This window comes from Pleurodeles waltl, chromosome 4_1 (genome assembly GCF_031143425.1).
Source record: "Pleurodeles waltl isolate 20211129_DDA chromosome 4_1, aPleWal1.hap1.20221129, whole genome shotgun sequence".
NCBI lineage: Eukaryota > Metazoa > Chordata > Amphibia > Caudata > Salamandridae > Pleurodeles > Pleurodeles waltl.
In genome coordinates this window covers 519,454,575-519,526,663 of record NC_090442.1, presented here as the reverse complement: position 1 = coordinate 519,526,663, position 72,089 = coordinate 519,454,575, and the positions used below count along the sequence as shown (strand labels likewise).

The following is a 72,089-nucleotide window of genomic DNA, read 5'->3' as shown; positions in this document are numbered from 1 at the left end:
GCACTTATACACACACAGGCAATAAATGAGGAACACACACTCAAAGACAATTCCAGGCCAATAGGTTTTTATATAGAAAAATATATTTTCTTAGTTTATTTTAAGAACCACAGGTTCAAGATTTACAAACAATACTTTAAATGAGAGGTATTTCACTCAAGTATCTTAGGAACTTTGAATTATCACAATAGCATGTACAGTTTTGGCAAAAATGGCAGTAAGCCATTTTAAAAGTGGACACAGTGCAAAAATCAACAGTGTCTGGGTGAGGTAAGTAAATGTTAAGTTCACAGGTAAGTAACACACTTACAGGGTTCAAAGTTGGGTCCAAGGTAGCCCACCGTTGGGGGTTCAAGGCAACCCCAAAGTTACCACACCAGCAGCTCAGGGCCGGTCAGGTGCAAAGGTCAAATTGGTGCCCAAAACACATAGGCTTCAATGGAAATAGGGGTGCCCCGGTTCCAGTCTGCCAGCAGGTAAGTACCTGCGACTTCAGAGGGCAGACCACGGGGGGTTTCTAGGGCACTGGGGGGGACACAAGCAGGCACAGAAAGTACACCCTCAGCGGCACAGGGGCGGCAGGGTGCAGAGTTCAAACAGGCGTCGGGTTTTCAATGGGGAGACCCGGGGGTCTCTTCAACGATGCAGGCAGGCACAGGGGGGGCTCCTCGGGGTAGCCACCACCTGGGCTAGGCAGAGGGTCGCCTGGGGGTCGCTCCTGCACTGGAGTTTGGTTCCTTCACGTCCTGGGGGCTGCGGGTGCAGTGTGGTTTCCAGGCGTCAGGTTCCTTGAAGCAGGCAGTCGCGGAAAGGGGGAGCCTCTGGATTTCCTCTGCAGGCGTCGCTGTGGGGGCTCAGGAGGGTCAACTCTGGCTACTCACGGGCTCACAGTCGCCAGGGAGTCCTCCCTGTAGAGTTAGTTTTCCGCAGGTCGAGCCGGGGGCGTCAGGTGCAGAGTGGAAAGTCTCACGGTTCCGGCGGGAAACATGTGGTCTTTAAAAGTTGCCTCTTTGTTGCAAAGTTGCAGATTTGTTGAACAGGGCCGCTGTTCTCAGGAGCTTCTTGGTCCTTTTAGATACAGGGTAGTCCTCTGAGGCTTCAGAGGTCGCTGGACCCTTGGGGATGCGTCGCTGTTGCAGTTTTTCTTGAAGTGGGGAGAGGCTCACCGCCAGGTATTACAGTTCCTGCAGGGGGAGGTGAGAAGCACCTCCACCCAGTACAGGCTTTGTTCCTGGCCACAGAGTGACAAAGGCAGTCTCCCCACGTGGCCAGCAACATGTCTGGTGTGTGGCAGGCTGGCAAAAACTAGTTAGCCCACACTGGAAGTCGGGTATGTTTTCAGGGGGCATCTCTAAGATGCCTTCTGGGTGCATTTTTACAATAAAGTGCACACTGGCATCAGTGTGCATTTATTGTGCTGAGAAGTTTGATACCAAACTTCACAGTTTTCAGTGTAGCCATTATGGTGCTGTGGAGTTTGTGTTTGACAGACTCCCAGACCATATACTCTTATGGCTACCCTGCACTTACAATGTCTAAGGTTTGGCTTAGACACTGTAGGGGCATAGTGCTCATGCACCTATGCCCTCACCTGTGGTATAGTGCACCCTGCCTTAGGGCTGTAAGGCCTGCTAGAGGGGTGACTCACCTATGCCACAGGCAGTGTGAGGTTGGCATGGCACCCTGAGGGGAGTGCCATGCCGACTTAGTCATTTTCTCCCCACCAGCACACACAAGCTGGCAAGCAGTGTGTCTGTGCTGAGTGAGGGGTCCCTAGGGTGGCATTTACATGCTGCAACCCTTAAAGTCCTTCCCTGGCATCAGGGCCCTTGGTACCAGGGGTACCAGTTAAAAGGGACTTACCTGGGTGCTAGGGTTGTGCCAATTGTGGAGACAAAGGTACAGTTTAGGGAAAGAACACTGGTGCTGGGGCCTGGTTAGCAGGCCTCAGCACACTTTCAAATCATAACTTGGCATCAGCAAAGGGAAAAAGTCAGGGGGTAACCATGCCAAGGAGGCATTTCCTTACACCCCCCTCCCCCCAAATGAAAGAGGATGAGACTAACCTTTCCCAAGAGAGTCTTCATTTTCTAAGTGGAAGAACCTGGAAAGGCCATCTGCATTGGCATGGGCAGTCCCAGGTCTGTGTTCTACTATAAAGTCCATTCCCTGTAGGGAGATGGACCACCTCAACAGTTTTGGATTTTCACCTTTCATTTGCATTAGCCATCTGAGAGGTCTGTGGTCAGTTTGAACTACAAAGTGAGTACCAAAGAGGTATGGTCTCAGCTTCTTCAGGGACCAAACCACAGCAAAGGCCTCCCTCTCAATGGCACTCCAACGCTGCTCCCTGGGGAGTAACCTCCTGCTAATGAAAGCAACAGGCTGGTCAAGGCCATCATCATTTGTTTGGGACAAAACCGCCCCTATCCCATGTTCAGAGGCATACGTCTGCACAATGAACTGCTTCGAGTAATCTGGAGCTTTGAGAACTGGTGCTGTGCACATAGCTTGTTTCAGGGTGTCAAAGGCCTGTTGGCATTCTATAGTCCAGTTTACCTTCTTGGGCATTTTCTTAGAGGTAAGTTCAGTGAGGGGTGTCACTATGGATCCATATCCCTTCACAAACCTCCTATAGTAACCAGTCAAGCCAAGGAATGCCCTGACTTGAGTCTGGGTTTTTGGAGCTACCCAGTCCAGAATAGTCTGGATCTTGGGTTGGAGTGGCTGAACTTGGCCTCCACCTACAAGGTGTCCCAAGTACACCACAGTTCCCTTCCCTATCTGACATTTGGATGCCTTGATAGAGAGGCCTGCTGCTTGCAGGGCCTGCAAAACCTTCTTCAGGTGGACCAGGTGATCCTGCCAGCTGGAGCTAAAGACAGCAATATCATCAAGATAAGCTGCACTAAAGTACCAAGTCAGCAAGGACTTTATTCACCAACCTTTGGAAGGTGGCAGGGGCATTCTTTACGCAAAAGGGCATCACAGTAAACTGATAGTGCCCATCAGGTGTAGAGAATGCTGTATTTTCTTTTGCTCCTGGTGCCATTTTTATTTGCCAGTACCCTGCTGTCAAGTCAAAGGTACTCAAGTATCTGGCAGCACCCAATTTATCAATTAACTCATCTTCCCTTGGAATGGGATGGGCATCTGTCTTAGTGACAGAATTAAGGGCCAGATGTAGGAAAAAACCAAATTGCGACTTGCAATTTGCCAGTCCGTGCGACTTGCAAATTGCAACTCGCAATTTGGTATGCAGAAAGGTGTCTCAGACACCTTCTGCAACTCGCAATGGGGTCGCAAAGACCCACCTCATTAATATTAATGAGGTGGGTCGCATTTGGCGACCCCATTGCGAGTATGGGCACTCACGGGGATGGTGGCCTGCTGGAGTCAGCAGACCACCATGTCCGTGACTGCTTTTTAATAAAGCATTTTTTTTTTTTTCTATCTGCAGCCCGTTTTCCTTAAAGGAAAACGAGCTGCACTTAGAAAAAAAAACGAAACCTTTTGTTTGGGTATTTTTCAGAGCAGGCAGTGGTCCATAGGACCACTACCTGCTCTGAAAAATTATTTTTGTTTCCATTCACAAAGGGGAAGGGGTCCCATGGGGACCCCTTCCCGTTTGCGACTGGGTTACCATCCACTTCAAGTGGATGGTAATTGCGATTTCATTTGCGACCGCTTTTGCGGTCGCAAATGAAATTGAATAGCATTGCGAGTCGCAAATAGGAAGGGAACACCCCTTCCTATTTGCGAGTCGGAAATGCATTTTGCGAGTCGGATCCGACTCGCAAAATGCATTTCTGCATAGCAAAGAGGCTTTTGCGCCTCGCAAACGGCGTTTTTCGCTGTTAGAAAGGCGCAAACACTTTGCTACATCTGGCCCTAAGTCCTCTGTAGTCCACACAAAACCTCATCTCTCTCTTGCCATCTTTGGTGTGAGGTTTGGGGACTAAGACCACTGGGCTAGCCCAGGGGCTGTCAGAGTGCTCAATGACTCCCAATTCCAGCATCTTGTGGACTTCCACTTTGATGCTTTCCTTAACTTGGTCAGACTGTCTAAAAGTTTTGTTTTTGACAGGCATGCTGTCTCCTGTGTCCCCATCATGGGTACACAGGTGTGTCTGACCAGGGGTTAGGGAAAAGAGCTCACCAAACTGTTGTAAGACTTTCCTACAGTAAGCTTGCTGTTGGCCAGAGAGGGTGTCTGTGTAGATCACTCCATCTACTGAGCCATCTTTAGGGTCAGTGGAGAGGAGATCAGGGAGAGGTTCACTCTCAGCTTCCTGGTCCTCATCTGTAACCATTAACATGTTTACATCTGCCCTGTCATGAAAGAGTTTTAGGCGGTTAACATGGATCACCCTCTTGGGAGTCCTGCTAGTACCTAGGTCCACCAGGTAGGTGACCTGACTCTTTTTCTATAGCACTAAGGGCCACTCCATTTATCCTGAAGTGCCCTGGGAGCCACAGGCTCCAGAACCCAGACTTTCTGCCCTGGCTGAAACTCAACCATAGCAGCCTTTTGGTCATACCACATCTTCTGGAGTTCTTGGCTGGCCTCAAGGTTTTTACTTGCCTTTTCCATGTACTCTGCCATCCTGGAACGTGGGCCTAGTACATAGTCCACTATATCCTGCTTAGGCTCATGGAGAGGTCTCTCCCAGCCTTCTTTCCCAAGAACTAGTGGTCCCCTTACAGGATGGCCAAACAGAAGTTCAATGGGGGAAAACCCTACTCCCTTCTGAGGCACCTCTCTGTAGGCGAAAAGCAGACATGGGAAGAGGACATCCCATCTCCTTTTGAGCTTTTCAGGGAGCCCCATGATCATGCCCTTCAATGTCTTGTTAAATCTTTCCACAAGACCATTGGTTTTTGGATGGTATGGTGTGGTGAATTTGTAAGTCACCCCACACTCATTCCACATGTGTTTTAGGTATGCTGACATGAAGTTGGTACCTCTGTCGGACACCACCTCCTTAGGAAATCCCAGTCTGGTAAAGATACCAATGAGTGCTTTAGCTACTGCAGGGGCAGTAGTGGACCTAAGGGGAATTGCTTCAGGGTACCTAGTAGCATGATCCACTACTTCTAGGATATACTGGTTCCCTGAGGCTGTGGGAGGTTCAAGTGGACCCACTATGTCCACTCCCACTCTTGCAAAGCGGACCCCCACCACTAGAAGTTGAATGAGGGGGGCTTTTGGGTGGCCACCTGTCTTACCACTGGCTTGACAGGTGGCACAGGAGGCACAAAACTCCTTTACTTTCTGGGACATGTTTGGCCAATAGAAATGGTTGACTAACCTCTCCCAAGTCTTGGTTTGTCCCAAATGCCCAGCAAGTGGAATATCATGGGCTAAGGTCAGGATGAACTCTCTAAACTCCTGAGGCACTACCACTTTCCTAGTGGCACCAGGTTTGGGATCTCTTGCCTCAGTGTAAAGGAGTCCATCTTCCCAATAGACCCTATGTGTTCCACTGATTTTTCCTTTGGTCTCTTCAGCAGCTTGCTGCCTAAGGCCTTCAAGAGAGGGACAGGTTTCTTGCCCCTTACACAGATGTTCCCTTGTGGGTCCCCCTGGGCCTAAGAGTTCAACCTGATAAGGTCCTAATTCCATGGGCTCAGTTCCCTCAGAAGGCAGAACTTCTTCCAGGGAAGAGAGGTTCTTTTTCTTTTGCTGTGTTGAAGCTGGTTCCCCAGTCTTCTTTCCTTTTCTCTTGGAGGGTTGGGCCATTATTCCAGGCTCCAACAGCACTTTTTCACTCTGAGCCTTGCACTGTGCCCTTGCCTTGACACACACCAGTTCAGGGATACCCAGCATGGCTTCATGGGTTTTGAGTTCTACCTCAGCCCATGCTGAGGACTCCAGGTCATTTCCAAGCAAACAGTCTACTGGGATATTAGAGGAGACTACCGCCTGTTTCAGGCCAGTGACCCCTCCCCATTCTAAATTTGCCATGGGATGTACTTCAGTCTGATTGTCAGCGTTGGTGACTGGATACGTTTTTCCAGTCAGGTATTGTCCTGGGGAAACCAGTTTGTCTGTCACCATTGTGACACTGGCACCTGTATCCCTCAGGCCTTCTACACTAGTCCCATTAATCAAGAGTTGCTGCCTGTATTTTTGCATATTAGGGGGCCAGGCAGCAAGTGTGGCTAAGTCCACCCCACCCTCAGAAACTAATGTAGCTTCAGTTTGAACCCTGATTTGCTCTGGGCACTCTGTTGATCCCACCTGCAGACTGGCTATTCCAGTGCTAACTGGAGTAGTAGTAGAAGTGGAACCTTTCTTGGGACAGGCCTTGTCTCCAGTTTGGGGTCCCTGCTGATTACAGCTACGACACCAGGCCTTTTTGGGATCAAAGGTTTACCCTTGTACCCAAAATTCGATTGTGAAGAGGCTTTGGACCCTCCCTCCTGAGCAGGTTTTTGGGGCCCTGTAGAAGACTCTTTACTTTTACCCTTGGATGTCTCAACACTCTTCACCAGGGGAGTTTTTGTGACCCCTTTCTTTTGGTCACCCCCTGTGGAAGTCTTGGTCACCCTAGTCTTGACCCAATGGTCTGCCTTCTTTCCCAATTCTTGGGGAGAAATTTGACCTAGGTCTACCAGATGCTGATGCAGTTTATCATTGAAACAATTACTTAAAAGGTGTTCTTTCATAAACAGATTGTACAACCCATCATAATCATTTACACCACTGCCATTAATCCAACCATCCACTGTTTTGACAGAGAAGTCAACAAAATCAACCCAGGTCTGGCTCGAGGAGTTTTGAGCCCCCCTGAACCTAATCCTGTACTCCTCAGTTGAGAATCCAAAGCCCTCAATCAGGGTAGCTTTCATGAGGTCATAGGATTCTGCATCTTTTCCAGAGAGTGTGAGGAGTCTATCCCTACACTTTTCAGTGAACATTTCCCAAAGGAGAGCACCCCAGTGAGATTTGTTTACTTTTCTGGTTGCACAAGCCCTCTCAAAAGCTGTCTACCATTTGGTGATGTCATCACCATCTTCATATTTAGTTACAATCCCTTTGGGGATTTTGAGCATGTCAGGAGTATCTCTCACCCTTTTTAAATTGCTGCCACCATTGATGGGAGCTAAGCCCATCTAATGTCTTTCCCTTTCTATGGCTAGGAACTGTCTCTCCAAAGCCAATCTTTTGGCCATCCTGGCTAACAGGAGGTCTTCTTCATTGAGGCTGCCCTCAATGCTTCCAGAGCTGTTGGACTCTCCTGTGAAAGAAGCAACATCTCTGACTATTACTTGTGGAGTCAGGGTTGGAGAAACCCTGGTCTCCCTAACTAGGATTGGAGGGGGGAAATTCTCCTCCACATCACTAGCTTCCCCCTCTGTAAGAGTATCTTCAGAGGGGTTGTCTCTAGCAAACTCTGCCAAGAGCTCCTGGAGCTGTGCTTTGATAGGGTTTGATCCAGTTTGTATCCTTTTGATTTTGCAGAGAGTCCTTAACTCTGACATCCTAAGATGCAGGTAAGGGGTGAGGTTGAGCTTCACCACCATGTCTTCTGCAGTAGACATTATTTCTCTAAAAGTTGAGATACTTTTTAAGAATCTAAAACTATCTCTCGAACTTAATCCAAACTTTTACAAAAACTTTTAAACTCTAAAAGAAATGCTAACAGGGACTAACACAAGGCCCTAGCAGGACTTTTAAAAATTTAGAAAAATAGCTCAAATTTCAAAAATCAGTTTCTAATGACAATTTTTGGAATTTAGTCATGTGATCACGTATTGGCTGAGTAGTCCAGCAAATACAAAGTCTTGTACCCCACCGCTTATCCACCAATGTTGTAAGTTGGCTCTGTATATACTATTTCAAAGTAAGAAATAGTGTGCACAGAGTCCAGGGGTTCCCCTTAGAGGTAAGATAGTGGCAAAAAGAGATAATTCCAATGCTCTATTTTGTGTTAGTGTGGTCGAGCAGTAGGCTTATTGGAGGGTAGTGTTAAGCACTTGTTGTACACACACAGGCAATAAATGAGGAACACACACTCAAAGACAATTCCAGGCCAATAGGTTTTTATATAGAAAAATATATTTTCTTGGTTTATTTTAAGAACCACAGGTTCAAGATTTACAAACAATACTTTAAATGAGAGGTATTTCACTCAGGTATCTTAGGAACTTTGAATTACCACAATAGCATGTACAGTTTTGGCAAACATGGCAATAAGCTATTTTAAAAGTGGACACAGTGCAAAAATCAACAGTTCCTGGGGGAGGTAAGTAAATGTTAAGTTCACAAGTAAGTAACACACTTACAGGGTTCAAAGTTGGGTCCAAGGTAGCCCACCGTTGGGGGTCCAAGGCAACCCCAAAGTTACCACACCAGCCGCTCAGGGCTGGTCAGGTGCAGAGGTCAAAGTGGTGCCCAAAACACATAGGCTTCAATGGAAATAGGAGTGCCCTGGTTCCAGTCTGCCAGCAGGTAAGTACCCGCGACTTTGGAGGGCAGACCCGGGGGGTTTTGTAGGGCACCGGGGGGGACACAAGCAGGCACAGAAAGTACACCCTCAGCGCCACAGGGGCGGCCGGGTGCAGAGTGCAAACAGGCGTTGGGTTTTCAATAGGAATCAATGGGGAGACCCGGGGGTCTCTTCAACGATGCAGGCAGGCACAGTGGAGGCTCCTCGGGGTAGCCACCCCCTGGGCCAGGCAGAGGGTCACCTGGGGGTTGCTCCTGCACTGGAGTTCAGTTCCTTCAGGTCCTGGGGGCTGCGGGTGCAGTGTGGTTTCCAGGAGTCGGGTTCCTTGAAGCAGGCAGTCGTGATCAGGGGGAGCCTCTGGATTTCCTCTGCAGGCGTTGCTGTGCGGGCTTAGGGGGATCAACTTGGGCTACTCACGGGCTCGCAGTCGCCAGGGAGTCCTCCCTGTAGAGTTATTTTTCTGCAGGTCGAGCCAGGGGCGTCGGGTGCAGAGTGGAAAGTCTCACGCTTCCGGCGGGAAACGTGTGGTCTTTAAAAGTTGCTTCTTTGTTGCGAAGTTGCAGGCTTGTTGAACAGGGCCGCTGTTCTCAGGAGCTTCTTGGTCCTTTTAGATGCAGGGTAGTCCTCTGAGGCTTCAGAGGTCGCTGGACCCTGGGGGATGCATCGCTGTTGCAGTTTTTCTTGAAGTGGGGAGACAGGCCAGTAGGGCTGGGGCCAAAGCAGTTGTTGTCTCCGTCTTCTCTGCAGGGCTTCAGGTCAGCAGTCCTTCTTTGTCTTCAGGTTGCAGGAATCTATCTTCCTCGGTTCTGGGAGCCCCTAAATACTCAATTTAGGGGTGTTTAGGTCTGGTAGGTTAATAGCCAATGACTACTAGCCCTGAGGGTGGCTGCACCCCCTTTGTGCCTCCTCCCTGTGGGGAGGGGGGCACATCCCTAATTCTATTGGGGGAATCCTCCATCTGCAAGATGGAGGATTTCTAAAAGTCTGAGTCACCTCAGCTCAGGACACCTTAGGGGCTGTCCTGACTGGGGAGTGACTCCTCCTTGTTTTTCTCATTATCTCCTCCAGCCTTGACGCCAAAAGTGGGGGCAGTGGCCGGAGGGGCGGGCATCTCCACTAGCTGGGATGCCCTGTGGTGCTGTAACAAAGGGGGTGAGCCTCTGAGGCTCACCACCAGGTGTTACAGTTCCTGCTGGGGGAGATGAGAAGCACTTCCACCCAGTACAGGCTTTGTTCCTGGCCACAGAGTGACAAAGACACTCTCCCCATGTGGCCAGCAACATGTCTGGTGTGTGGCAGGCTGGTAAAAATTAGTCAGCCCACACTGGAAGTCGGGTATGTTTTCAGGGGCATCTCTAAGATGCCCTCTGGGTGTATTTTTACAATAAAGTGCACACTGTCATCAGTGTGCATTTATGGTGCTGAGAAGTTTGATTCCAAACTTCACAGTTTTCAGTGTGCCATTATGGTGCTGTGGAGTTCGTGTTTGACAGACTCCCAGATCATATACTCTTATGGCTACCCTGCACTTACAATGTCTAAGGTTTGGCTTAGGCACTGTAGGGGCATAGTGCTCATGCATCTATGCCCTCACCTGTGGTATAGTGCACCTGGCCTTAGGGCTGTAAGGCCTGCTAGAGGGGTGACTTACATATGCCACAGGCAGTGTGAGGTTGCCATGGCACCCTGAGGGGAGTGCCATGTCGACTTAGTCATTTTCTCCCCACCAGCACACACAAGCTGGCAAGCAGTGTGTCTGTGCTGAGTGAGTGGTCCCTAGGGTGGCATAAGACATGCTGCAGCCCTTAGAGTCCTCCCCTGGCATCAGGGCCCTTGGTACCAGGGGTACCAGTTACATGGGGCTTACCTGGGTGCCAGGGTTGTGCCAATTGTGGAGACAAAGATACAGTTTAGGGAAAGAACACTGGTGCTGGGGCCTGGTTAGCAGGCCTCAGCACACTTTCAAATCATAACTTGGCATCAGCAAAGGCAAAAAGTCAGGGGGTAACCATGCCAAGGAGGCATTTCCTTACAGCGCCCCCGTCCAGGGCACAACCTCACCAGTTCAGAGTTCGGATGCCACACAGACACATTCATAGTCCTAGATTTTGGGGGTTATTCCAACTTTGGAGGAGGTGGTAATCCGTCCCAAATGTGACGGATTTACCACCAGCCGTATTACGAGTTCCATAGGATATCATGGACTTGTAATACGGCTGGTGGTATATCCGTCACTTTACCGTCACTTTTGGGACGGATTACCACTTCCTCCAAAGTTGGAATAACCCCCTTTATCTTGTGACCCCAATTACGCCGGGGTACCATGTGTGACCATGCAATGGTGTTTTTGGGAAATTCTTTGGACAGCTGAGCCATTTCTGCTAAGATTGCTTCTCTGAGTGCCTTACGCCCAAGTCGAACCATGTAATTTCCTCCAATATGTAACATGATGAGGATCAGGAACTAGAGTCTCTCCCACCCTCTCACCATTCTTACGGGTTGTTGTAGCTGAGTAACCCTCAGGCCGCCGATCCCACACCACCAGAAGGACACGTCACAAAGGGACTCCATCTTAGGCCTACGGAGCAGTTGCAACCTGTAGGCCGCCCGCTGGATAAAGAAGTGCCTGAGCACCCACACCACATGTGGCGCCATGCTACTGAAACAGAAGAAAACAGTATGAGTGTGTTGTAAAGGCATGAGGCATAAGCACAACAAATGTAATATGTATTATTGTAATTCAGGCCGAATATACCACCTAAAGCAACCGGAGGACCATCGGCCAATCTTTTTCACCTCCTCCGAGGACATGTCAGCACCTGCCACCACGGTAGCTGCCCTTATGCAAAAGGAATTCAGCGAATAGCACGCTGGGTCCACCCCGGCTGCCTTTAAAGTGGCAGCCATTACTGCTGATAATTGATACTGAAACAGGCATTCTCAGCCCCTGTGAATAAATAATGATGGGGCACCAGTGGCTGGGTAAACCGCCAGATATGACCCCAAGCAATCAAGTGGACGTAAGGGGGAACCTGGAGCGGCCCTTAACTTAACAGCCAACCCTCTCCCCTCCTGATCGGTCTTGGCTCTACGCAACCAAATTGTTAGCCAAACTGAACCAATGCGTACATCAGCCAACTGCAGACCCTGGTGAAATCACTCTTGGATGAACCCACTAACTCACCTACCCGGAATGCACCATAAAAGGCCGTAGTGAATACTTATCAAGGCCAGACAAGAGGGTACCTAGAGTGGGGAGCGAGAGGGGGCGTCTGCTGTCCTTCCGAGGGCCCTCCAGCCACTGCTCTTTTAATGACAAATTTTTTAATTGGGCCTCTCTGCCATGTAATCTTGCGAAAAAACAGATAGCAGCTAGGTGAGCCCTCGCACAGGAAACTGGTTTGCCTAAGTCCCTAAGGTTCCCTTAGAAGAGACAAATGGCCTACGTTGAAAACCAGCTCATTGATGCAGGATTTTCAGAGATACCATCAGAAAGCAGCGGAGAAGATGACAGAGTGTCCAGCATATCTGTGGCAGATTGCAGTCCAGCCCTCTCAGAATTAGTGGCAGCATCTTTAGTGAGTCGGACTAGGAGGGCTCATGAAAAGTCATTTCATGAGTATAGAGCATTTTTGCGCACTATTCATGCGCAATATGCTCTATACTCGGCTATGTCTTTTTGGGGGTATGACTGCAACCAGGGAAGAATTCCTGAAATCTGCATGGGTGTGGGCAACATATCCTCAATTTGAAGGCGTACTCCCTTCTTTACCCATCTCTTTGGGCTTCGCATTACATTTGAACTCTGGGTGGGATGCATGCCCACAGAAGGAGCAATTATGCTTAAACTTGCAAGACCCCGCCAGGCAAGAACATACCTTCCTGTTGAAAGCCCAGAAGGAGCCTTTTTTGTCACCGACTGTTGGTGGCGAAAAGGCTGTTTCCCTGTTATCTTGCTGTTCACGCATTCCAACCAAACATTTACTTCAGTCTGATCCCTGCCTATGTCTGGGTCCTCGACTTTTTCCAATCTAAAGTCCCTATCGTACTCCAACCAATCATTACCCCCATAAAGGTGATGCGCTTTCAATATCTTTTTGGAGTAAAATATCATTGATTATGCCAACTCTGGTGTCTTTTCCAGCATAACGGTCATGCACACGTTAAAACCAAACAGCCAATTCATAATACTTTCTTCCATCTTAGGTTTTTTGTCATTCGATGATGATCCCTTACCCTACTTATCCTTTTGGTCCATTTCCCTTCTCTTTACTCTAATTAGTGAAAAAATATGCACAAATTCCCCCTTCCAGTCCTGTCTTTTACATCTGTGGGGACATGGGATGCCAACTTCCCCCAAGGGATAATAATGTATCTTGCCCCCCTGGCTCCCGACAAAGACGCACTCCCTGACATTAACACTTGCGCGCTTGCATCTTGCGTCTGCACCTGAGGAGTAACCGTTATGGGAAGGGGTGTTAAGCACTGACTTTGAGGGGGTTGGAACAACTGGCTGTGCCGCCGGGGGCACTTACATCTGACCCTGAGCTGGATAGGGCAGTTGAACTGGGGGCATGGTGAGCCCAGACTGAGGAGAAGGAAGTGACCCAGAGCCAACCCAGGTGTGTTTGCTGACAACGCTGCTATCGCCTGCCGGATATCCCCCAATATCACTGTGGGACACAGGGCATCTGCTGTCGGTCCAACCCTGACCTCTGACTGAGATGCTGCTAAGGTGGGGTTACCTGGAGAGGGATTACTGGTGAACTGAGATGAAGCCCCCTCTCTAAGGGGGTCATTCGCCGGGCGGAAACCGCCCAAACACCGCCCCGCGGTCAAATGACCGCGGGGAGCATTCCAACTTTCCCGCTGGGCCGGCGGGCGATCTTCAAAAGATCGCCCGCTGGCCCAGCGGGAGAGCCCCAGCAAAGATGAAGCCGGCTCCGAATGGAGCCGGCGGATTTGCTGGGGTGCGACGGGTGCAGTTGCACCCGTCGCGATTTTCAGTGTCTGCCAAGCAGACATTGAAAATCTTAATGGGGCCCTGTTAGGGGGCCCCTGCAGTGCCCATGCCAGTGGCATGGGCACTGCAGGGGCCCCCAGGTGCCCCACGACCCCCGTTCCCGCCAGCCTCTTCCTGGCGGTGTAAACCGCCAGGAACAGGCTGGCGGGAAGGGGGTCGGAATCCCCATGACGGCGCTGCACGCAGCGCCGCCATGGAGGATTCCCTGGGGCAGGGGAAAACCGGTGGAAAACCGCCGGTTCCCCTTTTCTGACCGCGGCTTTACCGCCGCGGTCAGAATTGCCCCGGAAGCACCGCCAGCCTGTTGGCGGTGCTTCCTCTGCCCTCTGCCCTGGCGGTTGGAAACCGCCAGGGTCAGAATGAGGGCCTAAGTCCTGATGACGGAGACGGCGTGGGCGTCGCCACGGGTGTCACCACAGGTGGCAGCACTTTAGAGGGAACTACTGTAGGCTGCTGCATCGAGCCCCGGGCCCTTCCCACTGAGTTAGCTGGGTCCTGGTTCTGAGCCCTGAATTTGACTAGGGGGAAGGCGGCGTGTGTGGGGGGACATGGGAGCACCTGAGACAGTCCCCAGCCACCTCAGCCTCCTCCTTGTCTGATTCTGAATCCGCAATCTCCTCCTCGCCATCCCCTAACTTTGCCAGGGCTAGCCTCAATAAGTGCACCAATTTGGGATCCTTACCCTTCCTCTTCCCCACCCTACCTCTACCTGAAGCCATGAGCAGTATAATATGAGAAACACACTCCAACAAACAATCAACAGGCAAACGACTTCAAAAACGATTTTTATTTTTAAAAAGGTTTATCTCCAGGTGAGGTTTGAACCCTGGACACAAGTAATGTTTGTTAAATGTACTTTAAGGGCATTGGCACCAGAGGCACTAGACCTTGAAACAACTAACCACTTGACCAAGCCCCAAAACAGCTAAAACAGCTAAAACAGCTAAGCAGTATACCAAGCCCTGCAGGAACACTTAGCACTTTAAGATCTCCCCCACCCCCACAAATTCCCACACTTACCCAATTCCTAGCAAGCGTTCCTGGCCTCCGCTATCTCCAGGTGAGGTTTGAACCCTGGACACAAGTAATGTTTGTTAAATGTACTTTAAGGGCATTGGCACCAGAGGCACTAGACCTTGAAACAACTAACCACTTGACCAAGCCCCAAAACAGCTAAAACAGCTAAGCAGTATACCAAGCCCTGCAGGAACACTTAGCACTTTAAGATCTCCCCCACCCCCACAAATTCCCACACTTACCCAATCCCTAGCAAGCGTTCCTGGCCTCGGGCCAGGGTCAGTGACACTCACAATTTCCCTAAATGATCCGCACCCCCGTCAGGTCAAGGAAGGCAGGCTAGTGGAAAGTGGGCAATAATTTGGAGTTAAAAATTAACCCTCACGCCAACTAAAAAAAGGGGTGTTTGGGGTGGCTCAACCTAGATAAGAACGGCGGGCCCCAAAGAACTTTGTGGGTCCCGCCAGAATCCAAGCGTGGCCTTCAGAGGAAAGACGGGGGCTCAGGAACTCGGGCTTTGATGGCGCTACACAAATGGCGGGCCCTATGACCTGCACGGGTGCTGCCAGAAAGCCCACATGCTTGAAGTTGCCCTGCACAGAGTCCGACGAAGGTCTGAAGGTTCTGGAGGGCGGCAACAAAACACAGTGGTCAGCACCCACAGCCGCCTCCGCCATATCGACAAGAAAGGCTGAGGCCTACTCAGGGGGGGACTTAAATACCACCAGGGATGCAGCGCCGGCTGGAAATGACGCTCCTCCCATGTGACCCCCAGAATTCCCACTCTTCTGCTCCCCACCATCTCGCGAGGCGAGAGCGGAAGTCCATTGGCCAGTAATGCAGGACCAGCATACAGGGCCTGGGCCATGGTGCCCCGGGTCCTAAACACTGCGCTTCCCCAATTGGGGTCACGTTCTGTCATACTCTTATTAGCATCATGTCCACCTCCTACTTATGCTGACATTTTTCTGTTGCTTATATTATGATCACTGCCAGAAGATTACAGACCCTTACAGTGAAAGCTGACTTGTTTCTATTGGTTTAGATATAGTGGCAAAATATCAATATTTAAATTAAGGTGATACATTTGTTGTCATGCTTATTTTGTCTTTTGTGGTCTTTAGTGTCTCCACATTTATAAACATGAGATAAAATCATTGATCAGATGCTATAAAAACTCAGGTATCTGGCCATTAGTTGGACAGGCTTCTGAATGAAACTGTCATGCTGGTTCACTGTGACAGCAAGTCCCAGTCAGGGGCTGCTCCGGGAGCAGTGCAAAGAAGTGACCTTCAGCCCAGCTTATCTTTCTCATGCTTATCATACCCTGACAAGGGCTGTGAAAAAGAATAAATAAACTGCTATTTTTTACAGAGAGAAAATATGTTGTTCGAACCATCTTAAGAAACTTAGGGCCTGATTTATACTTTTTTAGCGCCACATTTGTATAACTGTTTGATGCAAAAATGGTGCAAACTTACAAAATTCAATTTAATTTTGTAAGTTTGAGCTGCTTTTGTGTCAAAAAATTACGCAAATGCGGTGCTAAATAAATATAAATCAGGGTCTTAATGTGTAGGCTTGCTATTTGCTGTGTTTTTTTAAATAAATATTTTAAAGTGTTATCCGTGTTTCTTAGTGCTATGTTGAGTATGTTATTCATTTATCAAAGAGGATTTGGAGTCCCACTGTGTTTCTGAACTCATCTAGTGGGGCTAATTGTCACCTGAAAACACCACCAAAAAGGTATTGCTCAGTGAGTGGTGTATGGGTCACAGTCCAACCAGATTTCAAATAAGTGTTGATGCATTGAACTAAGTCTTTGCACCAGGGTATTAGAAAACACTATCCCTGCAGCTCTGTTGGAAACTCAAGATCATGAGAGTTCAGAGGAGAAAAATAGATGAGGTTGATTCAAATGGAGAAAGAGTAAGAGATGATGAGGTAGAGAGAACATTGTGTGGTAAAGAGAGAGATGAAAAGATATGTAGATTGAGATTGGTAAAGAGGGAGGTGAGATAGTGGGAAGATTTAAGATATAAGAAAAAGAGAGAGATGATATTTGAAATTGCTAATGAATGAGGAGGTAAACGGAAATGTTAGGTCATGATATAGATATGCGGCAGAGAGAATAATAAGATAGAAAGAAAAATGAGTTTGAGAAAGTGGTAATGGAGACACATGCTCCAGGAGTGGCACAAAGAAGTAGGCTTCAGCCCAGCTTATCATTATCATACTTATCATACCCTGGCAAGGACTGTGACAGAGAATAAAGTAACTGCTGTTTTTTACAGAGAGAAAATATGTTGTTCAAATCATCTTAAGAAACCTAATGTGTAGGCTAACTATTTGCTGCGTTTTAGAAATAAAGTGTTATTCGTGTTTCTTAGTGCTATCTTGAGTGTGTTATTCATTTATCAGAGAGGGTTTGGAGTTCCACTGTGTTTCCAAACTCATCTAGTGGAGCTAATTATCACCTGAAAACACCACCAAAAAGGTATTACTCAGTGAGTGGTGTATGGGTCACAGTGCAACCGGATTTCAAATTTGTGTTGGTGCATTGAACTAACACTTTGCATCAGGGTATTAGAAAGCTAATCCCTGCAGCTCTGTGGGAAACTCAAGATCATGAGAGTTCAGATGAGAAAAATAGATGAGGTTGATGCAAATGCAGAAAGAGTAAAAGATGATGAGGTAGAGAGATCATTGGGTGGTAAAGAAAGAGATGAAAAGATATGTAGAGTGAGATTGGTAGAGAGGGAGGTGAGATTGAGGGATGATTTAAGATATGACAAAAAGGGAGAGATGAGATTTGAAATTGCTAATGAACGATGAGGTAGATGGAAATATTAGGTAGTGAAATAGATATATGGCAGAGAGAGTAATAAAGTAGAAAGAAAAATGAGTTTGAGAAACTGGTAAGGAGACAGATGAAGAGGTTTTGTCAGTATTTAGTTGGGGGAGTTCATAGACATCCAGGTGTCAAATCAGATCAAATCATTAACATTTATAAAGCGCGCTACTTACCCGTGCGGGTCTCAAGGCGCTAGGGGAAAAAATGGGGGGTTAACGCTGCTCGAACAGCCAGGTCTTTAGGAGTCTCCGGAAAGCGGAGTGGTCCTGGGTGGTCCTGAGGCTGGTGGGGAGGGAGTTCCAGGTCTTGGCCGCCAGGAAGGAGAAAGATCTCCCATCCGCCGTGGAGCGGCGGATGCGAGGGACAGCAGCAAGTGCGAGGCCAGAGGAGCACAGGTGGCGGGTGGGGACGTAGAAGCTGAGGCGTCTGTTGAGGTATTCCGGTCCCTTGTCGTGGAGGGCTTTGTGTGCGTGGGTGAGAAGTCGGAAGGTGATCCTTTTGCTGACTGGGAGCCAATGCAGGTGTCTCAGGTGTGCGGAGATGTGGCTGCTGCGGGGTACGTCTAGGATGAGGCGGGCCGAGGCATTTTGAATGCGTTGCAGGCGATTTTGGAGTTTGGCTGTGGTCCCGGCGTAGAGGGTGTTGCCGTAGTCCAGGCGGCTCGTGATGAGGACGTGGGTCATGTTTTTTCTGGTGTCGGCGGGGATCCAGCGGAAGATCTTACGGAGCATGCGGAGGGTGAGGAAGCAGGCGGAGGACACGGCGTTGACTTGCTTAGTCATGGTGAGAAGAGGGTCCAAGATGAAGCCGAGGTTGCGGGCGTGGTCTGTGGGGGTCGGTGCGGTGCCGAGGGCTGTGGGCCACCAGGAGTCGTCCCAGGCGGACGGGGTGTTGCCGAGGATGAGGACTTCCGTTTTTTCAGAGTTCAGCTTTAGGCGGCTGAGCCTCATCCAATCTGCGACGTCCTTCATACCCTCTTGTAGGTTGGTCTTGGCGCTGGCGGGGTCCTTGGTGAGGGAGAGTATAAGTTGGGTGTCGGCGGCGTAGGAGGTGATGATGATGTCGTGCTTGCGTACGATGTTGGCGAGGGGGCTCATGTAGACATTGAAGAGTGTCGGGCTGAGTGATGAGCCTTGAGGTACGCCGCAGATGATCTCGGTGGGTTATGAGCGAAACGGAGGGAGGTAAACTCTTTGTGAACGGTTTGCGAGGAAGGAGGCGATCCAGTCCAGGGCCTGGCCTTGGATCCCGGTGGAGCGGAGGCGGGTGATTAGGGTGCCGTGACAGACGGTGTCAAAGGCAGCCGAGAGGTCGAGGAGAATGAGGGCGACTGTTTCACCGTTGTCCATCAGGGTTCTGATGTCGTCTGTGACTGAGATGAGGGCGGTTTCAGTGCTGTGGTTGGTTCGGAATCCGGTTTGTGAGGGGTCGAGCAGGTTGTTGTCTTCCAGGAAGGTGGTCAGCTGTTTGTTGACGGTCTTCTCTATTACTTTGGCTGGGAAAGGCAGAAGAGAGATGGGGCGGAAGTTTTTCAGGTCGCTCGGGTCAGCCGTAGGTTTCTTTAGTAGGGCGTTGACTTCGGCGTGTTTCCAGCATTCGGGGAAGGTAGCAGAAGAAAAAGAAGAGTTGATGACGGTCTGGAGGTGCGGGGCGATGATGTCGTCGGCTTTGTTAAAGATGAAGTGCGGGCAAGGGTCCGAAGGGGCGCCGGAGTGGATAGAGTTCATGATGGATTTGGTTTCTTCCGTGTTGATGTGGGTCCAGTTGTTGAGGGTGATGGCCGGGGGTGCGGGTTCGGTGGTGTTTGGTTCGGTCTGGTGTCCGAAGCTGTCGTGGAGGTCGCTGATCTTGCGATGGAAGAAAGTGGCGAGGGATTTGCACAGATCCTGTGAGGGCGTGACGGCGTTGGCGTTGGCGCTGGGGTTGGAGAACTCCTTGACGATGCTGAAGAGTTCTCTGCTGTTGTGGCTGTTTTTGTCCAGTCTGTCGGTTAAGAAGTTCCTTTTGGCAGCGCGGATCAGGTGGTGGTGTTCGCGGGTAGCGTTCTTGAGGGCGTTCATGTTGTCAGCGGTGTGGTCCTTGCGCCAGGCTTTCTCAAGGGCGCGACAAGTTTTCTTTGATTCTTTGAGGGTGTCAGAGAACCAGAGAGGTTTTTTGGTGTTGGTCTGTCGATGCGTGCGTTTGAGGGGAGCAAGGTTGTCTGCGCAGTTGGAGATCCAGTTTGTGAGTTTGAGGGCTGCGTCGTTGGGGTCGGTGGTGAGGGTGGGTTGGTTGGCGGCTAGTGCGGAGAAGAGTTGCTCCTCAGGGATCTTGTTCCACCGTCGATGAGGGATGGGTTGAGTGCGGAGGTGGCGGGCCTCGCGTCGGAATGTGAAGTGGACGCAGCTGTGGTCGGTCCAGTGTAGGGCGGAGGTGTGGCTGAAGAAGACGTGTTTGCTGGCGGAGAAGATAGGGTCGAGCGTGTGTTCGGCGATGTGGGTGGCGGTGTTCACCAGTTGTTTGAGGCCGAGGTTGGCGAGGTTGTCGAGCAGGGTGGTGGTGTTGGGGTTGTTGTTTTGTTCCAGATGGAAGTTGAGGTCGCCTAGGAGGATGTAGTCCGGTGAGGCGAGGGCGTGCGGGGAGATGAAGTCGGCGATGGCATCGCTGAAAGGGGCTCGTGGTCCGGGAGGACGGTAGACGAGGGATCCTCTGAGGGTGGTCCTCGGGTCGGTGCGAATCTGAAAATGCAGGTGTTCAGCGGCGAGAGGGGTGTCTTCGGTGGAGGTGGTGACGCTGATGGTGTCTTTGAAGACAATGGCGATACCTCCTCCTGCTTGGTTGGTGCGGTCTTTCCTGGAGATCTTGTAGCCTTCGGGATGGCGGTGGCGATGTCTGGCGCAGAGGAGGCATTCATCCAGGTCTCCGTGATGAAGGCGACGTCCGGTGCTGTGGAATCCAGGAGGTCCCAGAGTTCGACGGCGTGTTTGTGGACGGAGCGATCGTTGACTAGGATGCACTTGAGGTGGTTGATGGCGCGTGGGCTTGTGGTAGTAGCGTGGTGGAAGATGCGTTTGCAGGAGTTGCAGGCGAAGGGTCCATGGGTGCGTTTGGGGTGAGCTTGGAAGCAGGTGTTGGAGCGTCCTGGGTTGAGGGCGTGGAGGGTGGTGGGGTCGTAGCGGATCAGCGGGGCTTGGGAGAGCTTGGGACCAAGGGTCGTGGCGCTGGGCGCGGGCCAGGCGCGGACGGGCGCAGACGGGCTTGCCTCTGGCGTGCCTCTGGCGCGCCAGCGGCGCGGTTGCGCAGCGGCCGCCATATGAGGTAGGAGGGGGAGGGGTCAGCTGGGGGCGAATGGGAGCTGGGGGCGTGCAGGAGGTCGCGGCGGGAAAGCGCGAGGGAGGGGGGACAGGTAGAGTGAGAAGAGCTGGGGTAGGGGGGTTTAAGGGTGGAGGGGGGTGAGTGTTAGGAGGTTTAGGAGATTAGGGAGAAAGATAGGAGTAGGGTTGTGAAGATAGGGGAGGGGGTGAGGGTGAGAGGTAGAGTGAGAGGATAGGAAGATAGGTAATAGAGGGGGTGGCGGGAAGGGGGGAAGATAGAGAAGTAGATAGAGAAAATAGATAGATAGAGAAATCGATAGATAGGGAAATAGATAGAGAGATAGGAAGATAGGAGGAGGTGGAGAGTGAGGGAGATTAGATAGTGGGATAGAGAGATAGAGAGATAGGTAGATAGGAGGAGTGAGGGAGGTAGATAGTGAACGGGTTAGATAGGGGAGATAGAGAGGGGGATGCGAGTGAGGGAGGGGGATGAGGTAGGAGCAGGAGGGCAGGCGCGGGGAGAAGAAGACGGAGGAGGCAGAAGAGCCGAAGGCAGAAGATAGAAGACCAGAGGACCGGAAGAACAGAAGAACAGAAGAACAGAAGACCTCGTAGATGCATTCCTTAAATTGGTTCAGTAGAGAATCAAAGTCCCTTTGAAGGCAGATAATCTGTTGGATATCATGGGCATAAACATAATAGTGAAGGCCTATGGAAGAAATGAGAGTAGCCAGGGAGGTCACATAGATGTTATAAAGTGTGCTAGCTCAGCTCCGAGTCCTAGGGGACACCACAGATAATGAGATTGTGGTTACATTAGAAATGAGCTAGCAATACAACTTGTGACTGTTCTTGAAGAAAACATTAAAAACAGATTATATGAAAAACTATGTCAAACTCTGCAGAAAGGTCTAAGAGAATGAGGATGGCTGATCTGCCCAAATCTAGGAGCAGCCTGAAAGGGACAGGTTTAGCACTGGTGGCGCCTGCTGTGATAATCTTTTTTGGCCCTCTCCTTCCCTTGACCTCCTCCTCACATTTCCTCACTACCACCCAGGAAAAGTGCCCCTCATCTCTCTATAGACCCTCTCTCATATGCATTTCATTTGTTTTAAGATGTTGGTAAAGGTTATGGCCCGTATTTATACTCCGTTTGCGCCGAATTAGCGTCGTTTTTTTCGACGCAAATTCGGCGCAAAACTAACGCCATATTTATACTTTGGCGTTAGACACGTCTAGCGCCAAAGTATGAAGAAAGAGCGTCATTTTTTAGCGTGAACGCCTTCCTTGCGTTAATGAGATGCAAGGAAGGCGTTCCCGTCTAAAAAAATGACGGCGACGCAAATGCGTCGTATTTATACCCCCGGGCAAAAATCACGCCCGGGAGGTGGCGGGTCAAAAAAACCCGCATTTGCGCCTGAATTTAACGCCTGGGTCAGGGTAGGCGTTAAGGGACCTGTGGGCTCAGAATGAGCCCACAGGTGCCCTCCCCTGCCCCCAGGGACCCCCCCTGCCCCCAGGGACCCCCCCTGCCACCCCTGCCCACCCCAGGAGGACACCCAAGGATGGAGGGACCCATCCCAGTGAAGTACAGGTAAGTTCAGGTAAGTATAATTTTTTTTATATTTTTATTTTTTTTGTGGCATAGGGGGGCCTTATTTGTGCCCCCCTACATGCCACTATGCCCAATGACCATGCCCAGGGGACACAAGTCCCCTGGGCATGGCCATTGGGCAAGGGGGCATGACTCCTGTCTTTACTAAGACAGGAGTCATGAAATGGCGTCTGGGCGTCGAAAAAATGGCGCAAATCGGGTTAAGACGATTTTTTAGCGTCAACCTGACTTGCGCCATTTTAAGACGCCCTAACGTCATTTTTTCCCAACGCCGGAGCTGCCTGGTCTACGTGGTTTTTTTCCACGCACACCAGGCAGCGCCGGTCTGATTGCGCCGTCTAACGCCATTCCATAAATACGGCGCCCGCATGGCGCTTCAGAATGGCGTTAGACGGCGCAAAATTTTTTGACGCTAAACTGCGTTAGCGCAGTTTAGCGTCAAAAAGTATAAATATGGGCCTATATTTACTAACCCACTAAGCTATCCACATAAAACACAGATCTGTTTTTTGCTGCAGGTATATTAACCCTCCGCTCTACTATGGTAAGTCAAAACTGCTACTAGACAAAACTTCATCTCTCTCTAACAGGAATATTAATCACAAGAGTTATCGTGACATTTGTATTACTGCCTGAAAGCTGGATGTACATGGAACTCTGCAGCAGATGCTTTTAATCATAAGTTATTGCTAAACACACCGCCCCACCTGAGGTCAGTGCCTCGCCTCCAGGTGAGCGCTTAGTGCGGCTGCACCACTCTCACTGCCCTAAAGTCGGCCATGCAGCCTGATTTCATTGGTAGCGGCCACAAAAGCATTCTCAGTACTGTCAACCCCACTAGTCAAGGACAAACCAGAACAGCACAGAAGGCAACAGAAGAGTGGAGAGAATGAAGTGAACACAAGGCCCCTTCAAGGCACAGGTATAAGCAGGAATGAATACCAAGCAGGGAACCCTAAAACCCTGTGGAGAACCAAACACCCGGAAAGTAAAGCACAACAAAAAGTACACCAAAAAGCCTCCAGACAAGGAGAATTGTTACACTGTATAAAGCAGTCCTAAAGGATGTTAGAAACTAGACCAAGATATACCACCGATAGAATGAACAGACCACGAACTGTGTTGGCGTGCTGGGGCCGGGAAGAATTTCTCCCACCATCACCATTATCACCTATTGAAGTCACCTGAATCTTTGGACTTGGCAAAGAGTATAGTAGTCAGAGTTATTCAATCACAAATCATTAACATTATATCATAAACAATCCTAAAACTCATGAACAATTTAACACTAAATCAAACTCCTAACTGAAGAAAGTTTCAAAGCATTATTTCAATTCCAAAATCAATGTCACATATGGTGCACAAAACTAAATTATAAACATTCATGAAAACCATAGGTTGACCAAAGCGTCTGAAAAGAATTAACCTACTAAACATCAATACTGTTAGACACTCCAAAAGGATAATATAGATTAGCAACAACACAATATGAACATGATTGTTAGAATTCAAAGCAGATGATGATCAGTAAATCATCCAAATACAGTTTTCACATTCAATTTTCAGATTTCAGATTTCAGAGCTGGGCCATTCCAATCACTAACACGAATTTTGACTTCCATGTTTGGGAATGGAGGAAAAGCAAAAATAAAAAAATACAAAAATAATTTGAAAAAACATGTAACTAAGGCAATCTCACTATAAAAATTATGCTGGTGTAATTATCTAACTGAAAAGGAAACAATAAACCACATTTAGTTATACCACTCCTCATGGGAAAGCAGACAGTAGTGTTTCATTAAGCAGGCCGGTCAACTTTTCCCGGCGTTAGTTAACATCAGCATCAAGACAGAACACATTCTGCACATAGGACAGATCAGCAGTTCAGAATTAATTGGCCATAAGAGTACCGAACCTCATGACAGAATAGGAAAATTAAGACTAAGATGAGAAAACTCATCTGATGACTTAAAGAAACAGAGTGTGACAGCAGACTCAAACAGGATTCTGGCCAGCTTTGAGGCAGGAGAAGACTAACTCTAGGATTGACTTCACCAAAACTAACCCTATTTCCAAAGATCCTCTCTAATTAGAAGTATGTATGATCCATTCATTGGTCCTTCCGGTGGGCTCACTGTCGACGTCAGATTCAGTGTCCAGTGGCTGTTGATGATACCATCAAATTTGCAACTATTACAAATCTTCTCAGCAAAAGTGCATTGTTATTTGAAGGTTTTCACACAGTTCCCACAAAATATTACATTTTCTAGTTATTTGTTACTTGAGCGTGTTCTCTCACAAAACTAAACCTGAATCATGATTTTCCTGTCTTGTTGACAGCTACAACAATTAATGCAACATTGTTAATTCTGAAACATGTTTCTTGTCTTCAATACAATAGGACATTCAATATCCCAGTAACAGCCTAGGGAAAGATTCCTGGTCAGTGGGAACAAAATAAACAAGTGATTTTCCATTACTGCTGCAAAATAAATTTTTCAGGCCTAGTCAAGCTAAAAAGCCTTAAGACATCCAATACATCAATGCATTAATAAACCTATTGCACACCTTACAATTCAAATCAAACATGCAAAGCAAATTATTTAATTGCAAACATTATTTATTACATCTTCAAGCAATAGTAAACATGCATTTTTTCTGCACATATCTAACTCACATTAATGACATTAATTTAATTCAATATATGTACAATTAATTCATATTCATTTAATATTGCAATTCTTAATCTATATTTAATTAAAACACTGTCAATGTTTACTTCATTTAATATAAATGCAAAACTCTCATGTTAAGACGTAATGTTTAATATGAATGGTGGCCACATGGTCCACCATATTTCAAACGTGCACATTTTACAACGTTTTATTTTCTCTTAGGCCTTTAAATGTAGGTTAATTAGTCACCATATGCTAACTTCTATGCCACTAATATATTAATAAAATTTTGATCTCTCTCAACTGCAACAAAACTCTGTATGCAGCTGAGAAAAAGAACCAAGACCTTCATTGCAATATGCACATCATAAGAATGACAAAGAAAAGGAGTTTCACTGGAAACACCTGAGCTAGAAACACCTCCTCCCCAGCAGGCATATTACGCCTATCATGGTAACAGGTCCTCACATATAATGAAAGAAGAGCACCACCTGCAATCCCTGGTTTAAATTAAGCAATGTCTGAAGGACAATATTTGAAGCGCCTTTCATCACAGGAACATTCAATGGAAAAATACATCCCTCACCAGGATGTCAACATATTGGAGACTAGTACCCCCCCCATTCAATACTCCGAAACCTAACAGATACTAATTTCACTCAAAACAGCTTTTCCAGAAGACATAGGCCCTGCAAGGATCCTGCATGAATTGACCACCCTGGTCATTGAGGTCCTTTATGCCACCTTAACCATTTTTTTTACATCAGGCTCATCTCCTTGCAACTAGGTAAAAACGTAGTGAAGCCTTTTGTCAATAAATCTAGCTTTGACCCCATGCTGGTGTCTAATTATAGCCCACATTGTTTGGCCCCCACTATTTCTGAGGCTGGTGGAGACATACTTGGCTAATTGCCTTTCCAACCACTTATGACGTCACAATTAATTGGATGCAGTACAGGCTGGATTATGCCAAGGCATTAGTGCGGAGACATCTCTTGTGTCAGTTAAGGAGCTTTGATAAACAAAGAATCTTGTTTAAATACATGTATGTAGTTCACCAGGCCCTCCACAATACCGATGATCAGGCCCACATTTCAACACATTTTCTGCCTAATCCCTCCACTTAGCCTCTGTTTCTGTGACTTTGCTTTCATGCTTCATTTTGGATGCAGAGCGTTCTCTATTAGTGCCAAATATAAAGAATATACTCCTGCATAATCTCCGAGACATCCCTATAACAGCATGTTCCATCAGGGTTAAAGACTCATCTTTTCACGTAAGATGGTACTTCTTTTCTGAGATATTTGTTAATTGCTCATTCAGTGCCAAGATACCTTTGGGCGTACTAGAGTTGGCATGATAGAATGGTGTTACCCTCTAAATTCCATCTCCTAAGAGCCAATATTTCATTTGGTACTGGGACCCACCTGATTAAGCTTATCATGGACAATTGATGAAACAGATAATTTAAGGACCATACCAGATAATGTAAGGACCATAGCAGCTAATTTAAGGCCCGCCTGTACCTGTACTGATGAGGTTCTGGTTGTTGTCTTAATTAATTTGTTGTGACAAGACCCGATATATTTCATCACATTGATTCTTTCATTTGTTGCAAATAATATAAAAGTAGTTATGTTATGATGTGACTAATTATCAACTATATGCAACAAGTGAAAGAACCTTCAAGCAGCGATGAGGCTTGCTTTGTTTTTTTACTATGAATTAATTGTTGACAACGTTCCTTGTACGTTCCAGTGAGATTCCTACTTGCAATTACGTTCACTTATAAAAGTGATTACATTCACTTAAAAATATCATTCTGTACCATGACAAAACTCATCTATTCCTACTACAGATAGCTGACAAGTGTTGCAGCCCCTTTATGCTTTGTGGCTTGGGCTTTTTCAGGGTCTGAACTTTTATGGAAACACAATGTCAAATAAAATTTGTCAGCCAATTTGTTGTATTGGCTGCACCAAGAAAAAGTAACTTCATTAGCTTGTTACGGTCATTCCACTTGCTTTGCATTCAGCAGCAGGACTCCTTCAAAGTTTTTTGCATTAGTCATGAAGCAAGCTATGGCAATTTAACAGAGTTATTTAAAGTGCAAACTTACATGATACAACCCACCTAGGACACGTTGTTCACAAACCATTAAAGGCATTGCTAGTCTCTCAATAATCTTTTCTCTACCACTGGGTTTCTGGGCCAGGAGAATTTTTTCTTGTTACTGTGTGCTTTACAAGACCCCTTCAACATGATTTAACATAGAAAAAAATGTTTTTGTACTGGATATTTTGAAAAAGTAATTTTAGCAAACTATGGGCCAGATTTATACTTTTTGACAAAAAACTGCACAAACGTAGTTTTAAGACAAAAAGCTTAGCGCTTGCTAGCACCATTCTTTAGCGCTGTCTGGGCGTCATATTTATACCACGACGCAAGACATAGCAAAAAAATGGTTGGAGTCAATTTCTTTGACGTTAACCATTGCACCTTGTCGTAAGGCAAAATTATGTTAATGCCGCAAAAATAACTCTAACCTGCTTTACGGTACGTAAATTTGTTGCAAAACGGAAATGCACAATTTTTAACTGCGTTAGCGTCAACTTAAGACACTAATGAAGAAAACAGTGCAAAGGAGATGCAAAATGGACCCAGACAAGCCAATCAACCAGAAACCAGCCAGGAGGACACACACAAGACCAGGGGAGGGAGAAGAAAAAGAGAAAGTGTTGTTTCAGTGTGGAGGAGCATGAAATACTGGTGAGAGAGGTGACAGAGCATCAACATCAATTCACTGTCACCTTAAAATTGCCAATTGGCGGGAGGGAGGCAATTTGGCAGGAGATAGTAGACAAGATCAACAGTGTGGCAGAAGGGAGGAGAACAGTAACTGAGTGCAAGATACGCTGGCATGATTGCAAGCGAAGGACAAAGACAAAAATGGCAAGGAACAGGAAGGCAGCACTGCAGACTGGAGGTGGTAGTCCAGCACCACAAGAGGACCTGTATGAGATGGAAGAGATGGTTGGAACTGGTCACTGGAATCTCAGGAAAGGCCAGCACAGACTACCAAGAAACACCACAAATGCAGGGTAAGTTGCATGGAGGAAATTAATGCTAAATTTTCAAGTGCAAGAAGGGGGAGGCGCATAGGACACACACAATGCATTTCAAAGGAGCACTGAGGGGCACATTGCACATGAAGCAAGTTGCACCATGCAGTTGTAAGCTACACATGTACCTTCGCCTTGGTAGTGCCATGCACCACAACACATACTCAACCTGGACAGACATCAGAGACTAGAAAGTCAGTCAATACCATTCCTGGGGTTACATCATGATGGTGTCCCTTGCCATAACACCTTGATACTGCCTTGCCTCATTTCCCAAACAAATGTGTGCTGTATCCTACTGCACACAATTAATTGCAACTGTTTCAACAGTACCCAGACATGCCCCAGTAGCACCACCGCCTGCACATTAACAACACATCCACATAAGGCAGCCACCACAGTGCAGTGCAGTGCAGTGAGGATGCCCCCTGGATGCAGGGAAAAATAATTTGAGCAGGCACTGGGGAAATAGTAGGGTAGTCCTGTATCACTGGAAACATGCCACTACCCAGAGCAACTAAACTGGGGTAGTGTGGAACCACACATCCTGATGTTGATCAGAAATGTGCCACTACAGAAAATATATACCACAGATAGCAAACTGTAGGTCACAACAGATACAGGCTGAGCCCACAACTACTCTGACACAACCATGTGAGACACATAGGAATAGGGAAATAACCACACACATGCAACACATGGTGTATGACTGTGAACATAATGGTGTATAGTTTCACATTGATGGGTGGGGGATGGTGCATGGGCAAGTCTGGTGCTGGTAATACTGCCAGTGCAGTGTACCCTTTGCGGTGTGCAGTATGAGTCACGCATTGGGATAGCGGGTGGAAATATGTCTGCTCATGGTAGCTCTGTGGAGCAGTTACAACAACATTGTTGATGGATCAAAAGAGTCAGTGCCAGTCTTGTGGTGCATTGGGTGTGACAGGACACGCTACTCTTAGCCCTGCAAATCAGGCAGTGAAAAGGTCAGAGGGGCAGTACATGGGACCCCCTGCACTGCCCATGCCAGGTACATGGGCTGTGCAGGGGCACCCAGGGGCACATCACCACAAACCTTTGCATGGGGGTTTCACCGCCATGCAATGGCTGGTGGAAAAGCAGAAACATACCTGGAGGGTATCTTTGAGCATAATACTGGTCTGGTGTCACAGGACAGGTGGCACTGCCAGTCTGTTAGCTGCTGAAAACCTGCAAATGCCATTCCATTGGCCCATGGGGCATTCCCTATTGACAACATGTGTCACTACCACCTGCGCTGTTGGGGTGGTCATATAGACAATGGCAGTCAGGTGGTCATAGGACTGCTGCACTTGTAGTGATGGACTAGTATGACTACCTGCAGAATCACCATCCAACTAGCTCGAGGCCCTGACCTAAGTTCAACTCCAGTTTACTGGCTATGTTCATAAACTAATTTACCATCAGGCACTGTCATATACAAAATGATGTACACATCAAAAAATTATACCCATGCTGGCCATCCCTGGGTCCACCCCTGTGCCTGTGTCAATTTAGCTGCACTGCCACTATGCTGCATCTCTTGCATCATAGTGCAAGGATGGCTGCATTGAGGAGAAGATCATAGTTGTGTAGGAAGGTGCACCTTCCAGCACATACAGAAGATGAAATGAAAATCTGCTAGGTCCATGTGTTCTGTGCTATCTAGCACACATACACATACATTAACATGAGGAGCTATCAAAGGAAAAAAATGCATAGTGTCTTGGCAGTGCCATCCCTGGGGTGGTGAAAGGCTTCAGTACAGCACGGGTGCATTTGAAACATGTAAGACTGGGACAGGGGCAATTTGCCATGTGTGTTGTTGTGGCTTGACCACTGAAACATCCATTGCAAGGCCCTACCATGCAAATGGATGCATAGGGAGGGTTGACAATAGCAAGATGGTGTCAAGCCACTAAAAGGATATACATCACACCTAGTAGATATGACACAGACATTTGTGGAACCTGAGCTTCCCCTCATGTGACACTCAGGTGGGGCAAAGGGCTGATGGACAGCAATCATGATGTACAGGAACAATGTTTGGGAAGTAAGATGACAATGAGCCTCCAATAGCAAGTCAATGATGTGACATGTCAACTTCCACAACACAGAAAGATTGATTTTACACCATCTCATTGCAGAGGATCATGGCCCTCCTGCTGGTCTATCTGTCCTGGAGTACCCCAATGACCTGAATGACCAGCTGATAACCATCAGCCAAGAGACCCTCCAAGAAGTCCTGGTATCCCTCCTGACACCACCTCCAGTCGCAAGGAGGACAAATAATGTAGCAGCCATTGCAGATGCCCCACCCAACACCCCAATAGCATGACCTGCCAGCACCAACACAGCTGAAGACTCTGAGGACCAAGGGAGCAGCTTTGAGAGGACAGTGGTAGGAGTCTAACGGGAGCTGGCCAAGGAGGTGCAGGTGGGGATGGAGACTATGGCAGCCAGCCTACAGGGTATGCTCCTGTGCCTTGTTATGGCGAATGAACATACTGCAGCCAAACAAGGCACACAGTCCCCACTGAATGGAGTCCAGCAGTGTCTGAGGGACATAGATGCTGCCATGAGGGAGAGGTCACAACAACTGCTCTTCCAAACTGGCAGCAGGCTGATTGAGGACAAGCTGGACTCCATGCACAGGGAAGTGTCCTCCCTCAGGGCAGACATGGCTGCCTACCACCAGGATGTTGCTGCTATCCTCATAAATCAGCAGCTCCTTGCTACAGTGATGCCATATGTTTTTTCCACTGATGGCAGCTGCCGGGAATTGGGATTCCACATCTCCAACCACTGAAGTGTGTGTGGCCCCCCACAGCCCCACCATCAAGGGCAGAGGAGACACCACACACATCGGAGGATGAAGATGTGGAACAGATCAGCTTCACTCGTAAGAGTTCCCGGTAGCACCAGCCCATGCCACATGGGCAGTGTTTTCCTTTGTCCTGTGCTTGAGATCATGCCAGAGTAAGCACAGTTGGACATGTGCACTTTTCACCGACACACTGTTGACCTGTCTGCTATGGACTGTCGTTGTCTCTCACTTACCAATTGGCAATTCTTGTTCCTCCGCACTTAACAACACTTTACCCAAAGCATGTCCCATGACATGTCCCTCAACCCTGGACTTGAGTTGTGTCACAATTGTATGGATTTCACAAATGGGGTCACTGACCCTGGACATTGTAAATATTGCACTACGACACTTGTGAATAAACACCTCCTACACAAAGAGCATGTCTTTGTGTATTGCGTATTGTGACACATCTACTATGCTTGTGATGTGTGTAACCATGTCATTAGTCACAGATTGTCAGTACAAGAGTGCAGGAATATGGGGGCACATACCTACACACAAGGTTCCAACATGACAAATGTCAATGCTGGTCTTGCCCCCTACAACCAATTCACTTAGTAAGTAAAAAATGAAGAATACATGTATGCTTCACTCACTACATATGGCAGGAATGGCTATGAAACAGTTCTCGGGCAATATCATCAGCTGGGAGTACCAGTAGAACACATTGGTGTGAAACAGAGGTACCTAACCTCATTAGTGACTGCCACTGGTCACTTTTGCAGGATAGTGTTCAAATGTAGGCTGTTGCCAGATGTGCCACAGTTTCCAACATTCCTACACAGGACCTGAACACTGACAGCTGAATTACCACACCTACCTGTCCAATACATAGTAAACATAGTTACCTTGAGTGGTGGGTACAGTGGATGGGAGATGCATGGACAAGTAGATGTGTTGTTGCTGCCAATGTGACAGCTCAGTTGTCAATAGGTGATGCACATGTCAAGAGAGGGATTCGGAGGCAGAGAGGAATCCCTAGGCCAACACACAATTTGCACTGTGCACTCATGGCAAGACCCTGAGACACTAGCATATAACACAAAATGTAGAGGAGTACGCAAAGATGTTTATCAAGTAATAAACTGAACTAAAAAAATTAATAAAACCTACCCTATCCTAAACTAACCTATTCTAACTATACTTAACCAACAACTAATGTTAACTACCCTATGCTAAACTTAACTAACACATTTAACGCCACACTCTAAACATTGGCCCCCCACACCCCTTAAGTTACAAGACACATGCAGGACAACATATACTAATACTACACATATACTAACTAAATCTAAACAAATATATATATTTTTTTATTTTTGTATTTTTTTTATATTTTTTTATTTAAAAAAAAACACATAGATACCCCAACATGACCCCCCAAACACCTACCCACCAATTAACACGTAAGAAGTAAAAATAACACCCCCCAAATCCACTAACTAAACTACATACATACACTTACCTAACACTAACGCCCTAAAACCCACAATAAAACATAACTTAAAATCTGAAGGGAGGGGACAGAACTTGGAGGTTGCAGTTCAGATGTTACTCAGATTTTGGCCTTCTTCAGTTTTTTTTAGGAACTTAAGCCTCTTGGTGTTGGCGGCCACCTCCTTCTCCAAACTGTCCAAACGTTTCAGGACCAGGGAAACATCCCTCTACAGATCCTGCAGCAATTGCATGTCCATGGCAGCATCTGGTGTGGGCTGTTGCACTGTTGTTGTTGTTGTAGCAGTTGCAGCCGATGTTGTAGGAGTGGTGCCAGCTGTGTCCCGTTGCACTGCTGAGGAGACAGATGTTTGCAGTGCCTTCTTTGCTACTGGGGGGACCCTTTTTGGAAATGCCCGCCACTCCCTTGTTGCCTTCTCTGCACGGTAGCAGTGAGCCATTCTTCGGAACCCAGATTCCACTGCCAGGATATGGCGGTACCTCACTGCCCTCTTTTGAAACGTGCGTAGCTCTTCATTGCCTATGTTGGCAGCTGTTAAATGGAGACAGGCAACCATCAGTGTCAGCATTGTGTTGAGTTGTACAAATTAATAGCTTACACTGCTACATCTAACTACACATGCACTTCAACTCTCATTCCAGAAAAGACAATGGCCCTGATAAATGTAATGGCAGCGCTGCCTTAGAATCATTTTATTGACACTTGAAAATGAACCAAAGATATGGAAGTGTGCATTGCTTTTGCATAATTAAGTATAATGCAAATGCAGCGCAAACTTTACATAGATCAGGCCCAAACTTCCTCATCATCTGTGTCTATTTACAGCCATACATCACCACCAACTTGGACATATTAATGGGAGGATGGGATGCTGTTGGTAACCATCAGGGGTCAAAGCTGATGGGTACACAAGCAAGCCTGATCAATATGACTGTAACCTACACTGCGAGCATCACATCTACCTACTAATTTGGTATCCCTCTCCCCTTGAGCCTAAGGGGGGATGGCCATGCAATCCATCATCTCAACTGTCCTCGTCATCCACCAAGGCATGCCGATTCATACATGGAGTCAAGGAGTGGACCATATGTTAGGAGGGCTGAGAACTAGGAAGCTGGTATCCAAAGGTCTATCACATCTCCATCCATGTGTCTAGGTGTAGACACACATGAGTGCCTTATCTGCCACTACCATTCTTTAAACACCCATTTCCATGCCAGCTCACATTTGGCCGTGACCTGCATGCAAGCCAATTACATTCCACATAAGTGTAACGTACATGGAGTACAAAAGACGGAGCGCCATGCTGGGGGACAATTGCCAGCCCAGTCCTCCATCTCCATGACAGTACAGGGGTGCACCAAATTCGGTTTAATATGGTGCAACCCTGTGTTGTGCGAGTGATGGAGTGCGCCACTACCAATATTCTTACAGAGTTGCACTCTGTCATTCTAAGTCACACACGGCCCTCCATGTGGCTTGTCACAACCTTGTGTACACAATGCTGGCCATTGTGACCCTCTGGTGGCGCATGGGGATCCTTTAAGTGGGCCATAATGTCAGCATCCAGCCTACTTTTATATCTGATCATTGGACAGCTTATCACATATGGCATTGTATTCAACACACATGACTCACTCACACCAAACCCTGGATTACTTCACAGGACACACATTATCACACTTACCGGATACATCTGGGTCCTCAAATCGCGCAACTTCGCCGATCGTGTAGGGGGCAGGTTCACCTGTAAGACATGAATGGAAAAACATGCTTAGTGTCATATCACAGTCATTGCGAGTGGATAACAAATTTCAGTGTGAACTAGTTGACAGGAGTGAGCTAGTTATCCTAGTGGAAAACAGTGCAACAGACACACCACTACGATGACACAATGACACAGACACTCAGGTGAGTTAGAGCCACACATCTGAACACTAACACTGGGCCAGAGACTCATGCAGTGCTACACCCTGCAACATCCATATGTGGGCCATCTATAGAATACACAACAACATGGTATAAGGGGGGTTGTGTAAAAAAACATGACACTAACCTGGTGCTTTGCAGGACATATGACTCAGGTACTCAAGCCTGTCCTGAAAGGCACCCAGAGGCGCTTTGTGATAGACATGACACTCAATTTTAAGTCTGCAAAGATCATGCATTGATTAATCCATGACTGATGTGGCAAAGTTGTCTAATGGTATCAAATGCCCCATATACATTGCCCCGTAAGGCGGGTAAACCCCCTTTGCTAACATAATGGCAGGGGTCATGTCCGTGAAATGGTGACAAAGTTACGCTATACATGCATTGCCCAACTTTGTTGACACAATACAGGGAAAATATGGAAGGCTGGCCTTGGCGTTTCATACATGACACTATGTCGGGGCACAGATGTTGCCATGGCCTCTGAAATGTTTGCCTATATGATCGTTGTGCAGGACTCACCAGACACTTGGCCTGCATTGGTATCATGGTTGGACATGTGAACTCCAGGCCTAGACTGGCGCAGATACACTTCATTATGGTTACATCCAACCTGTCCACAAGCATTGCATACAGCACTCCAACTCATCTGCTACTGTTTTTTAAGAGCAGTGAAAAGTAAATAGTATGCCAATGGGAGACTTACCAACAGGTCCTCCGATCTCAACACCAAGGTGATCGAGGAAATCCTGCTCCTTGGCCACCAGATCTGCCCAGCGATGCTTGAGCTGGTGCTCATTCCTGCCGCTCCTGTACACTCTCTTCAGGTGGTAGAGTATCTTCCCAACCGCAGCCGCCTGGCCTTGGTCCATTATCCCTGGATGACCCGGCTACCCATCTCTAGCATCATGGGCAGGTAGGGGCATACCAGCCACACAAATCCATCCAGCTCATTCTCTGCCATCCTCGTCAACCTCCACCTACCAGACATGTTGTATATGGTCAAAGGTGAAACCAAATACCAAGAAAATATGAAAATAAATGGAAAGTTAACCCCACTAACTAATCCCAACTATCCCAAATGCGTAACTACCCCGGACAGACACCCCACAGTACAAATACAAATATAGGCAAAAAACAGACAAAATCACAACTAGTGGGACAAAATGCATAACAGAACACGACAGGAGGGACACCACAAACTTCAATACACAATCAAGACACGACCACCAGCTCCAAAACACAACTACACAGTCATAAAGGCACAGACTGTAAGAAGAAAGTGAAACTATACCCACTGTACCTTGCTTGTAGACAGTATTTTCTATTACATCAGATCCTGTCCCTGTGCGTCACGTTTTTCAGTTATGCATGTATTTATTTGAAACATTTTTAATTTGCATAGGTTTTTTTAGACGCATAACGTTGCTTATGTAGACATGATGGTTATGCGTCAATTTCACTGAGGGCAGCTTTGAGAGGAGTGAGAAGGTGGAATTCACGCTAAGGGCCCATGTGTCATTTACCTTGCGTTTGCAGATGTTTTAGACACATTTGTGTCATGTTTTTTGACTCAACTCCTGATTGCGTGTTTTTTTTTGCATTGTCCTTAGATGCACCCTTAATCGACATACATATGACATGGGCTGTGCTGCAGTGTGGCATATTGGGTATGGGCACATGTGGTAGTCCAAGCAACAATGTGATAAGGGTGTGATTGGTCTGTTCCACCAAGGTGTGTGTTACAGAGTCAACAGCATGCAAATTGTTGCACGTCGTGCCTATGTATGCATGTGTGACAAAAGTGTATGCACATATGTTTGGCATGCAGTACAATGCAATAGTTCTGATTTGTGATTGTGTATTGTGTTTTTGTCTGTGATGTGTGATGTTGTCATACGGAGCATAATATTTAAAGCTATACACACAAGTCAGGCATTGTTGATGATTGGTGAACCATTGCTACCTAGGAAATATTACCCGACAACTGTCTCCGTATGTAGATATTGGGTTTATGGAGATTTGTGTGAAGCCTGGATATTTTTCAGACATGTGTACATCTTTGGTACATAGTGTGTATGACACACTCAGCCTATCTTCCACCGAGAATATGTTTTGATCACAAATGTTTGATTAAACTTGCTGCATTAACCAATGGTTGTTGGTTTGTGTGGTGGACCAGCATCCCTAGCTGCATATGGTCTCATCCATGCTGATGTGCATTCCACAGACGTGTTCGTGCAATGTGTGAGGTCATGTGTACCCTGTGTCAGGATTGTGCCCCTTGGCAGTGGCAGGACAGATTACCATAAATATTCTGCGCAGGCCCAACTTTTACCATTAGTTGTTATTCCTGGGCAAATCATAATGACTGTAGTTACTAATGATGCCCCTCATGTCACACAGGTTCCATGCAGCCATTGCAACTCTCACACTGAGTTGTGACAGTGTTCATTTCCAACATGCCTTAATTCCTATTATTTGACATCCACTACCTCATGTGTGGGCCCCTGCATACATCCTACTTGGACATGATGTAGTTGCGCCTGATGACCTTTTGACTAACAAGTTGGCAACGTGGATGTACAAACTATGTAGTGGTCTATAGATTGTGTCCTTTAGTTGTCACATACCAGTGATGAAGCTGTTAGTGATGGTGGCAGTACTATCTTACACATCACATATGTTTTTGCAACAGTACTTGTCAGATTCCTATTGGTAACATGATCCCTGAACTTTAAATCACATTCCTATGCTATGTGTAGTGGAGATTGAAGAGACCAAAGCAGGATTGGTTGTATTAGTGAAGTGTTTATTTACAAAATTGTCAAGGTGAATTCACTGGTTCTTAAGAGTAAAAGTTGTCAACCATGTGCTGTCTCCAGCGTACCCCAGCAGCTGTGTTGTGCTGTTCTCCCCCCATATTGTTACCACTATCCTCCTCCTCCGCCTCCTCCTCAGGCAGGTCATCTACCTGGTCATACATCATAATGTTCATCCTCACAAATATTTTATTCAGGTTAGCACATGTCAGGATAATTTTGCACACAATGTGTGAGGCATACAGAAGGCTGCGTCCTGTAAGGTCCAGGCACCTGAATCTTGTTTTCAGTATGCCAAATGTCCTTTCCACGATATTGCATGTCTTACAGTGTCCCTCATTGTATGCACGCTCTGCTGCTGTGCTTGGGTTTGCAAACGGGTTCATCATCCATGACTGTATGCTAAACCCTGATCCCCTGCAAAAGATAAAAGGTGTAAGTTGTTGTTTAGGCTTGCAACAAGTTCGTCATGTACCATGGCAGTTGGTATTTTGAGTTTGTTGTGACTCATACGTGTTTGTGGTATGGTGTGAGTTCCTGGCCTTGTGCAAAGTTTTCTTAGCACTGTTTTGTTGAACATGACAATCCTGGGTATGGGCTCAAGGACCTGGGATATATATTTTGGAATCCTAACTGATGCTCAGTATATATGTACCATGTGTTGTGTAGTGGACCTTTGTATCAGTGTGCTCTCATTAGAGAGGACATGACATATCCTCACAACACAATGGGGTCAGATGTGGTGACAACCTGGTAGCCCTACAGAGCCTGGACATCCCAGCCATTTTGACGAGTCATTACAGATGAAGTGCAACGCTTAGGCACATTTTAGTGAGCAAGTGACAATGCACAACACAGCTCCAACATTGGCAGCACTGTGCTGCAACATTTTCACTATGCAGGAATGCTCCATGTGTGACATGTTACTAGGCAACCCTTTGTTGTCCCCTGCCCTGCGCCTAATATGCAGCTGTGCACCAATACTACCAATCTTGCACCAGGGTGATTGGCTAGCTGCCCTCTGGAGTTGGATGTATCTATGCAGGAAGGGACACCTTCCTATACAAATACATTTTTGATGGACAATTGGCTCTTTCTGTGTGTGCAGCAGTATGCAACATGCATAGGTGGCAACATTCCTATAAGGTCAAAACACAGTCTATTTCCTTATTGCAAGCTGCAAACGGCACCCCAGGGATGTTGTTTGATGTTGGCACTGCCTCAGGTTTTAGGTGACACTTATATCTGTGTCAGCATCATAATGCTATGTATCTTGTGGTGACAGACCTGCAGCTACACACATTGCAAGCCCCTTCCACTCTAAGTGCTGTGTGGGAGATTGGCCGATTTCCAATGTGGCTTCAAGTCACAAAAGAGTGGTCATCCGCAAACCTGTACATACAGTGCAGGCCATGACAATGACACTGGGAGTTCTTACATAGGTCCCTTAGTGACCCTGAGTGGCAGCTGATGTTTGTGCTAGCCATCAGGTGTCCAAGGGTGTGTATCCCATTGTTTCAGGATGATCAACATCACTACCAATGTCTCTCATATCTTCCACAACACGAATCAGCATTTATACTGTCCACACATGCACAGTGCAGGCTATGGGATGGAGCTCAGCTACTTAGCAAATGTGTACCTTAGCACAGTGCATGTAAGGTCAGTGATGTCCTATATACTCCTACAGGGTCCCACTATGGCACCCATGATCTGCACTGTCTGACAGTGACTCTGCCCCATGGTGGGCCATTTATTGCTTATGGTACAGATATGATGGTGTTGTGGCTCAGCAAGTGGTGCATGTGAGGTGGCACTACAGTTGGTGTGGTGCCACTTCTCACAAATCTGGCACATGGTATATGATGGCCATTAATGTTATATGTTGATGAGATGCAGTTGCTATTGGCACCAGTTATCTGGCATTTGATGTTTGTTCTGGCAGAGACTTGCACAGCATGATTTGAGGGATCTGTGCCTATGTGTGACATACATTACATGAGCATGGTGTATACCATTGACATTGCTGTGCTATTTTTTGTTTGGTGTACTGTGTGTGTGAAGTGTACATAGTGGGCAACCTGTGGGTACTTGTAGTGGTTTGTGTGCATCTTCTGTTTGCAAAGGTACTTATCTGCACCTGTCCTTCACGTGGTGTGCCTGTCAAGTTTTGGGTGTGTTACTTACATGTGGGTGCATGTGTTTGTGGTGTGCACTGATTGTGCTGTACTGCAGCATGGTGCAGCATGGTGCATATGTGTTGTTACCTTCACATCTGTGTTACTCTGGCCATCTGCTTTTGGAGTGGTGTATGTCTTGTGTGTCCTACAGGGTTTGTGTGTTGTTTGTAAATTGCTAGGTTTGTTGACTTACCCACAAGTAGTACATTTCCATATTGTTTATCCTGGAAGTGTTTGTTGATCCTGCTGTGCCTGAATATGTAGGCATCATGGACACTCCCAGGATACTTGGCCAAAATGGTTGTGACTAGTCCCCGGTGGTCCACTATGGCCTGCACATTTATGGAATTCGTGTGTTTGCGATTCCGTTATAAATGCTCTGTTTCTGCAGGAGAAACAAGTTGGATATGGGTGCAGTCAATTGCACCAAGCACATGCGGGAAGCCATCAAATTGTGTTGGGAAGCTGATGTTGCGGGGTGTCAGTGAGATAATTGCGTCTAACACCTTTGGCAGGAACACTGAGAATGACAGCTGTGACGCACCAGCAACCAGGGCACCCGTTGCTTGAAATGAGCCACTTGCCAGCATGTGCAGGACAGCTAGCAGCTTTGTCACAGGTGGTATATTATGTGGGGTCTGCAGGCTGGCTGTGATCTGTGGCTCAGTGTTGGGCAGAAGGTGTAGTATGGCTTGACGGTTGAGTCTGTAGGTCCTTATAATGTCTTGTTCCCTGAGGCCAAGGAGGATTGTCCTGTTTCTGAATATCCTCTCCTGCATCTGCGTTGCCTTTGTTGGCCCCCATGTGGTGGTGGTGGTTGCTGCTGTTTTTGCTGTCCTCTACGGCGTCTTGCAAGCTGGAGCAGTATCACTTCCATCTTGTCCTGTGGGTTGGTAATGTTACTTCTGTGTGTTTTCCTTAAGTAGTGATGTGTGGGCCTCATTTTAACGCCTTGTCTGGCCCAGGCATTACAATTTGATGCAAATGGGAGTTAACGTCATTTTTTGGGTTCGCCTCCCACCTGTGCATCATTTTTGACCAGGTGGATAAATATGGTGGTAGGGGCTTAGAGTCATTTAGTGGACAACAACGCCTCCCTTGCATCTCATTGGTGCAAGGTGGTTTCATCACCTGGAGCCCTCTGAGCCCGCAGTATGTATAGTCCTGCTCCACATCCTCTATAGTTCTCTGAATTCACCTCCTTTCCTTTACAAGCAGTTGTCCTCTATGGCCCCTGGTACTTCCTTCACCTCAAGTACCGACAGCCCCGTTGCCTACTTTGGACATGTGTTCTCCCTTTTCCTTATCTCCTTCCCTTATACTGCAGTTGTCCAAATGTGCTGCCAATCTACCTTCTGGTCTCCTTCTCCTCCCTTCCACTATTTGCCAATTCTGTCTCCCCTGTACCTGCATCATACAGCGGAGGTACCTATTGCCTGACACCTGTCACACACTCTATACAAAGCCCATCTTTCTGAACTTTGTGCTCAGCGACCCTTTCACATCCCCCTTTTACTTTCTCCAATTGTGAACTCATACCAGGGTGAGATTTCACCCCACTCCCGCTGACTCTTGTCAACCCAAGGTTTCAGGTGCTAGTGAGACAGCTATTAGAGTCTTGAAGTACCATGGAATCGCCCATATCTCATTACCTAATAGGGTCTGAGGCCTTCATAAGAGCCAAAGAACAAACCAGAAGCTAAAATACAAACAGGGAAGTTCCCCCTGCTATTCTGGAGCTTGGACCATTTGCACCATTGTCAGATTGAGCCACTGCCATTTGCATGGAACCACCTCTGTACAATCCAGGTTGTTAGGCTGGCTATGTTGACAATCACTGTGAAGTGTAATTTCCTCTTCTTTCATAATGCACCACCAATAGTTCAAGTATTTGCAGCCTGATAGAGAGCTGCTCAGGTTCTTATTTAGCCTCTCTTGCCTCAAACAGCAGCGCCCTTCCATACATACCTCAGCCCGTCTCTCTCATTCTTTAGCAGTACCAAGCAGCAAGGCAGAATCACATCAGCAAGATTGAGCCACCGTACAGCAAAAGTGCAAATGAATTTGGGGAGCTGGATGGCAAGATACCACATCGGGAAGTGAGTGCTTTCTGGCAGTAATGCATTTAAACAGTACATCAGGTCAGGGGTGGACCATAGAGATCAAGTTACCACCAACAATTCAGATTGTCTACAATGACAAGGGTGTTTTTGAGTAGGTCCTACTCTTGCATCTGCGAGATAGTAGTGTTGGAGCATTTACTTCCTTCGCAGGAATCAATGCCCATTGAGGCCAACGGATCTTTGGACCCAGCATAAAGGTGTAGAAAACCAAACAACAGCATGTCTAATGTCACCATACAAGGAAAACTCCAATCGGAAATACATTTAAGGGATTTCATTACAAACTTAAACTCAAAATCATGTACACAATTCTCAAGATAAAGTTATGAAGAAACAGAATCACTAAGGGTTGACCAAGGCAACAAAATACGTTCAGGCAAACTAACACTAGCAGGGCTATACACTTTATAAATCCAAAACAAAACATCAATGGAATTATCTGATGAACAGAAAACAAGTGTTGCTCAGTTTTAATAAGCATGAACGTGAATCAAATCATCAAGCTTCAATGAGTATGGGCTTGGGAAACCCTACAAATTAACTAATCAGGGAATAACATGTGCTGGACAGAACACATGTGGGCAAAAGACAAAAAAACAAAAAGAATTTGGAAAAAGGTAATGTCCGGCAACAGGTCTCTAACTAAGATGGTCAAAAACTAAGTAAAAAGAGAAAGTGTCAGCATATCAGAAGCTCGGTCAAGAGTCTTCTTCTTTGGGTTAGGGAGAAATCTCTAAGACTCAGCAAGGCATTTCAGAAGGGCAAAAGTAAGGAGGATTATACATCTTAGAGTCCAACGAGTTCAGCATGCAATATGGGATGGGGTAAAATGATCTGACCAAAGTCCATCCGGGCATCGGTATAGTAAAGTTCAAAGGGCAAGATGATTCATCAGTTGACCAGATGTTGAATGGGTAATATCCAATAGAAATTGATCATGCAACTCCAACTTGAAACATTGGTATGGTTTCCCAGGTTTGTCTTGAGAACGGTGTCCATATGCAGTCTTCCATGCAAGATTAAAACAAATGTATATACTATCAGTCCACAGTCAGGAAGTTTCATCCTCAAGGACATTTTCCCATACCCTCTATGTGTAAAACAATAGGAATCTATAAGGAAGCTAGCATTCTCAGGGGAGTGAAATCTGTAAGAATGGTATACATAAGCAAGATGACAAAAGTTTCTGCACAGTCACTAATACAGGGAATAGGAGGCCTCATTTAGGCTAATGCAAGTGAATTAAAACAGCACATTATTTATTCAAATAATACACTTCTCAATATGCAAACTATAACTTTAGCATTAATGACTTTCATTAACATTCATGTTACAGTACCTTTAACGCAAAATAACTTTGAAAATACATTTCTATTAGTGTAGCGCAGAACTGCATTTCTCTATTTTTGCATACAAATTTAAAACACTTATCATCAAAAATGTAATATCATTTTAATGCAGACGGTTAATTAAGTCTCTAAAATATAACATAATAACAGATTAATTCTTCAAACAAGTAATTTAACCTCAATACCACCTAGGTATCAAGGCCTAGTCTAAGATGAATGCACACTAACATGCCTTCCCAGTGCATCACTTTACAATCAAACTATTAATACTTTGATTAATATAATGCACAGACTATCATGTAAGGATAATCACTGTGACATGAGGATAGTACTAAAAGTTCTGCTGCAGTTGTGGACACTGTGATCAATTATATTTGGCTCATTTTCACAGTTTGCCACATTTTATCTAGAATTGTTTTCTTAGCAATCTAAGTCATCCATATTCGTTCTTTCAGAGGCTAAAACCCAAGCTGTTCTTTTGCAGATCAGATTTCTATAGAACCCCAAGTCCAGGCTAAGTCACTGCTGCTGTTAAATACGGCAGCCCAGTGATTGAAAAAGGGAGGAATGGGCATTTCGACAGGCTCATGGTAAGGAGTGGCACAACCAAGTCCCCGAAGAGCAGTTCAGCCTGAATGAGCAGCTCAGGGCTCAAAGTCTGCACATTTTAGGAGTTGTCGGGAGTGGAATTGCCTATTCAGGGTTGTTGGTGACCAGCTAGAGGGTCTTTCCTGCAATAATTTGAAGCACCCACAGACAACCGTGGACTACACAAACAATCAATAACAGGATTTGTATGCTTCTGTGGAAGATGGTGTGCCTTTTGATAGACATGTTGGCAACATGGAGAAGCCAGGGACATTCGCTGACAATGATGCAGTTGTAGCACTTGCACAAAACCATCAGGTGCATGTTGTGATACAACAGCGGAACAATCTATTGTGGCAGGTTCATGGAACAGACAAGCCTTGTGCCCAGGAGTTACATATTGTGTATCACTATGGGGAACTTTAAGACAATGTGAGGCATCTTAATGTAACTCAGAGCATCCTGGCTATCTTCAGACTCAAATGATTTGTAATGATGGTTTAAATTGGAATGAGAGAAACCATCTCCATGGTTTTAGGAACAAGACATAGGATTGGGCTGATGAGGACTCTCAGCAGGACCTGGATGAAGCAGTGTACAAAGTGTGCAATGCTACAGACTTCTCAGATGTAAACTGATCCTGCAGAACCTTGAAGCTGAGCGCTATGATAATGCTGAGTCTCCAAACGGACAAATTCAGCTGAATAGATACCAAGATTGAATCTGTATAGCAGCATGCAAAAATCTTTCACCTCCTGTTGGACCTGGCCCTTTTTGCAGGTTCGTCTCCAATCTTTTTGCCTCCTTCCTCCTATTTTGTCTGACCAGTTTTTGTTGGTTTTAGGACTCTGGGCACTTTACCACTGCTATCCAGTGCTAAAGTGCATGTGATGTCTGCCTAAATTGTATTGGTGATTTGTTTATCCATATTTGGCACATCTGATTTACTAGTAAGTCCCTGCCATAGTGCACTGCCTGTAAATCTAATGCTACTAGTGGGCCTGCAGCACTGATTGTGCCACCCACATGAGTAGCCCTGTAAACATGTCTCAGACCTGCCACTTCAGTGTCTGTGTTTGCAGTCTTACTCTGCCAATTCGACTTGGAAAGTGTACCCACTTGCCAGGCCCAAACCTTCCCTTTTTAAACATGTAAGGCACCCCTAAGGTAGCCCCAAGGTAGCCCCATGGGCAGAGTGCAGTGTATGTTAAAGCTAGGACATGCACTTGTGTGGTTTTACATGTCCTAACAGTGAAATACTGAGCAGCATAGAAATATGGTGTTTGGAGTCTCTCAACTCACAATTTAAAATACCTCTTTCAGTAAAGTTGTTTTTTAGATTGTTAGTTTGAAAATGCCACTTTTAGAAAGTAGGCATTTTCTTGCTTTAACCATTCTGTGATTCTGCCTGCTTGTGGATTCCCTGTCTGGGTCAATTTGACAGTTGGGCTGTTTGTGAGTCCCCTCAAGAAACTGAGACAAAGGGTGCTTGGGTGTAGCCTGCATATCCTGGTGAGCCATCAGTGCTAGAGTGGAGGGAGGAGTGGTCACTTACACCTGAATGGGATGTGCCTGCCCTCTCACAATGCAGTCTCCAACCCCCTGGTGTGTGTCTGGGGCCTGGCCTGGGCGAGGCAGGATCTTGTGAACATCAGAGACTTTCCTTTGAAGTTTGTCTTCTTCAAATGCAGAAAGGGATATAAGTAGTGGACCCAAAACCCCAGACTTTAGATTTCTTCAAGATCACTTCTGTATTCAAGAGGAACTTGAATGTGCTGCCCCTGCCTGTGCTTTGTTGGGCTATTCTGCAGTTGCTGCTTCTGCCTTTGGAAGAGGACAAAGACCGGACTTTGTTGTGCATTCCTGCTTGAGAAGAATTTCCAAGGGCTTGAACTGAGCTTGCCTCCTGTTTTGAAGACTCAGGGCCATCATAGACCTCCTCTGCCTGCATCTGGACTCTCTGCTGAGACTCCTGCCAAATTGTGCGCTATCCAGTCCCTGGACCCTTGAAAGGTGAAGCTGGCAGAACAAGAGCTGAAATCCACATACAGAACGCCGTGCGGGGAACATTTTTACGCACTATCTGCAACACAGCTGATCAACTATGTGCCGCCGGCTTCGCTGCTAAAATCAATGCTCCACCTTCTTCGCAGATGAGAGATAGACGCATAGCAGCTGGAGAAATGATGCACAACACCCGCTTGCGGCTGCTGATAATGACGCAAACCCCATGCAGCTTGGTTTTCTAACACTGTATGACCGGTTTTCTCATGCATTGTCCCTGGGTGTCAATGTCATCCCAACCCTGCACGGATCCGAGGTGCCCCATCCGAAAATCAATGCATCTTTCTCTTGCAAGGGAGCAAAACGACGTATCGCCGACCCGACCGGAGAAGAAACGACACACGGCCTCACCTGTGAGTAAGGAATCAACGCATCGCTGACTTTTCCAACGCATGCTCACCTGTGCAGCTTTATGTTTTTAAGCAAACCAGGTACTTTGTGCAAAATCAACATTTCCATTGTTTGCTATGGAGTAAGACTTGTGTATGTTAGATTTCTGTCATTTTGGTCTTGTTTGATTTAGATAAATATTGCCTATTGTTCTAAACTGCTGTGGTATCCTATTGTAGTGTTTGCACTGTATTACTGTGTGTGTTGGTACAAATACTTTATACATTGCTTCTGGGATAAGCCTGCCTGCTTGTGGCATGCTACCAATGGGATGAGTGGGGGTTAACCAGATGTGTTTCTCCTTTGCCCTGACTAGAGTGAGGGTCCTTGCTTGTACAGTGGTAACCTAACTGCCAACCAAAGACCCCATTTCTAACACCTCCCAGCCCAGCTTTGTGTGAAGATGAGGTAAGAGCAACTAGAAGCTTCAGTAAACTAGGAAATGGCCAGAACAAAGCTGTTAGTCAGCTCACGAAACACAACAGTCATAAACATCAGGATGGTAGCTCTAGACAAACAGTTCCACTGGCCAGCCACACTGAAGAAAATGGGGCAGATGGAATCAGAACTCAGAGGCCATCCAACACACAGTGGATAGAGCAGCAGTGGCAAGAGAAGAAGCAATGGCAGAAGGAGAAACATTGGCAAAAGATATTGGTAGACCCTCAGTTATATTGTGAACAATAATTTGAGCCAGATGCTCAGCCACGAACAGTTGATTCTGGTTAAAACCTTTTCAGCAGATTGAGCTTGGAGAAACCTAATTTTTACAACAGACTTTAAAAGATTAAAAGGAGAGCCTCCTAAAAACACATTCAATTTCACTTTAGGAAATTGGGTTCCTTAGTTGATCCAATAATAACGCATTCAATATGTCCAGCTCTCTGACAAAGACCCCAGCTTCTGTTTAGAAGAAACGGCACAGTCTCAGATCACCCTGGTGCCCATGGAGCTCTTTTGGATTTCCCGTCTATTTTTCTTCATTTCTATTAGATTAAATTATATTTTCATTAAATCTTCTCTTTCGGAATGTGATTTTGTTGCATTTCATAATCTTACGGAGGTCGTCACTGCTAACTGATGTGATAAGTCACACATTAAAAAATCGCCCTATTCAAATAAACAGTATTTAACATGGCAAACATATGCTTCAAAGGGCGTCCATGCATGCTTTCAGAGACACTATGGTGTTTATTCCATTGGCAACCATTAGCTTAACCTGACATCTTTGGCATACAACCAGCCATGAAAAGCCGACCGTTCTTGAGAAACGTAGGTACAAAGCAGCATTCTGTGTCTCTAAAACTGAGGTTCTTGGAGACAAACAGTACTTGTTCATAAACTACTCGGACCACGATCACAAACATGATACTAAGAGGGTCCACGTTATTGCCAGTTCTGTGCTGAAAATTCCAGATGTGGCAGCGAAATCACATTCTGCACTTCATATAAAAACAGGCTAATGCTTTGTTTCCAGGAAACCTAATACTGTGTTCACAGCCTGTTGGTGGAGATGCCAAAAACAGAACTCTGTAAAATGCCAAAATGGAGCGCTAATAAGCATAAACTGCATTTATGACCTGCTTCACTTAAAATAATCTATAAAGTGTTAAGCATGATCCAGAAAAAGCCTCTTCGCAAAAGCTACTAGAATGTCCAAGCAGCACCCTTCTCATGAGCTCCTTTATGCTTCCTTTGGCATCTTGACATTTCCTAGATCAGAATATGGGCAAATGCTTATTCGATGATGTTCAGTGTCCTTCCTCTCCTACACTGTTCAGCATTTTACACCCATGTAAAACTAACTAGAGTATTTAACTCAGATCTGTTAATGTAAGTACTTGTCCCCTTCTCCATAAATGTGTAAATCAATGTGTGTGTGTGGTGTATGTTTCATATTTAATCATTCTCCATGCTCTCTCTCTCTCTCCCTCTCTCTCTACTTCTCTTTCCCCCTCTCTCTCTGCTTCCCTCTCTCGCCATCATTCATATTCTGACCCACATACACACAACAAAGACCTTTTCATGCTACTCTTCAGCATGAAGCCTTAGATCCTCCAATCAGACCCTTCTGACATCAACTAAATTACCCCATGCTGTTTCCAAGTTCTTAACACTCTTCCTGCTAGATCCACTTCACTGGAAGGCCTAAGGTTTGTCTTTCCTGCCACTCCAAGTGCTCATAATTGCACTGAAAGGAAATCTGGTGCACCACTTCGCACAAAGATGGTTAACCACACTCTAACGGGTTGTTAAGTTCTTTTTTTATGCGTTTGTCTTTCACATTCCGATTCATACAGTCGTTCTTCATAAACATTAAATCGGTATTTCCATTAACTAATAAACAACATTACATTGATTACCTTAGTACTGCTATCAATGCGATGTACACCATTTCTGAGGAATTTGAATACATTAAAAATAATTAAGTTTGGGGGCATCCTTTGACCACATTTGCAGGAGTTGCAAAAAGCGACATCATAAGCCTTTCCACCTCTGGGAGGTTCACAGGTGTGATTTTACTTACTTTTATACATCTGCCGTTGGTGATTGTTAATTTATTTATGGAAATCCAGAGGCTGCATTATGTTGGAAGCCCTTAATGATAACAGGAAACATTACGGTAGCAATTGCTATAACCATCTCTCCAAAAAATAGTTCCCCCGCTGCATCCCCTCAATTCGCTCGGGTGCTATAGACTTCCAGTAGTTCTCTATAGTTGGTCTGGTGTGCGCCAAGACTACCTGATTTTAGTAAAAGGATATATTGGCCCATATTTATACTTTTTGACGCAAAACTGCGCCAACGCAGTTTTGCGTCAAAATAATTAGCGCCGGCTAACGCGATTCTGAAGCGCCATGCGGGCGTCGTATTTATTGAATGACGTTAGCCGGCGTTAGCCGCCGGCGCCGTCTGGTGTGCGTTAAAAAAAACGACATACACCAGGCAGCGCCGGCGTAGGGGGATATGGAGCTTGGGCGTCAAGAAATGGGGCAATTCAGGTTGAGGCAATTTTTTCGCTTCAACCCGATTTGCGCCATTTTTTTTCACTCCCAACCCCCATAGAAATGACTCCTGTCTTAGCAAAGACAGGAGTCATGCCCCCTTGCCCAATGGCCATGCCCAGGGGACTTCTGTCCCCTGGGCATGGTCATTGGGCATAGTGGCATGTAGGGGGGCACAAATCAGGCCCCCCTATGCCACAATTTTTTTAAAAAAAAAACACTTACCTGAACTTACCTTAATGTCCCTGGGATGGGTCCCTCCAGCCTTGGGTGTCCTTCTGGGGTGGGCATGGGTGACAGGGGGTGTCCCTGGGGGCATGTGGGGGCACCTCTGGGCTCCTTCAGAGCCCACAGGTCCCTTAACGCCTGCCTTTTGCAGGCGCTAAAAAACGGCGCAAAAGCGGCCGTACGTCATTTTTTTTGACCCGCCCACTCCCGGGCATGATTTTTGCCCGGGAGTATAAATCCGACCCACATGCCTCGGAGTAGATTTTTTAGATGGGAACGCCTACCTTGCATATAATTAACGCAAAGTAGGTGTCCACGCTAAAAAATTACGCTAACTCCATGGACTTTGGCGCTAGACGCGTCTAACGCCAAAGTATAAATATGGAGTTAGTTTTGCGTCGAAATTGCGTCAAAAAAAACGACGCAATTTCGGCGCAAACGGAGTATAAATATGCCCCATAATATACATACTTATAGTGACTTTGAGACAGCTCTCTTCATTCAGTGGTCTCTTATGCGCTTTTCTTCTGCCCATTACGGCATACAGTGAGCGGCAATAGGTCAGCCTACTTCAGCCATTGTCCAATGTCTATCACTGTGAGCCAGAACTCTGTGTGAGGCTGTGATGAGCGTGTTGCACATATGTTTGTTTTTGGAGGTTGGGCATGCCTGTGAAATTGTTCTCAATAAAATAAGAGGACAACGGCGAATCCCACTGAGGGCAGCATAACACAAACTGAGAGGAAACTAAACAAAGACAAATTTTTATTGGGTCCAATATCTGATGAATTTTAAAAAATGATTAGTATTTAGTGACCAAAGTGCGATCAGTGGGAATAAATGTATCGTGGATGGGACCTTCTTTAAACAGACTTGTATGGATCTCACTAACGCCACTTGGGGGTAGTTTTTACGGCATGTTTCATTCAAATTTGAAAATATATACAAACATGTTGGCTCATTTGAAAAACCGAGAGATATGTTCTTGGGTGAATAATTTAGATTGAAAAAAATATATATCCGTTTACCACTAAACTAAAGCTTAGGTGGAACTTGACAAAAACATATTCGTGTATTACTGGCTGAGCGAAGGATTCTTTATTTTAGTTATTGGAATAGAAAGGGATGTGAACGGTTCTCTTTCGTGGTCTTTTCTAGAACCTGAATCGAGTCGCCTCTCAAAATATTCTCATAAAATGAAGCTTTACCTGAGTTGTCCACAAGTCAGCCCATTAACACTGACCTTAGTGGCTCTTTTTTTTACTGGAAGGGTTTCTGATGTCCTTGATCGTCCTTCTCTTCTAGGCGTTTCCCATTCAATTAACAATTCTACCTCATCTAAAAAATTCCAAGATCCATATTTCCCTATGTTCTTTTTCTACCATTTATAATGTTTACAACTTAAATTCTCAAATGTATTCTATGCCCTCTTATTTTTTCTCTTTAGTTACACTTGTGCCCCACAGTTGATTTATCATTTAGCAACCCTGCCTTTGCCTCTTTGCCACCCCACTTTCTATCTCTCTTTGTTACCAGTCAGCCATAAGGCTCATCCTGGGGATAGACAGAACACACTGAGGCGAGGCGTTTAATGCTCCCTTCAGAATCCGCTTATGGAAGTCTGCAATGAAACAATACCAATATAGACAAAGAACCTGGTAATATTCAACCCATAAGCAATCCTGTCACTTATTTACTTCATGTAATAGGTCTTATAACTCAGCCCTTTCTCCTCTAGAACTTAATGCAGGTTTCTCCCTGTATCTGTTTGAAAATGCAATGGTTATTGTTTGTTTTCTTGCAAATCCATATATCCTTGTATTATTATTAGTTTTTCGTATGAGTCTTATGGACTTACTAGAAAGTCCTATGCACGTGAGTTCATAATGGGCTCCAGTCCAGGAAAAGAATTATGATATGTTCAATGTCAACAGAGAAACAAAGGAGACACAAGGTGCAAAATAAGATTTTGTCAAAAAATGTGATTGAAAATACTACACACAAAAATAGGTCCGAATGTGCACGGCCTTAAAAATGGCAAAGACCATCGAAATTATCTGAGTATTAAGACAGTGCAAAAAAATTGGAAGTCAAAAGTTCCAGTCAGATGCTTCTTCTGCAATGACACTGACTACACAATTATTCTCTGATGACTGCCAAACACAAACTGCTTTGAGAAGCGATGATACTCTGACTTCACTCTACTTTTAAGCGATCTTAAGCTAAGATGGCCACTTTAGGAAATTGGGTCATTAGTTGAGAGGGTTGAGACTTCACTCAAGTAAAGTGACATCAGAATGACAAAAATCCAATAAGTAGAACCAGAGATAGCAAGTTTTAAAGTAGAAATAGCTCTAAAAAGCACAAAGTGGCAATCACAATTATCTGGTTGTGCTGGACCCTTTTCATACTCAAAAGTTAAAGGTCACCACAATGGAGTGCAGGTTGGATACACGGACAATGTTCATCCTTGTGGAAAGTTTACCCAGGGTGGTCGTGCTGTAGGCTGGATCCAGAGAAGGGCTTGTTAACAGCAAGTTGCTGAAATCCTAGGCCTCCGAAGGAACTTCATATTGGCTGGGAGACGGCGGGGCAGTCATTGTTGGCACAAAGCGCTGGTTGACAATCAGAACTTCACGTTGTCAGGAAACATAGGGCTGCGGTTGTCAGCTTGAATTGCTCCATGAGGGTGAAGTCTATGGTCTGTACCCAGGTGGGACTTGTCAGCAGTTGGATGCAATTTCTGCATTGACTTTGATAAAGTCCATTCACAAATTGCACATTTAATGTTGGAGGAGTACACTTTAACACCAGCCAAGCGTCCAGGACCTGGGTGCACCTCTTGGGGTTTAGGACTCAGAGGCCAGCAGCAGGGTCCAGGCAGGTTTAATTAGTGCTGGTCAGTTGCAGGGAGGGCCTCTGAAAGCTTGTTGTGTCCCTTAGTTCAAACAGGAGATCAGCCAACTGAACCTTGGAGTCTTGTCTGGGGTCCCAAGTTCAAGGAAAGTATGTCCAGTCTTTCTCCATACTTCAAACAGCAATGATCCTTCTTTTGAGTCTGCATTGGTCCAGGTGTGTTCTGATGAGAGGTTCCTCGAATTCTACTTTTATGCCCACTGAGAGCCATTGGTTTGGGGACATCCCTTTGTCCAACCCTAAACTGGTTCTGGTCAGTTTCTCCCTTTGGGGTTGGCTCCAGCCTGCCTAGTGAAACAAAGGGCAGGCAGGCACAGGTGAGATGCATTTGCCAGTGACAGGGCAGGCATTGTCTGAAGTCAGGAAGGTGCTGGGTACAGCCCTCAGACTATCTTTTGAAGCTTTGAAAGGGGCTGAGCACTACCCCCAGGCCATCCGGCTTAGATGAGAAACACCCTCCCCACACCCAAGGCTCTTTTGTCCACTGTCTGGAAATACATTGACATCACACCACAGGGGAACCATTAACAGTCATGTGACCTTGGACACTGGCAGAAAGGCACATATGGTTTAAGCAGAAAAATTCCAACTTTCTAAAAGTGGCAATTTCAAAATAGTAATCTAAAATCCAATGCTAACAGTAAACAGGATTTGAAAGTGTGCTTCAAATTAGAGGAACAAGTATTTTCCTAGGTGTTCCCAAACTGAAGTTATTATTTATTAAATGTATTAGTCTATGGCAGGTCAGCGTTGCCACAGAGAAATATGCCTACTGAGATTTTTTACTGCCAGGACATGTAAAGTTTTAAATATACATGTCCTACTTTTTACATACTATGCACCCTGTCCTACGAGCCTTAGCGCCAATGTTAGGGATGATTTATAAGTATTAAAAAAGGAAGGTTTAGGCCTGTGCAGTAGGTTTATTTTGACAGATTGAAATTACAGTTTTAAAAATGTAATACAGTTTGCAGTGGCAGACATATTTTAAAATGCTCCTTTAGGGGTGTCATAAGACTCTCATTGTAGGAATGAGACTGCTTGGGTTTGGGCACTACCAAGCGTGGGGGACTGAGTCTGATCCTACACTGTGTGATAGCTTTCGGACTAACCCTTTCTGCTAGCCAGCAGCATCTCACTAGAACCCAAGAGTAAAGGTGATCTGTGGCAGCCTATTGCATGACATTCTAAGACTCCTCAGGGAAGTCGTGGTGGAACAGATCTACCCCCTCCTCTCAGTGGTACACGTCTCATACATACAAAGACAAACAGATGCAGGATTTGGTTAAATGTTTATGAAGCAACTGCATTCTATGTAAAAATGCATGAATTGTGATTATTAGGATAATGAAACACAATACCATTAGAGTGGTGACTAGAAGAGTGAAACAGAGGAAAAGTCCCACCATACTGTCTCATTAATGATTCTGAAATCCCTACCTGCACTACTAAGGTTCTACATGAGAGCAATAGCAGTGCTAGCCCCAATCTGCACATCTAGTCCATGAAAGGAAGCCAATCCCCATACCTGTGCTATTGTTGGAGAAGAGGTCTGTTGGTCTACTGGGAGTCCTCCCACATGGATGAAGAGAAGACGCAGAGTTTCAACAGAAACTACGACAACAACGTGCAGCATAAGATTGCTGGCTGGCTGGAATATCCCCTCTAAGGTGGTGGTGGCAGTGTGGCATTTTATAATAAAACACCTAGGGGGTCATTCTGACCCTGGCGGCCGGTGACCGCCAGGGTCACCGACCACGGGAGCACCGCCAACAGGCTGGCGGTGCTCCCTCGAGCATTCTGACCGCGGCGGTTCAGCCGTGGTCAGAAACGGAAAGTCGGCGGTCTCCCGCCGACTTTCCGCTGCTCGGGAGAATCCTCCATGGCGGCGGAGCGCGCTCCGCCGCCATGGGGATTCTGACACCCCCTACCGCCATCCTGTGGAACAGGATGGCGGTAGGTGGTGCCGCTGGGCCCCTGGGGGCCCCTGCAGTGCCCATGCCAATGGCATGGGCACTGCAGGGGCCCCCGTAAGAGGGCCCCGCAAAGTATTTCAGTGTCTGCAAAGCAGACACTGAAATACGCGACGGGTGCAACTGCACCCGTCGCACCCCTGCAACTCCGCCGGCTCCATTCGGAGCCGGCATCCTCGTTGCAGGGGCATTTCCGCTGGGCCGGCGGGCGCTCTTTTGGAGAGCGCCCGCCGGCCCAGCGGAAATGTAAGAATGGCCACCGCGGTCTTTTGACCGCGGTGCGGTCATTTGTCGGCGGGACTGTGGGTAGTCATTATACTCCTTGTACCAGCAATACCCATTAAACTACTGTGTGCAGCCTTGGATTGAGCACAGGATACAAATGTTGTGCAAAGAAATGAGTATTAAATTCTGCATGGAAAGGCAACTGATAAAAATAATAACACATCTCCACTATAATGAAGCTTTGCTAAAATATGGATGTGGAATAAAAATGAAATGTAACTTGGTGAAGGGGCTCAGGCCGTAGGGTCAGAGCTAAAATAATGTGCCGGTATCAATGCTAAAATAACCTCACAACAGTGGGTGTCACAATAAATGCTGCAGCCCGAGGGTATTACGACTAGGAACACTGCTAGCATTTTCCTGACGGTCTCATTGCCACAAAATGCTGGCAGAAAGGTATCCTGATGACAGGCACTTGCATTCCTGTCGCCGGGATATCCCCCAAACAGCTCCGCACACATGCACACACACACAATCACACAAAGACACACCCGCCAATCACACACGCACTCACAACATTCACCCCATAGACATGCATACATACACATCACACACTCACGCATACATTCACCATCCCCCACCCCTCCCTTCAACTGCATACATACATACACAACCCCCACCCCTCTCACTTATCTTCACACAACCACACCTCACACCCCATTATACCTCACAGCACGTGTAGTGAATCCTAGTTTGTTTTAATGGGATAACAGGAGTTAGCTTACCCTCTGGCTTGCAGACTCGTGCTCCGTCACCTAGTGACTTTTAACCTACTTAGCTTGCTCTGTCCTAGCCCATTTAATTATTTAATTCATCTAAGATGGCTGCCTTGTTTATAGTTAGGCCACTTGTTATGCTTTGCATTATCAGTGCCACCATGCTAAGGCGTCAAGATCAAGCAGCAAAGACAAACAAACAGTAGGTGTTCACACTTAGGGATTTTCCCTCTCTATACTTTTGAGGGATTGTTTATATTAATTGCCGTCCCAAGCATGTCTGTTATCTATTGTTTGGGAACACACCTATGGTAGGGTTCCTGGTAAATCTGTATAAATACATCGCAGTTATAGAGATAATCAGAGGGATTCCGACCAGAGGGCATTGCCACCATCGCTGATATCGATGCTGCACGTCGTCTTGACGCTGACCCAGTCTTCGTGTCCCTGCGGAGTCTGAGATAGAGACCTCATTCCAAGGTAACAAGGGTTGGGGGCTCCTCTCATGGACATGGACATGGCATTGTCAGATTAGGTTTAACAAACCCAGCTCTCCTTTAGGTAGGAGGTTAGGCCTATCACTTTAGGGTACTAGGGCATATTTAATCTCGTATGTCTTTTACATGCATTGCAAGATGGTGGGGGTCTTTGTAATAATGACTCTTGTCTTCACAATTCTGTTTCTTGCACTATTCATTATCCTAATCATTGCAGCCCATGCAACATATCGCAAATTGCAGTTGTGTTAAATAAAACTATTGAAACTTTACTGCATCTTTGTCTTTTCCTGTGTTTGCATGAGACATGATATATCTGTGAGAAAGGGGTAATCTGCGTTTAACCACGACACTCCCTGAGATGTCTTGCTCTCGAGTCCATGAGTAAAGGCTGCCACAAATCACCTTTTACTATTGTGTTTCTGGTGAGGTGCTGCTAGTGAGCCGGTAAGGTTGGGACAACAGTTACGACTTGTTGTAGGATAGGCATAGTTGTCTACAAACAAAAGTATTGTCATCCTTCAACCAGCAGTCTTACCCAGAGCAAGAGTCCAAACTACGCCTCACGCACACACACACACATGATGTACACATACAAACATACACGCACCTGCACGCTCTCACTCACACCCCACCTTACCCCTTACACATTCACCCATGCACACACCCCTCCCTGGTCCACATGTACACACACATGCATCACCACATTTACACACATGCACCCACGCACAATCACTCCTCTTCCCTTCCCCCACATTCATGACAAGCATACACAGACTCACCCACTCACACACACCCCTTCACACCCTCCTCCCCTTGCATACAACACTTACCACGTCCGACGAGGTGCTCCTCCATGAGGGGACGGGACCCGGCGCTCCTACTGCCGGCACTGCCATGCCAGAAGAAGACTGCCACACAGAATTACTGGTTGTAATTCTGTAGGTGGTCATTTTCTGGTGTGGCAGTGTCGGCAGTTGAAATGCCTAAGAGCCGTCGACTGCTGTAGTGAATGCCGCCGAATATCTGACTGCCGACGGTGCGGATATCCGGTAGCAGTCATAATACGGTGGTCGGAAGCCTGCCCGCACTGGTGGTCTTCCGGCGGCCGCAGCTGCGGCAGTCTTGGGAAAAGACTGCTGCAGTCATAATTGCCTTAGTAAAACCCATAGATGACTCCACAATACTGATGTAGAGTTATATTGCAGAGCTCAGGAAATGGAAATGGGACCAGAGAGTCACTGAGACACTGGATATTGTCACATTCCCGGTTGTACAGTTGCACTTCATTTGTTACACTTTGTTGATAACTGGAGAGCTTCAGTATAGCTGTAGATTGAGGCTTTAACTTGAAGTGTTGTTTATGATATGCTTGGTGACACTCTATGTTTTTTTCTCGGTCTTTCTTCTGAGCTGAAATGCAATTAAAGCTTGTTATAGCAACTGAGTAATCATCAACATTACAAGAGGCTTGTTTGTTCACAAAAATCACCTTTAATGTTTGATTTGCGTTCAGGCATTCAGTGGATACATGTATCATGAAAGCATTGCACATGCAATTTCTAACCATGTCATACATGTACTGACTATCTTTGATCTATGCATGCAACTCAACAATAAGTCTGAGCTAATATACTACTACTGAAGTCTGGAATTGTTCATAAAAAATGCAATTGATTCCTTATGATGTAAACAGTGCAATAGAGTTCAAGTTCACAATACTGAATCAAACAAGTGCTGTAGAATTTGTAATCCCAACGGATGACTGTGAAACAAACAACTGCATGTCCGTTTTTGTAATGGTTGTTGGGTGTCTTCATCGACTGCGCAGAAGAGCACATACCATGATTCCAAAAAGAAATCTCAGCTGCAGCAACTGTGTATTACAACTCTCAAGGATGTTATGGACCACAAGGTACCTATATTCTGTGCTACAAGATGGCCACCACCTTCTCACAAAAAAACTACCATGAGAGTCATATGGGCTCAAAAGACAATTAATCCTTCTTGTCTTTTATGAAACATGTCATGCTAGTATGTGAGGCTCCTGTTCAGACAGCGCCCAGATTCAGATCACCCTTCCATCCTCCCCCACACATGATGGCGTGCATGCTCATGAGCCTTAGAGTAATACATCATGTGGCAATGCATCCTGCACTGTGCCCTGACAGTTCCCACCCGGGTCAACATCCCAGTGGCTTGGCTTCTGGTTTGTGACAATGAAGTGTGCAGAATTCCTTTACTGAATGAGGGACCTGAAGATGGAAGGCTGGCTCTCATACGCATTACTCTAGATCAAACCCCTTCCGATCAACCAAGCACTGTAACCAGCCTCATAACAATCCTTGCATCCAATATCTTATAAATATTGTTCACTCTTTCACCATTCACTTAAGTTGATGCAGGCCTTGGAGGAAGACACATTTTTGTGAACAGGATTTTAACAAAGACACATGAATCATAGGATGAATTTTCATAGACTGATGCAACTTTAAATGCACAGGGATGAGATTCACCACACATTCAATGCTAAACGGATCCACATACTAAGGTTCTAACAGATAGCCTTTCATAGAATACAGTCTTTTAGTTGTTCACTCACCACAATTTCAGGTTTCGGAATTCTTTTTTTCACAACAAAGAGCTTATAAATAGCTTTTACATTCTCTAATGTCATGTAGGGCTAACTGATTTTTGAAGTTTATCTAAATGTTCTAATTGGAAGGCTTTGGTGGAAAGAAAGAAAACTCTGATGATTAAAAAAGAGTGATATTTCTGCGAGAAAATGCTCAGTGTTGTTATACAATAATTCTGCTGAACACAACGTTGTATTCCAATCCTCTTTCTGTACCAGTGCTTCATATCCAAAATATTGTTAAACACAATAATTCAAATGTGATGTGTATCTGTCTCTTTGAGGACGCTGCCTAGTTCACAAATTAACTTCCAAATCCAATCTTTTACACAATGCAGAGAAGAACTGTGATGTTCCCCTGTCAGTTATCGGCCCCTGTTGACTTCCATGTAAACAAATATGATAATTTGCAAAAATGTGTGCTAATTCCTTAGAGGAAGGCAACCTCGTTAATACAAAATGCCTTATCATTATTTAATGATCAACAACAGCCATTGTCACTCTAAACAAAATTAGCCACAGAAAATACTTTTTAACTGTAGTCAAGGTTTTAATAATTAAAGAATGCCCAGCCATATCCCAATCTGTAGATTTAACTGTGCAAAATACAAATACAGAGTCTCTCCTTCATACAGTATCCACTTAGATCACTTCTGTCTTCTTTTTCTGTAAGTCATAATTCCTTTTCACTAGATTGCACATCTGTGTGAACCTCTTTTACGCATGTAGCTACAATAATCAATGCTAAGGCATGAATATTTAGTACTCTGCAATATCAAAGCCAATCCACTAATGCTTGTATTTTCAATTCAGTTTGAGTCTGTTGAAATAAGCAATATATCTTCCTATTTTGGACCAGGTTTATAATTTATTACAAAATTATAATCAGAAAAGAGCAATGTCTACCTGACCTGTCTAGGAGTTAATGCCCCAGCTGTTTTTTTAGAAACAACACATTGTTATGATATGGGTAGATGTCTACACTCCCAGTAAATAATGTCCCATTTTTCAAATGATATCTTTTTGGCAAATAGTTCTTTGTCTTTGATGATATAGGTTAATTCTTCTGGTGAAAACGTTTGGGAGAAGTGAAGTATGGCATCTGTGGAGATAAGTGACTTTTGTGTGAAAATGTTCGTTCAAGGACATGATATGATACATCATTTTGTACAATTAGTGGGAGTTCTAGATTTGGATGCTTTAACATAGGATCTCTAGAACAACATTTCTTTAAAAAACAAAAAGCATGATCAGCTGCTTTTGAACATAAAAAATGAATCCCTTTATGAGGGATTCTAATGATAGGTCCAATAATCTCAGACAATTTGTCCCAGAATCCTGTTTACAGAGCTACAGGGAAAGCTGGAGCTACTGGGCCCAACATTGGGTGGTGAGGCCTTTTATTTCTGATGTTCTAGGGTCCGACCTACAATGGGTCTTGAGCAACTGGGCAAAGAACCCCATCAGTACCCCATCAGTACTTGACACTTGGCACACCGGGATCACAGACTTTCCTCTGCAAATGGGCAGTGACCCATTGGTGCAGCAGGCTTCTCCTCACACCTTACTACAAGGATTTAGATGCCAGGAGCTCCTACTGGACCACGCTTCCTCCAGCACTCTCCTCTTCGCATCACAGGGCACCCTAGTCTTGGCAAGCAGACAGGCACTGGTTCTCCAGGGGCAGGTGGTCTTGGATTGCCTGGGTGATTCCCCTCACCCAGCTGGAAGACTGGCAGGCCATGGCCCCCAGTCCTGATCGAAGGCAGAAGTCTTGCAGAGCATGGACTGACTGACTGCTTGACAGTTGAAAAAATATTTTCAAGATGTCTACCAAGGTGTCCACCAAAACACATCAAAAACACACCAAAGAAATCATGTGTGTATGAAAATGAATAGGCCCTGAGGATAATATTCAACCATCTACTGCTTTAACTTTTTTTCTGGAGTTTTCTTTTTCATAACCATCAGTAATTGTAAGTATTGAGCACATTTATGCCCATTTTCCTTAAGTTCTTGTATCTAATTCTGGTCCAACAGGCAAAGTCAATTTCATAGGAACTATCACACCAGCAACCAAAGACCACATTATCCATGCTGTAACTGACAGAGGGCATGATGTATAATTTGGCAGTCATCCGTTTGACCATCCATAAGGGTGGTGGACTTTTTTCTTCAGGCACCCTTGATAGACAAGCATCCATCATATAAGAGATCTCTGCTGGCTCTGTAGCCATCTGTCAGAGAAGCCGCCATCACTGAGGCTCTTCAGAAGGCACTGAAAGCCTAGTGGGATGTCTACATATTTCATACAGCCGTTCATAAAAGATTTTTGTTTTCCAAGAAGAAACACCCAAGCAGGGAGTTTGTTTTTAGAAAACATAAGTAAATTACACTCTCTGTGAATTTTGGACTATTAGAGTTTCCCTGGCAGAGCTGAACATAGTTATACTATATCAGGCCATCTCCTCAAAATAGAATGGCTGCTTTTATGTACCTAGAGCAAAGGCCATATCTCTGTCAGATCGTTGGTGTTGGGTTTCTGATGTCGGAGCCAGCAGAAGCACCACCATCAGGAACATGAAGTTCTGTACAGGTGGGCAGACCATCAGTTTGTCAGACAGGATGCATTTTAGGCCTGGGTGAAATTTCAATTATGCTGGAGTAATTTGTGTAATTTCAGGGATTTCTCATGATTAATGTTAAGTGATATTCCCAAATTTACACCATTATGCTATTTTGAGCAATTATGCCTTATTCACAGTAAAGATTTAGCACAAATGAACAGGAACAATAGAACACAATCAACTTTTATTTGCAGTGCTTTTCGTTTTTTGGACTTTTTTAGCCTGAGAATGCATTTCACACTAAAACATAGCACTAAATCACAGATATGCATTTTGCATGATCACATGTATATTTTCTGATATTTGATCTCATTTCACAAAATCAATTTATGCACATTTTGCACACCCCTAGTACATTTGTGGTAGAGTACCCTGTTTGCCAGACCCATTCTTCACTTGACAAGACAGTTCCTTTCATTGTTAAGGAGCCCAGTTTATTGACCACTGTACCTTTTCCAACTGTGAGGTTGATGCTATTGTATTTTGAAGAAAACGTTGACTTGCTTTGACATTCTTGTGGACAAGGTCTGCTTTGACCATAAGGCATACATACCTGTTGAGCAAATCTGCTTTCTTTATCTTCTTTAAAAAGCTGACTACCTAGTTGCAAACAAAATGCTCGTTATCTTCTACATAGACTGTTTTACAAACAGTTTAGTATCATTCTTATTTTTCTCAACATGTTGCTCAGCTAAATAAAGATTGAACTGTATCACCAAATCTATGAGCTACCCGCACTTCTTTGGAGGATTAAACACTTATGTCAGTACATCTTTTAGTTCACTTCATAACCAATGGTCAAATGAAGTGGATCTCTTTTCTTCAGGTCGAGCAGTCTTTCAGTAACTAGATAGTTTAAGGTAGTGATGTAATTTAATCAATTTTGGTAGTCTTTTTTTAATTCAGCAACTTATTGTCTTGGAGGAACATCACTTACAATGCGTTTACCACGCATGGCTTTACCATGCATGCCTTTACTACTAATATACCTTTACCACGCATGCCTTCACAACGAATTTCATTGTAAAGGCATGAATGGTAAAGGTGAATGTGTGGTAAAGGTTTTTAAGGTAAGTACAGGTAAGTATTAAGTGGGTTGAGTAAAATCTCTGCATCCAGATGGACTGAACATCACTGACAATACCACTTGATTTCTGCATATCTGAAGAGTTCTCAGGACTGCATTGATTCCACATTCCAATTGGAATCTTCACTCATGATGCTTTTTGAAAATCCACCAGTGTCAGCTGTGCAGCCACTGAGCAAACCATCTTGTACTACCTGAGGAAGGCGGAAGCTGAAACGTTGTAGTAGAAATATATTTTTGTTCTTTAATGAGATCATCTGTTTGAGTCACTTCTTTCTTGGATATGATATATATATATATATATATATATATTATTGGTGGTAATTACATTTTTAAGTTTTAGGGTGGGTATGGGCTTGGGTTGGTAATGGCATTTTTAGGTTTTAGGGTGGGCATGGGTTTTCAGGGTGTAAGGGTATTTTTAGGTTTTAGGGTGTGTATGGGTTTTGGGTGGTAAGGGCATTTTTAGGTTTTAGGGTGGGCATGGGTTTTGGGGTGGTAAGGGTATTTTTAGGTTTTAGGGTGGGAAGGAGGTTTGGAGTGGTAAGAGCATTTTTAGGTTTTAGGGGGATGGGTTTTGGGGTGGTAAGGGTATTTTTAGGTTTTAGAGTGGGCATGGGTCTTGGGGTGGTAAGGCTATTTTTATGTTTTAGGGTGAGTATGGTTTTTGGGGTGGTAACAGTATTTTAAGGTTTTAGAGTGGGTATGGGTTTTAAAATGATAACAGCATTTTTATGTTTTAGAGTGGGCATGGGTTTTGGGGTGGTAAGGGCATTTTTAGGTTTTAGGGTGGGTACAGGTTTTTGGGGGGTAAGGGCATTTTTAGGTTTTAGGGTGGGCATAGGTTTTGGGGTGGTAAGGGCATTTTTAGGTTTTAGGGAGTATGGGTTTTGGGGTGTTAGGTTATTTTTAGGTTTTAGGATGAGTATGGTTTTTGGGGTGGTAAGGGCATTTTTAGGTTTTAGGGTGGGTATGGTTTTGGGGCTGGTAAGGGCATGTTTGGGTTTTAGGGTGGGTATGGGTTTTGGGGTGGTAAGGGCATTTTGGGGTTTTAGGGTGGGTATGCCTTTTGAGGTGGTATGGCGTGTTTAGGTTTTAGAGTTTTAATGGGTTTTGGGGTGGTAAGGGCATATTTAGGTTTTAGGGTGGGTATGGGTTTTGGGGTGGTAAGGGCATTTTTAGGTTTTAGGGTGGGTTTGGGTTTTGGGGTGGTAAGGGGTGTTTAGGTTTTAGGGTGAGTATGGGTTTTGTGGTGGTAAGGTCATTTTTAGGGTTTAGGGTAGGTAGGGTTTTTAGGTGTGTTTGATTATATATACATATCCCTATCTCTCTCTCTCTCTCTCTCTATATATATATATATATATATATATATATATATATATATATTCTGAAAGATGCAGGATCACAAGAAAACAACAGCCAGCCAGGGCAAAAATCTGGATCCCAAAGGATACAAAGAGCCACAAGAAAATGTAATATCCAAGAAAGAAGTGACTCAAACAGATGATCTCACTAAAGAACAAAAATATGTTTCTACTACAACGTTTCAGCTTCCGCCTTCCTCAGGTAGTACAAGATTGTTTGCTCAGTGGCTGCACAGCTGACACTGGTGGATTTTCAAAAAGCATCATGAGTGAAGATTCCAATTGGAATGTGGAATCAGTGCAGTCCTGAGAACTCTTCAGATATGCAGAAATCAAGTGGTATTGTCAGTGATGTTCAGTCCATCTGGATGCAGTGATTTTAAACGGTACATCCAGAAATTTTCTCTGATGTCCAGTAGTTCTTCTTTCAAAACATGTTCCACAGGGAAAATCTTCAAATCTGATAGTAAATGGTCCACAAGGTTAAAATGGTTGGCTACAGGCTGGTCAAGTTTCTTGTTAATTATTGCCGGTTTGTGGTTCCTGAATCGTGTACGGAGGTCATTCACAGTTTGGACTGAACATCATGAGTTTTCACATATCTTTACAAATCACATTATTGAGAAATAAGTTCTCATGAAATCTCTTGTTCTTTATTCATCCACAATGACAATAACTAATCCATAGTCATAGCCAACGCGTTTCGCCCTAACGGACTTCTTCAGGGTGAAAGAGAGATGTAGATAGGTGGCTCAGAAAGCCCAACTCGCAGACTAAATCGAACACCTCTGAATTAGTCGTCACCATAGTATTTTATTATATATATATATATATATATATATATATATATGCGTGTGTGTGTGCCAAAAATGTCAAATAAACACGCACACTCAGGACATTCAGAATAGTAAATAAAGGTGGCGAGTTTTAATACAAAACACAACACGTTTCGGCTATTCCTGCAGCCTTGATCACGTACATTCCTCAATCAATCCATAATGCATAAATATAGCTTTGTTCAGTCTCATAGAAACAGCACAACAGAAAAGAAAGAGACGGAGTATTAGTCAAAATGTAATTAAATAATACATGACAGTATTCAAGATATAAATGTGGCTGACCATCTCTAAATAAGTAAATAGGTGAAATCTTCACCATAAATATAATAATTTTGAAATATATATGGAGAAAGAAAGAAGAACCATAAAAACATATACACAATATGAGACTTAAAGAGCTAAATGCAATTCTGTTGTAAGTTTAAAGCCCATACAGTAAATCACATTGTTTATAAAGTATCCTCAATCATAAATCGATAAAACATATATACAGTACATATACATATAGATATGCATATATATATATATATATACATATATAAATATACACACATATATATATATAATTTTATATATATTATTACATATATATGTAGATATGTATACACACATATTTATATATATATATATATATGTATATATATATATGTTATACTTACCTCTAGTTTTTACCATGCATATGCCTGTACCAACTATGCCTTTACTGTGAACTTTTTTTGTGGCAAAGACATTCGTTGTAAAAGCATATGCGTTGTAAAAACATTTAGTGGTGAGTGTATGCGTGGTAATCACCATGCATTGTACTTACCACGTTGTAAATGTATGCATTGTAAGTGCATGCGTTGTTCCATTATACACCCGTGGTCGAAGGGAAAGTTTATGGTTTTTATTAAGCTGGCAGTTTTTAGAAGCTCTGCATATGCCTTATGGTATTTCTTATGACTGTAGTCCATTTATCTGGTTACTTCACTGAGATGTCCATTCTGAGATATTTTATTTAAAGTTAATGGTCCTGAGCAGGAATAGATTGGAGGGAGAATTGGAGGAGAGATATGCTAGAGTAGACTTTATTAATATTATCTGTTCAGTTGGTGATTGGTGGTTTAATGCTGTGGATTGGTACACTACTTGGAGATGGATAGGACTCGTAGCTGTTTTATCTTATGTGAGTGTAAGACTGTCAAGCAGTGTAAGGGAATTAATATACAGCCTTTGTGAGCTACAATTGACTGTCCGATGACTGAGGTTTGTGGTAGAAGCATAAGTGTGGGCCATTACAGTTATTTACTATATTGTAATTGCATTTTCATAACACTAACAACCCTTGATGAGGCATCAAGCGTTTTACACTGGGCAGAACTCTACTGCAGAACCTTAGCTTATATTGTTTTCCCCAGTGGTTATTGCTTTTTATTAGGATTGGTCTTGTGCTCTTAAGGAAACTGTCTTATGCATTTGCTTCCGTTTCTAGGTAGCATATTAAACTAAAAGGAGTTAGGCATGATCTTTAGTAGAAGAGGGGGTATGTCACTTCATGCACCAGGTTTGTGGTATTAACACATGAGCAAGAGGAGTCTAATTGCCATTAGCTTGAGAGGAATGACTTTTCAAAGGAGAGGTTGTGATCATTAAAATGAATTGTGGGCAATCTGCCAAAGTGCAATTATAGGGATTAAGACAAAAATGCATTGATTTACTGTAAGCTGTGCTCATAGAAAGGAGGCATGAAGAGGATGGAAATTAAGTACAGGGTTATTTGAGAGAAAATGGCGGTAAACAAACTTTAATTTAAGGGCAAATTTCTTTTGAATACAGGAGGATTTATTTTGAGATTGCATGGAATCTGTGGATCCAAAACTGTAAAAGAAACAACATTATTTACATGTGCGACCATGATATATTAGGTGCTTTATATGAGATTTTGTAAAGCCCCACTTTCTATCACCGAAAAATATTGCTAGACCTCCTCTTTAGTAAGAACAGCTGAGTAGCTCAAGGGCTGCAAGCATAAAGTATTGGCTCGCTGCATGTATAGGGACATATTGAGAGGTGTAGGCCACACTCAAATGTAGCAGTAATGTCATGATCATAGCAGTGTAAAAGAGTTAATGGAGTACATAATGCAGACATTGAAAAAGAGATTCTGCATATGTTGATGTGGATGTCATCTGATGTTTGACTCAGAGTATTAATTACAAAATTAAAGTGGTATCCATTTTGAATCTCTCAGGTTGTTGCATGGCACAAGATGGGGGTGAGGAAACCTTCCAGACAGTGGAAGTGTATTGCCCATAGTCCTGTGCCTGGAGGCTGAACACCCAGACAAGAAGCCTTGAGGATGTAGTACTACCTTTAGCAATTCCATAAACTAGGATGTCACCAGCAAGGTGTGGCAAGTTGCTCCAAAAAGCAGCAAAGACAGTCTAGTGGCAAGTAGGTAGGGCACCAAAATGTGTTTTTGCATAGAAAGGCAAACATTCTTACATCAGCCTTGGCCACACTCTTCATGTGATAATAATTGATAGCGTAGGCAAAGAGTGCCGGACCTGGTATTATGCAACCCGCTTGCCACAGTAGAGAGTGCCTATAACACAAAAAGAAACTACTTTCTCAAGCAAACTAGATTTTACATGGAAGAAAACAATTTAGGTTTCTCCCACTACATAACCTGATATGATAAAGAACATAATTTAATGCATTCTAAGGCTTGAGTAAGAAGTTGTAACATATTCGATGAAGATTATCTGACAGCAAGCAGGCCTTTTGCTAATACACGGTGGGATTGTATTTGCTTCATTTGCACCAGAGTGTTATTTTTTTACAAGAATTCCTCTCTTTGTTAAGACACACAACTATTGTGATTCTTCCTGCTTTAAAAAGATTTGAAGCTCTCCTATTTTTGTTCTGCTCACTGAAATTCCCTAAACCATGTAGTTCTTCCCTTCCTTTGTTATTCTTAGAACATTACTTTTTAATCTTTTCTGCTCTTTAGACCCTATTGAATTTAGTGTGCTTTTAGTTGTATGAGCAGAGTTGATGATGTTTTCTCCAAGAGCCCGGTTGTCATTCTTTCTCGGTCAGGGCAATGTGGTGGCAAACCACAGCTTTTCATCAATACTCATTCAGCAATACTAAGCTGGCTAATCCTTTCTCAGCCACAACTAGCTGGAACTCAAATCAGATGTGTAGGCCTGATTTTGGGATGGACCATTTTCCATTGCCGTAGATGCATCCTAAAAAGAGGGAAGCCCATGAGCCCCTTTGGCTGATGTAAGATGGACCCTTTTACAATGGGTAAAATGCAAATATGGGATTTTCAGTTTGTTTTATAAGATATTTATAATAAGACTTTAAATGGATATTCCAAACAGGTAATTATTTATTCATGCAGTTTTGTAAAGAGCAAACATGGCCCAAAGGCGTTAGAACATTTAGAACAAACATGACAAAAGTTAAATCATGAGGTTGGATGACAACAGCACAACAATGGCAGCAATATATACAAAGTGGCCGCTTAAATAAAGGAGGGGATTTATAAAATAACAGAAGACTATTACAGGACCTTAAAACTATCCAGAATAGGAAAGATTTAAGGTTGCAATGTTTACAGTTGAAGAGACATTTACATAGATACATAACAGAAATCAGGGAAAGGTAAAGAGCATGCCCAAGATAAAGATGTGGTGGCAGCATATGGAAGATAAAGTGGAATGGGGGGATACATATGGAAAGAGAAGAGCAGAGCAACGAGGGATTAGGAAACCAAAAAGAAAGTGTGGAGAATAGGGAAAAAAAGTCAAATGAGACAAATATGTAATAGAAAAGAATTATGCTGAAGCCCGACATGAATTCTATCTGCAAGAGAAGGTGTTTCAGCTCATCCTTGAAGATGGTAGTGAGGTGGAGGGGCACAGACTAAAGGAAAGAGAATTTAAAATGTTAAAGGTACTAGCCAAAAAGTACTGTGTCATTTTGCATTCTTTTTGGAATGCCAAGGTTCCAAAAGAGGTATTTCATTTCTGAACTACATAATAATCATCATTTCGCTGCTAAAGCAGAAGTGTGGAGGATTATAGTATCATGTGGGTGATACAAGCTTTTTAGCATATGCCTCTGGTATCAATAGGGGTCATTGGAGCATTACTGACAGCCGGGTATTATGGTCAGACTTTTTATTTCTAGTCATGAAGCATATTTCAGCATGTAGCACTGTCTTCAAGTGGCATGGTGAACATTAGGAAGGCTAGTCAAGAGGGTTTGGCTTGCTCTAAATGAACTCTGCTCTCTTCCCCAAGAATCCCTCAACACCCAATTTGTCAGGAATCCCAACTACCCTAAAGACTGTTCTAGAGGAATGGAATCACTTCCTTGCTTAGAGTCATGCAGCTCCTAAATGAGTTTGTTGACTAGATCCAGCATGCGTCAGAGACAAAGAAGGACACATCCAGACTGCTATGCAAGTGAGATGAGCAAAATGGCCTTAAGCTAGCAGTGACTTTGCCAGCCATTGATGCATGGAACAAAAAGGAAGGCCACATGGAGCATGGACCTGCAACATCCACACCGCAGGGGCAATCAGCTGGGGCATTGGCAGACATAGTAGGAAGAGGCATGCTTCATTCCCCTCCCTTGGTTGGGAAAGTAACTTCACTTCAATAAAGTAAATACTGAAGGGTTACACCAAAATAAGATATTCAAAAAGTTCAAAACCAGTACTACCTGAGTAACTGTCTTCCTCAAAAAAAGGCAAGTGGTAGAAGGGGAGATATTATTCGTTCTTAGCTAGCAGAGAATGATACTCAGCAACAACCCTTTATCTTTCTGAACAACAACAGCAGAACCCAGACTTGACTATTGAGTAAGTTCCAAAAGAAACCTGAAGCCGGGGACCGGAGTGAATGCATTGCACCAGAGGGCAAGACAGATGTCAATACCAATGGGATTATTAGGAAAACCTGCCTTCTGGTATACTGTGTCACCAAAACCAATGTGATCAACTTTTTGAAAAATAACAAATTGCAATAGTGAAAGAGAAACAAGGTCTGATCTCTATGCAAGGCACCTAACTGGCCATAGAAATCTAGCAATAGAGGGGAAAACTTGAGGAGCCTGCTAGGCAGCCCAGGTCATTGCCTCCATCCTACAAGCTACTAAAGCCTTAATTAAAGCCCTAAAAGCCAAATTTGGTGAAGCAGACATAGATGCTTTGCTACCTAAAACACTTTTCAAGAATGTGGTGGACAGGATTGCAGAAGGTGAAGAAAGGAGGGCTCAAAGACAAACTCAAGACTCTGCAGCAAAGAGTGAACTGCCTATCACCCACCACCTGTCAGACTTTAGAAGAAAGAGATGAGCCAACAGGAATAGCTGCTAGAACAGAGGCTGAGAAACCTGATACCTGTGGACAGACTATCATATTGATTGAACACGTCTACTGTATCTTAATACCTAAACCAATGGTTGGCATGCCATTGCTTCCTATAGTTACGCACTTCCTCAACTATAAAAACAGAGATGATAACCCACTTCCTCAACTATAAGGATAGAGATGCAAACTTCAAACTTTTATGGGAAAAAGGCAAGATCCAGCACCACCCACCCAGAATTATGTTTTTGCTAGCTTATACTAGACAAGAACAAAGGCAGATACAATCCTTTGAAGAACCAATAAAAGATCCTTCCTCAACTACAAGGATAGATATGCAAACTTCAAACTTTTATGGAAAAAAGGCAAGATCCAGCACCACTCATTCAGAATTATGCTTTTCCTAGCTTATACTAGACAAGCACAAAGGCAGATACGATCCTTTGAAGAACCTAAAAAGATGCTTTGGCCAATGGAATTGAGATATATGCTAATGTATCTTGTGAAAATAATTTTACAACCCAAAACCTTCTTCTTCAACATTCTAAAGTCACCAGGAAGATGAGATCCAGTATATGCATTCATGACTCAACTGCTGTTAATCTGTTAAACGCAAATCACAGTCCTTAGGGGTCATGACCAATATGCTGGATAATGAACATATCCAGATTGCCTCAAAAGAAAATCCAAAGGAAATCCAGTCAGTAGGTCACATTAGAAGAAGAGCAAAATCCAGTATCTTGACCATCATCACCAGAGCATGGAAGATGAGAAAACGAAGAAATCAAATCAGGAGAAAAAACAGATATGGATAATTAAGTATAGAGCAAAGAGGTTCCACACACCCCTGTTAATGTATCTCAAAATAATCCCTTAACTAAAACAGACATCTTGTAGCAAATCAACAAACTGTGGCAACATGTCACAATTATAGCAAGCATCACTTTATAATTATTAAATACATTTTAACTAACTCATAGCACAAGCCAGCATGCACTCCTACTTTATGTTTTTCTAGTTCAGAGATTTTGTTTGGGGAAATAGGAATCACAGCCATGAGCTGCAGTACTTCAAAGCTAAGGGCCTCATTGCCTGAGGTTTACCAACAAATGTTTGAAAGGTAGAAGTAAGGGGAGGGGAGTGGGTTTAGCTGCACAGTTTTTCTTTGGTTATCTTTGATATATAAAATATTGACAGGCTCAACCTCTCTACAAAACCTGGCATAATTGTAATCAAATCTGATGCACAACATTATCACAGGTGAAACAAGGAAAAAGTACAAATGTCTCACATGGAATGTCAATGGCCCTAGCATTAAATCAAAGGAGGTAAAGTCAATAATGCTGCTAAAAATATGGTGCAGACATTCTCATGCTGCAGGAGACACATCTTTTCGGCAAAGGATAACGATGCCTGTACAGATATGGATTCACCATGGCCTGTCATGCAGGATTCTATAGGGGCAATAGAAGGGTAGCAATACTAATAATTTGTAACTTCTGGTGGATCTAACATGGATCTAACATGGGAACATAGTCACAACCGATATATCATGATTACCGATCCACTGTGGGAGACTTGCACTCTCAGCAGTATATGCACCACTTTCATGCACCTTTCTCACCCAGCTGGAGGCCACACAGCTTGATGATAGTGAATGGGGAATTCAATGGATTAATGAACTGGGAGGTAAATAGAGTCAAACCCCCAATGATGACTCAATTAGCAGATTTTGCACAATCAATGGATCTTAGCAAAGTATGGCAACATTACTACCCGGCCTGCTTGACCAGGGTTCATACCCCAGTAAACCAGTAACCCAATTTCTTACACTTTTCATTACCGCTCTAGTTAATTGGTAGAATTGCATTAATCAAAAGGATGTTGGTCCTCAATATCCTATATGCCATTAACACCTGCCTATAGAAACTCCCTCCTCCTGTTTTTATGGCACTTACATCCTTACTCAGATTGTTCACATGGCAGAAAAGCCCCCCAGTGTAGTCATGACTAAGGGGGTCATTATGACCCCGGTGGTCGGCGTTAATATAGAGGAAAGTACTGCCAATAGGCTGGCGGTACTTTTCCCCATATTATGATATTGGCTGTTTGGCTGAAGCCAAACCGCCAATGTACCACATCGACTGCCACTGCGGTAATGACAGCAGGGCTGGAGACTTCACTCTCCAGTCCGGCGGCCGTCACTTGCCCGCCCGTGGTATTATGACCCGCCTACCGCCATGGTTTTCGTGGCATCCTTACCGCCATGAACACCACGACAGTAGGCACTATCAGTGACAGGGAATCCCTGCCCTGTCACTGATAGGGGTCTTCCCCCGCCCCCTTCTGGGGCTTCTACCCTACTCCGCCCTCCCTCTCCAGACCCCCTTCATACACACCCCTCCCTTCACACACGCATACACACACCCATTCCAACATTCATCCACGCATGCATACATCCATTCACATCCACATCCACACACACTTACATACATACATGCAGACACGCTTTCACACAACTCAACATATATGCACTCACACCCCCAAACATGCTCACACATACAACGTGCAACACACACCTGCATTCATGCACAGAGATACACACACACACCCCCACACACTCAACACCCCCTCCCTGTCGGAGCTGACCTGTAGTCAGGGGGTCCTCCGGCAGGAGACGGGACAGGGCGCTGCTGCTAGCAGCAG

General features: G+C 44.9%; 1 pseudogene; it reads left to right on the top strand.

The window, feature by feature from the left end:
* Nucleotides 1-35,238: 35,238 nt before the first annotated feature.
* On the top strand, nt 35,239-44,113 carry LOC138287169 (OTU domain-containing protein 3 pseudogene; annotated as a pseudogene).
* The last annotated feature ends 27,976 nt before the right edge of the window (nt 44,114-72,089 follow it).